The sequence below is a fragment of the Lactuca sativa genome, chromosome 6 (assembly GCF_002870075.4).
Source record: "Lactuca sativa cultivar Salinas chromosome 6, Lsat_Salinas_v11, whole genome shotgun sequence".
Taxonomy (NCBI): Eukaryota; Viridiplantae; Streptophyta; class Magnoliopsida; order Asterales; family Asteraceae; genus Lactuca; species Lactuca sativa.
Genome location: NC_056628.2, coordinates 21,754,003 through 21,826,091, shown reverse-complemented (window position 1 = coordinate 21,826,091; position 72,089 = coordinate 21,754,003). Strand labels below are relative to the sequence as shown.

Below are 72,089 nucleotides of genomic sequence, written 5' to 3'. Positions count from 1 at the left end.
CAAGAAAAAGATCTGCAATGGACTTCCAAACTTCGGCTACTATGGCATCGGGTTTGAGAATGGATTGCAGGAGAGATTGGTGAGAGTTCCGTATATCCACTGCTTGACTATATTATCGACTGTTTCCCACTGAGGATTATCGACTTTGAGAGTTGTTCCATCAAGGTGACCATAAACCGAATATCCAATGCAATGTGTCTTGATTGATTCCTTCCATGCATCATAGTTCATGCGATCAAGATTAAGGAGAAGAGGAACGTACGACTTTATGTTGGTGATTCCAAAAATTTTGTCGGTAGGTTTGGTTGTGGAGGAGCTAGCATCAGATCCTATAATACAATACATAGAAATACACGTCTAACACGTATAAAAGAGGGGATGTTACCTTGATTGTGGATTTGTGGTAGCTTCGTGTCACTTCACGCATGAGAATTGGTGGAAAGCACGAAGGTGACTCAGCATTTTTATGTGTGTTCTGGTTTATCTTAATCCTTATATGGTAGTAATGTAGTATGATCCTAAATTGCCAAAAGTCAAAAAAAAAAATCCAACGAGCGGCGAAAAAAGGATAATAATTTCAAATAACATAAAGTAAATTATATATTGAAAATATATAAACAAGTGTGAGTAGATCAAATAAAAAGTAAAAATTTAAGGAGAAATATAAGAAGAATTTTCAATCCTCGGATGAAAAAAATTCAATTGCCAAATTAAATTGATTGTCGAACGATTACACACTGTTATAAAATGTTGATGCCTACAAATCGATCTCATTAGCGACTTCGACCAATAGGCGTATACTTCTTATCTTCTAATTAATTTTGTACCATTTATTGAATCTATACTATAGTTTTGATATCACTAGTTACAATTTTTAAAATGCTTAGTTATAAAAATGATATTATTTTAATAATGTAATTTTGCTTATTTTACATTATTCACAACATCCTAAAAATAATCATATTGATGGTTCGAGTGCAAACAGGTGGTTCAGAATGATGAGCGGGTCGATAAACCCCGATTTGCATAAAGTGTGGACAATAAAAAAAATTAGTAAATTAGGCATATTAAAGACCCATCAGTTACCACTTAAATAGTGTCCTACTGTCATTTACCTCTTAAATAGTGAATATATAAAAGCCCGTCATCATAAATGTGTTGGAAAATTACTTATTAATGTAATTATCTTTTTTGGTTTTATTCATATTTAGTTAATTTTTTATTTTTTATACATACCTGACCATTTAGCCTTCTTGCTAAATGGTGCTTCTTGCTAAATGGTGGAAATTAGAACAAATAATTCTTTAATTTAGTCTTTGGTCATCCGTTCAATCCACAAATACTATGGACAAGATAATTGTGCAATTTAAAAAAAAAAATCAATGAATGAAGTTTGGAAGTCCGTTACCTCCATTGAAGAAGATCTAACGAAATTAGGCATTGACTTGTTTTAATTATTTGGAAGGATGGTATGGAATTGCAACTTTGCAACTTACTAAACCGATAAACTCATATATCATGTTGGTGATTTTAGTGTCATTATATCATTTTAAGTAACTAGAACCAACAAGTGAGCTAAAGGGCTTCATGATTTGTACTCTAATATATATATATATATATATATATATATATATATATATATATATATATATATATATATATATATATATATATATATATATATATATATATATATATATATATATATATATATGGGGTTGTGTGGAGTGCACACATGTATAAGATCGAATTAGAAGCTGGTTCGCCTAGTCGGAGGTCCGGAGGCAGCACCCCCGGGTCCGGGGTTTCCAAAGGGGCAGCGCCCCTTTGGCGAGGTCTAGAAGCAGCGCCCCTAGCGGGGTCCAAGGGGCAAAGCCCTTGACTGGGGTCTCGCTGCCAGGTCAACGGGCAGGGTCGAGGGGCAGAGCCCCCGCGGGGTTTAGGGCAACGCCCCAAAACCTCACCGAATTTTACATATGGGAACATAATGGAAAATTCAAGTTTTTGAGGGTGATTATGGTAAAACTAATGAAACTCGTTAGTTTTTGGCAACTCTAAATCCTCATTAAATCCGGATTAACATTACTTGCTTCCAAAGCAACTAATGACGGCCCAACCCTAATGGAACTCTAATCGTGTTTAATATATAAACAGCTCTTCCTCTACAGAAGCGGGTTACGATCTTTAGCTCTCGGTTTCATCAGACTTTCACAGAATCCTCTAGCATATTGGCTTACGTCTTCTATGACTAGAAACGTAAGTGTCCACTTGAATTATCCTAGGCTGAAAATCTTGTAACCCAGGCATAGGGTATAAATATCAATTCGGAAAGTGATATCACGATCCAAGTTAGTATCCAGATCTCCACGACAAACCCTATTTGTCCCAACATATCCTTCTTATTCTTTATTTGCCTCCTACAAACTTGTAATGTTTGAGCAATGTGCATTGAGAGTTTGCCAAATAACAGCAACACCAAAACAAAAGTAATATCCACAACAATGAATACAAGCAAGAGTCAACAAAAATCAAATACCGATGCAAAGTTAAACCATAACAGAAGCAAAGACAGCCAAGCGAGCACAAACCTGAATAAAATACATTTGTAACCGAAACCGGAAACAATAGCTACAACCGAAAAACGGACAAGGGACTCGAACCGAAATAAGAATGCTAGAACAACACCGGTACCAAATCAAAAAATAAATACCATTGATCTTGTTACAAAGATAATAATCTGGTTACAAAGACACTCACTTCAAAACTTGAAAATTGCTATCATGTATTTCTTTTCCTGTTTTCTCCAGCTAGTTTCTTGCTAATCTGGAGTTTTTTTTTATAAAGATGTCGTTCGAACAGAACAAAACAATTTTACCAAAATCTCATATTTTTTTAAATCAAGTTACAAAAAGGACATCTCTTTGTTTCAAAACATTAAACAAAATACTTGATAAAATAATAAAAACACAAAAATTGACTATATGTGGTCGACGCGAGAGCAAGAAAAGAAAATTATGGTTTTTCTAAATCGAAGAAAAACACAAAGTCTTCTTTAAATTTTTTGACTTCAAAATCAATGAAAAAGAACATGAATTGAACCGGAAATATTAAGAATAACAAGAGTATGAAACTTTCAACGACCAAGGTTTTCAAGAGCTCCGACACCAGCAATGATGCTGTTTCATGTTGGTGTCGTCTAGGTTTCATTATTGGAAGAAAACTGTAATCAAAGCAAACTAATACCAACAATGAATGCAAACAATTACCATAAACAACCAAACAAACAAAACTTCGAACAATAACCAAAACGGACAAACGATGAAAAGTGTCAATCGATGAACGGTGTCGAACCAATGAACAGTGAAACAATAGACAGAAAACGATACGTGATTTCACTAACCGCATCGATTTTTTTTTCAGATCCAAATTCTCAGAATTGAACGAATCAATAGACAGAAAAGGTATTTTCACCTTGCACGATATAACATGCGCGAAATCAACAAAAAAATAACAAATTAAAACATACGAAATACAAAAACGAATTAGAAGCACATACTAAACAATCAAAAGGTGGATCATATATCATGTAACTAATGAATAATAGAGACAAAATACGGCTAATGTTTCATTATTACGAAAGAAAGTACAATTACAAAGAAAGATAAAGAAGACTATAAATAGGAAAACTATATGGTGTTAACCTAGCTAAAGGGATAAATATAATGGTCATTGCAAAATTAATCCAATAACTTATTATATATGTTAACATGGTGTTGCTCTGCTTCTACCTTTGGCATGTTGTAATTCCACTTTTGGCGCGAAGGAATCGAGTATCAGGCGCTAACCTAGGTAAAGGTATCAAGCGGGGCTGGGGTAGGGATAAATGTCATAGTAGGTTTATTTTCATATTGATAAGTGTCATACTATTAGAACTCCTCATTAATATTATATATCACATATCATGCCACTTGTCAATCTATTAATTATCCATTTCAAATTTTAAATTTTAAATTTTCACTCTAATTACATTAAATTAATAATTGATTATCCATTTCAAATTTCAAATTTTAAATTTTCCACTCTAATTACATTAAATTAATAATTGATTCTTTATTTTAAATTTTCACACTCTAATTATATTAAATTACTAGCATTAGATTAAAAATAAAATAAAATTAATACAAATTATAAGGTGATTTAACTTCGTGTATTTATTTAAATTTACAATTATAATTTTATATAACTAAAAATATCTCTTAAGTAATAATTTATTTAAAATAATTTATTAATAATTTTGAATTTTAATATGAAAGTTTAATTAATTTTATAACCGTGGTTCTGACGGGTTATAAACTAATATATATATATATATATATATATATATATATATATATATATATATATATATATATATATATATATATATATATATATATATTCTACGTTAATAAAATACTCCTCTACCACCCATGTCCATTTTTTAGACCTTTATGTTGCCACGTATCACTATTATAAAGCATCGTTAAATGCTTTTCCTGCTCAAATGTTTTGGATTGCTATGTTGTATCCAATGTTGCAATCAATCCCCAAAAATCAACAAGTGCTTTATTTATTTCCTTTTGAATATGATTACTAAAAATACTTATCTTTATCTTCAGGTTTTCTTCCAACGGCAACTGATTAATCATCACATTCATGAGGCTGAAGACTATAATTTTGGAACAGAAGTCATTTTATTTTATTTTTTATTTCGATTTTTTACTGACAGTTTAGGTCATTGTTTTTTGCGAGGAACATTTGTAATCGTCAAATGTTGAAGAGATTTCTAGGTATCAATTTCCTCTGTACAATCGCATGTGATCATTCTTCAGTTTATCTATGTATTTGTTTTTTGAATGTGCCTGGAAGTTTGTTTTTGCAATGATCTGTTTAGAGTTCGTTTTCCTCCACCCATAAGAGGGGGGGGGGGGGGGTCCCGATTCACCGAAGTCTCAAACATCGCTTCTTTTTTTTACAGGTTCTCGTTCTTTCTTTAATTTCTCTTTCTTTGTTCTAGAGTTTTGGTAATTGGGATTTAATTCCAATAAATTCAACTTTTTATGGGATTTTCTATGCTGATGTAACATCCGGAATTTCAGGTATTATATTTATTCATTTTATTTTGAGTTTTGTGGAAGAACTCGGCGAGTTGGTGCGAAGACTCGCCGAGTAGAGACGCGATTTCTCAGTCGGATTAATGACCGGACTCGATGAGTCACATTGGTGGACTCGGCAAGTCTGCGCTGTTTAATGAAACCCTAATTTCTCGGGTTTGGGCCTATTTAAAGGGCCTTATGGCCGTCATTTGTGCTCACCAGTCCCCAGAGTGAAACCCTAGAGAGCTTGAGCGTTTGAAGTGAGATAAGGAGCCATTGTTGACCTTGGAGGTGTTATCTAGCAAGGGAAAGGAAGCAATAGCCAAGGGGAAACAAGAGAGTCAACTTCCTGAAGATCTGAGGTCCAGAACATCACGTTTGAGGTACTATTTTTCGAACCAGCCTCTGTTATGGTGATGTTCATGTTGATTTAGGGCTTATTGAGCCCTTTTGTGGCTAGATCTAGTGCTTCCTTGGTCCCTTAAGCGAGTTAGGTTCTGGATCTGGACCCTAGGAGGTCCAGAGTGTCCCTTTGTCCAAGTTTTTTATGAATCCATGGAGGTTTTCGATTGGGGTCTCTGTGTTTGAGGTCAAAACACCATTTATGAGTCATTAGGTGTGTTATGAGCGCCAAGACATGAACTTTACGTGATAAATAAGCTTGGAAGGACTGGATCTATGAATTAGTGAAGCAGATCTGACCTCAGAAGGTCGTTTGGGGTTGTACATGGAATGCACTCGCCGAGTCCATTTCCAGACTCGACGAGTTGGTGCGGGTTGTTCAGTGATTTCGAACCAGGGTTTGAGTAACCGAGTCGGGTGAGTGACTCGGTGAGTCGGAAGGGACTCAAAGGAATTGGGTCCCCATAGAGACTCGGCGAGTCCACGCCAGACTCGGTGAGTTGAGTTGACCGTTAACCGTTGACCAGAGTTGACCAGTGTTGAATTGATAAGGTTAGTCAACCTTAGTTGGGAAAGTGTTAATTAGAGATGTATTGTGTTATAGGAGGACTATAGCTCGGGAGATCGAGCACTAGTGATTTCAGGGATTTACGAGTTATCGAGATACGCAAGGTGATTCTTCTCACTATACTTTACCTTGAGTAGGTAATCAGAGTTATGTGACAGAGTATTTGTATGCTATATGTATGTTATGTGTTGTACTGCATTATTTCTATGTGATTTATGCTGTGCATGTTTATAGAGTTGGAACCGGAAGGTTCACAGAGTTAGAACCAGAGGGTTCACAGAGTAGGGTCCACGGACCCACAGAGTTATAGCCTCGAGTGGCTAATATGTGTTGTGTGTGGTATTTTGGGGAACTCACTAAGCTTTATGCTTACAGTGTTTGGTGTTATTTGTTTCAGGTACTAGTGATGGCCGCGGGAAGGCGCCGGCCTGATCAGTACACACACGAGATTTTTATGTTATGAGATCTTGGGATTTTTTTTATATGTTATGGATTTGAGTTTCAAACACCGATGTTTTTATGAATACTAAATGAATTATGCTTTTATAAAATGCGAAAAATTGTTTTGAAATTTACGGTGTTACAAGTTGGTATCAGAGCCTTGGTTTGAGGGATTCGAGTACACCTTCGGGCGTATTTGAACCCAAACTGAGGATTGAGAAATATTTTCAAAAAGAGTAAAAGATTTTTGGAAAACGCATAGCAGAGTCGTGTGTACGATCAGTCCGCGCCCGAACGGTGATTTCCCAAGATACCCTCATATTATGTGTTATGATATTGATATGATGTATTCCCATGCTAGAGTAGGCTACGTACTCCTATTAGGACTAGAGTGGCCTGATTTGTGATGCCTTAGCCTAGGGAGAGGCGAGCTGCTATGAGATGGTTGAGAGTGAGTAGGTAGCAGCAAGGAGCTTATGAGAGATCTGTTAGAGAGTGGATTATGCATAATAGAGTACTTGGAACTTGGGATCCGAAGAGGAGGACTTGGGGTGTATTCTGATACAGTACGGACAGTAGTATTGGGCCTGTACTACTGAAAGCACCGGGGCGGTGTACAGCCCAAGTAAGAATCTTTGGAATGCCAAGGATCAAGGAGGGATGAGTTGTCGAGTGTAAGTATGCTCGAATGGATTCTAATTTATCGTATGTTGTATTTCAGAGGTAGATCATGGTGAGGACACGTCTTATGCCTGAGAGCAGTGGGGCCAGTGATGAGGAGATCCGCCGGATCATCCATGAGGAGGTGGCTGCGGCCATCAGGGCAGAGATACCAGAGATGTTCGGGTATATTAAGACCACATTGATTGAGACTTTCGAAGAGCGTTATGCTACTCTTTCTGAGGCTGTTGTTGCAGCAGCCAGCGCAGCTATTGCTGCCGCGAGGCCGCAGGGTGGTGATGCGTTGCTGTTCCGAGAGTTCAACAACACAAAACAGCCGGAGTTTGACGGGACCCAAGACCCGGTGGCGGCTATGAGATGGATTTCAGACATAGAGGGGTGTTTCTTTACTTGCTCATCTCCTGAGCATTTGAGAGTCCAGTTCGCGCTAAACCAGCTTTGCTTGGGAGCGAAGGAGTGGTGGAAGTTTGTGACGGCGCACTTTACACCTGTTGAGCTTGCGGCAGTGACCTGGGAGAGGTTCACTGCCATGTTCCGAGATGAGTACGTTCCCCAGGTGGAGAGGGAGCGTTTGGCCTAGGAGTTTCTGACCCTCAAGCAGGGTACTGAGTCTTTTACGGTGATTACCAGGATGTTCCACGAGAGGGCGATGTTCTACCCTGAGCACGTGTCTACTAAGAAGGCACGTATGAGCCGATATTTGAGTATCTTGAGGAGAGACATTCGGGAGTTCGTGGCAAACTCCTCATACCGGACATTTGCCGAGCTTCAGGCAAATACCCGGAAGAGGGAGATTGAGCTAGAGACTCAGGCTAGGGAGGAGGCGGAGTCTCAGGGGAGGGATCGGTGACCGGCACAGTCCCAGCCGGCAGCCAAGCGGGCCAAGCCCGCTGATCCCTAATCAGGGAGCCAAAAGGGTCGCACTTGTGGAAAGTGCGGCAAGGATCATGATGGAATTTGTAGAGTTGGATCTTGCTACAAGTGTGGCAAGGAGGGGCATATGGCCAAGGACTGCCCCAAGGGGTTTGTAGTGTGTTTTCACTTCAAACAGACCGGACACCGGAAGGCAGAGTGTCCGCAGTTGCGGGGATCAGCTCAGGGAGCACCTCAGGGATCTACCCCTGCCGCCATCAGAGCTACCGAGAGTCGACCAGTGAAGGCCGAGATGCCGAGGGCACGAGGGAGAGCCTTTCAGTTGACCGCGGAGGAGGTCCGCGCAGCCCCCGATGTCGTGGCTGGTATGTATTCTTTCGTGTATTTATTTTGATGTTGAGATATTATGCTTATATTATGTTATGCGTAGGTACTTTTCTTGTGAATTATGTACCTGCCTTGGTGTTATTTGGCTCGGGTGCGAGTCGGTCTTTTGTATCTTTGGCTTTTAGTCAGCATATCAGTATTAGTCGTGAGGCGTTGAGTCGGCCTCTAAGAGTTTCCATAGCTGACGAGAGAGTGATATATGCCACGGAGGTGATCCGTGGGTGCGTATTCGAGATTTTTGGTGTTAAGTTCCCGATTGATTTGGTTCCTATTGCGATGGGTGATGTCTGTGTCATTGTGGGCATGGACTGGTTGATCAGATTCGGTGCGGTTATCGACTACGAGCGGCAGCTGGTGACCATACGAGACCCCAGTAGGGGAGTTCTTACGGTGTACGGTGAGGGTATACGTTCTAGGTCAGCGTTTTGTTCGGCCGCTAGGGCGAGGTAGTGTCTACAGCAGGGTTGTAAGGGCTTTGTGGCGTATGTGATGGATACGCGGGTTGATTCAGAGAGGCCAAGGTCAGTTGAGGAGGTTCCGATAGTGTGTGAGTTTCTGGATGTATTTCCAAAGGAGTTGTCGGGTGTGCCTCCCGTGAGGCAGGTGGAGTTCAGTATCGATTTGGTTCCGGGGGCCGCGCCTATTTCCAAGGTGCCTTATCACCTTGCACCTCCAGAGATGCAAGAGTTGTCCTCGCAGCTTCAGGAGCTGCTGGGAAAGGGATTTATTCGGCCGAGCAGCTCGCCGTGGGGAGCACCTATCCTTTTTGTCAAGAAGAAGGATGGTTCACACCGGATGTGTATTGATTACCGGGAGTTGAACAAGCTGACGGTCAAGAACCGTTACCCGTTGCCAAGGATCGGCGATTTGTTCGATCAGTTGGATGGATCATCTTGGTTCTCCAAGATTGATTTGAGGTCTGGATATCATCAGGTGAGGGTGCGAGATGAGGACATCCAGAAGACAGCGTTCAGGACGCGATATGGGCATTACGATTTTGTGGTGATGCCTTTCGGGCTCACCAATGCCCCGACAGTGTTCATGGATCTCATGAACCGAGTGTGCAAGCCGATGTTGGATCGGTCGGTGATTGTATTCATCGACGACATTTTGGTATATTCGAGATCTAAAGAGCAGCATAAGGAGCACCTGAGGGAGATCCTCGGAGTTCTGAGATCGGAGAGGCTTTATGCCAAATTCTCCAAGTGTGATTTCTGGTTGCGAGAGGTCCAGTTCCTAGGGCATCTCGTTAACCAGAAAGGGATGTTGGTCGACCCGACCAAAGTTGAGGCAGTGATGAGTTGGGAGGTGTCGAGGTCACACTCCGAGATCAGGAGTTTCTTAGGGTTGACAGGTTATTATCGGAGATTTATCAGGGATTTCTCTAAGATCGCAGTGCCACTCACCAGGTTGACCCAGAAGGGTGTCGCTTTTTCATGGGGCCCCAAGCAGCAGGCCTCCTTTGAGACGCTTCGCCAAAGATCATGCGAAGCCCCAGTGTTAGCCCTCCCGGAGGGGATGGAGGACTTTATGGTATACTGTGATGCGTCGATCTTGGGGTTGGGAGCGGTGCTGATGCAGAGAGGGCATGTGATAGCATACACATCGAGGCAGCTGAAGCCTCATGAGACGAGGTATCCTACCCTTGATCTAGAGTTGGGGGTAGTGGTGTTCGCCCTCAAAATTTGGCGTCACTATCTGTATGGGGTTCAGTGAACGATATACACGGACCATAAGAGCCTGAAGTATTTGATGGATCAGCCTAACCTAAATATGCGGCAGAGGAGGTGGTTGGATGTGGTCAAGGATTATGATTGTAAGATCCTGTACCATCCAGGCAAGGCTAATGTGGTAGCCGACGCCCTGAGTCGCAGGGCGGAGAGCGCCCCATTGCGGGATGTATGTTTGCGGTTGACCGTGATGGCTCCGGTGTTGGACGCCATTCGTGGAGCACAGGCTGAGGCCGTGAGATCGGAGAACCAGAAGAGAGAGCGAGTTGTTGGATTGGTATCGAAGTTCATTACCGATGGTCGGGGGCTTATGACATTTCAGGGGCGTATATGGGTAGCGTTTGTGGGAGGGACGCGTACCATTTTAATGGAAGAGGCTCATCGGTCGAAATTCTCGATCCATCCTGGGGCCACTAAGATGTATTTAGATCTGAGGAGAGAGTATTGGTGGCCCTGTATGAAGAGGGATGTTGCGTGGTTTGTGGAGAGGTGCTTAACCTGCCGTAGGGTTAAGGCCGAGCACCAGAGACCGCATGGTAAGTTGCAGCCGTTGGAGGTTCCTGAATGGAAGTGGGAATAGATTACTATGGATTTTATCACCAAATTGCCAAGGACTGCTAGGGGAGTCGATGCAATTTGGGTGATTGTGGACAGGTTGACAAAGAGCGCCCACTTCCTTGCTATCAGTGAGAGTTCTTCCGTAGAGAAATTAGCAGAGATGTATGTGAGGGAAGTGGTATCTCGGCATGGAGTGCCGATCTCGATTGTTTCAGATTGGGATGTGCATTTTACTTCCAGATTCAGGAAGAAGTTTCACGAGGAGTTGGGTACTAGGCTGCATTTTAGTACCGCATATCACCCCCAGACTGACGGACAGAGTGAGCGGACGATTCAGACGCTCGAGGACATGCTCCGGGCATGCATGTTGGACTTCGGGGGGAGTTGGGACACATATTTGCCCTTGGCAGAGTTTTCCTACAACAACAGCCATCATTCGAGCATTGGTATGTCGCCCTTTGAGCTGTTGTATGGGAGGAGGTGTCGGACCCCCTTTTGTTGGGGAGAGGTCGGGCAGCGTGTTATGGGTAGCACAGAGATTGTGCTTCAGACGACAGAGCAGATACAGCGGGTCAGGCAGAGATTGTTGACCGCTCAGAGCCGCCAGAAGAGTTATGCGGATAGACGTCGATCCGAGCTCGATTTCCAGGTCGGTGATTATGTTCTCCTGAAGGTATCTCCTTGGAAAGGAGTGATCCGATTCAGGAAGAGGGGCAAGCTAGGGCCTCGGTATATTGGGCCGTTCAGAGTGATCGCGAGGGTGGGCAGGGTAGCGTATCGTTTGGAGCTACCTGCGGAATTGGAGTGGATTCATAATACCTTCCATGTGTCTCAGTTGAGGAAGTATATAGCCGACGAGTCGGCGGCAGTGCCGTTAGAGGACATTCAGGTGGATGCGAGCCTGAACTACGCAGAGAGACTAGTTACGATTATGGATCGAAAGATCAAGGTTTTGAGGAACAAGGAGGTGCCTCTAGTACAGGTTCAGTGGCAACATCGGAAGGGATCCGAATTGACCTGGGAGCCAGCGCATGAGATGCGGAAGCAGCATCCGGAGCTATTTTAGGAATGACACTTCGAGGGCGAAGTCAGATTCAAGTGGGGGAGAATTGTAACATATGGAATTTCAGGTATTATATTTATTCATTTTATTTTGAGTTTTGTGGAAGAAATCGGCGAGTTGGTGCGAAGACTCGCCGAGTAGAGACGCAATTTCTCAGCCGAATTAATGATCGGACTCGACGAGGCACATTGGTGGACTCAGCGAGTCTGCGCTGTGTAATGAAACCCAAATTTCTCGGGTTCGGGGCCTATTTAAAGGGCCTTATGGCCGTCATTTGTGCTCACCAGTCCCCAGAGTGAAACCCTAGTGAGATTGAGCGTTTGGAGTGAGATAAGGAGACATTGTTGACCTTGGAGGTGTTATCTAGCAAGGGAAAGGAAGCAATAGCCAAGGGGAAACAAGAGAATCAACTTCCTGAAGATCTGAGGTCCAGAACATCATGTTTGAGGTACTATTTTTCGAACCATTCTCTGTTATGGTGATGTTCATGTTGATTTAGGGCTTATTGAGCCCTTTTGTGGCTAGATCTAGTGCTTCCTTGGTCCCTTAAGCGAGTTAGGTTCTGGATCTGGACCCTAGGAGGTCCAGAGTGTCCCTTTGTCCAAGCTTTTTATGAATCCATGGAGGTTTTCGATTGGGGTCTCTGTGTTTGAGGTCAAAACACCATTTATGAGTCATTAGGTGTGTTATGAGCGCCAAGACATGAACTTTACATGATAAATAAGCTTGGAAGGACTGGATCTATGAATTAGTGAAGCAGATCTGACCTCAGAAGGTCGTTTGGGGTTGTACATGGAATGCACTCGCCGAGTCCATTTCCAGACTCGACGAGTTGGTGCGGGTTGTTCAGTGATTTCGAACCAGGGTTTGAGTAACCGAGTCGGGTGAGTGACTCGGTGAGTCGGAAGGGACTCAACGGAATTGGGTCCCCGTAGAGACTCGGCGAGTCCACGCCAGACTCGGCGAGTTGAGTTGACCGTTGACCGTTGGCCAGAGTTGACCAGTGTTGACTTGATAGGGTTAGTCAACCTTAGTTGGGAAAGTGTTAATTAGAGATGTATTGTGTTATAGGAGGACTATAACTCGGGAGATCGAGCACTAGTGATTTCAGGGATTTGCGAGTTATCGAGATATGCGAGGTGAGTCTTCTCACTATACTTTACCTTGAGTAGGTAATCAGAGTTATGTGACAGAGTATTTGTATGCTATATGTATGTTATGTGTTGTACTGCATTATTTCTATGTGATTTATGCTGTGCATGTTTATAGAGTTGGAACCGGAAGGTTCACAGAGTTAGAACCAGAGGGTTCACAGAGTAGGGTCCACGGACCCACAGAGTTATAGCCTCGAGTGGCTAATATGTGTTGTGTGTGGTATTTTGGGGAACTCACTAAGCTTTATGCTTACAGTGTTTGGTGTTATTTGTTTCAGGTACTAGTGATGACCGCGGGAAGGCGTCGGCCTGATCAGTACACACATGGGATTTTTATGTTATGAGATCTTGGGATTTTTTTTATATGTTATGGATTTGAGTTTCAAACACCGATATCTTTATGAATACTAAATGAATTATGCTTTTATAAAATGCGAAAAATTGTTTTGAAATTTATGGTGTTACAGCTAAGTAACTGCATCAAGTAACAATACAATCCATAAAAACCATAATAAGCTTAAGTCATCTAAAAGCAATTCAGAAAAAAAAAAATAGATATGTGCTTTTATAACTTATCTATTAGTTCCTTTTATTTTTAAATTGAATGTCTTTAATGCAGGTTCATCAATAAGCTTAATACCATCAATCCATTCCATTATAAGCACAACTTTATAGGTTCCGATATATTTTTGGAACTTTAACCCATTTCTCGTTCAGAGAAGTTTCTACCTCTTGGATAGCATAAAAAAAGACTATGCAATGTTGTGCATTGTAACAATTATAGAAATGAGCACTCCTGAAAGTCCATCACCACTTGAGAAAAAAATCATCTCGACAAATATGGAGTTGAAAGTTGAAACATACTCTTAATTATGTTAACGATCTTGATGATACCACTAAATCATCTTCAATAAAAAATTTTGGAAGTATCCATCGTTGGCGACATGAAAAAATATGTAGTTTTAAGAATGAAAAACATTGTTTACTTTTAATTGGATTTTAATGTCGGTAGAATTTTTGTTAAAGTACATTTTCATTACATTTGCTTTAACTTTGGTTAATTAATCTATTTTACATGTTGTCTATTGATTGTCGATTTTTCTCTTTACTATGTTTAATATGTATGAAAAGTACTTGGCTAATACAAGTATACTTTTACAAAAATATTCAACATCTTTCCAAAGTACTTAGCTAATCCTTTATTTTAAGAAGCAAAGATTTTATAGCATCGTACTATTATAACCCTTTTGAAAGTATCATTAAAAACATTTTATAGCATTGTACTCTCATAATCATTTTACAACATTGTATCTTATTATATCCTAAAAAGGTTTTCTGGAAAAAATAGGAAACATAATATCAATTATAGCTAGCATTCTACTTTAAGAAACCAACGTTCATACTTGGTACGATACTGATAACATTGTACTTTGTAAAAGGACCAATATTTAACTTTAAAGATCACTAAACACAGAAGAATATGTGTTCTACGTTTCCATTAACATCTTTCAATTTTGCAAATAACCGAAATTTTTTTCATCAGAAGATATTAAAACAAGATGCTTAATTTGAGATCAAATGAGTAAATCTATAACAATTAAGAATCATCAAACATAAAAACATATTATTTATATGTATTTTAAGTTGTCAACCCGTGTATCACAGGATTATAACCTTGTGTGTGTAATTATTCTCATAAACAATTCTTATAAACAGCGTAGTTCAATCTTTAGGTTTCTACAATAGTTCGTCATTTCTTTTTCATCGGGTCGGTATTCCTTCGTGATACATTCATTCCAGCAGTCTTCTGTGCGTTTGGGGTATATGTTTTGTTTTACGGTTTATCTCTCTATTACTATGGGTCTTAATGTTTTGAGGAGGTTTTCTAGGGTGGGTAATACTTTTTATCTTGGTGTTGTATAACTACGCATGGGGTTCATCAATAGTGTAACACCCAAATTTTTCAAAATAATTTTTCACATTTTATAAAACACATTTTCATTCATAATTGTTATAAAAACACCATTGTATCACATAGTCAAAACATAACATCACATCCCAAGATCAAAATGTAAAAACTCCTCGTGTGTGTACTGATCAAGCCGGTGCCTTCCCGCGATCCTTACTGGTACCTGAAACACATAACACAACACTGTAAGCATAAATGCTTAGTGAGTTCCCCAAAATACCACACAATACATATTAGCCACTCCAGACTATAACTATGTTTAACCCTCTAGTCAATGTGTCTCAGTGGGACCCTCCAGTCCCATAACTCTGTGGGCCCTCTGGCCCTAACTCTGTGGACCTTACGGTCCTAACTCTGAAAACTCTGGCACATACATAGCATAAATCACATAGAAATCACATCATGCAAAAGCATACAAAATACTCTGTCACATAACTCTAATTACCCCTCTATGTAAAGTATAGTGAGAAGACTCACCTCGGGTAACTCGGTAAAATCTCGAACTCTATAAAATCTGATCTAGCCTCCGCCTAATCATATGAAATAAACACTCTAAATCAATACATCTCTCAAGGCTATACTATTCCTCCTCTTAGTACTCTCAGAAAGGTAAAAGACCATTTTACCCCTCTCATGGCTCAAAGACCCTAAAGTTGACCAAACCCTAAAAGTCAACAAAAGTCAACTCCCCGGGTTACGCTGCGCGTACCACACATGTACAATGGGCATACCCGATGTCTTCACAGAAAACGGGGTGCGCGACCCCTTACGCCGCGCGTATTGGGATTACGCCCAGTGTAACTCCCAGTTTCAGACTCTAAGCATTTTGGGGTCTTAATCCGTTAAGACCCAAGTCCAACTTCTAGATCTGACCATTTATAACCCTCTTAATCCATAAAGTCGGCGACTTTAAGCCTTTGCATGGCTGGACAAGTCACTAACACCCATAATACTCCACTTCCTAACACTAGAAAGCTCAATACTCATGCTTAACCTCATATCCACGACCAAGATGGAAACTTTATGGATTTATAACACAAATACCATTGAAATGGGGCAGATCTAGGTCCATGGAGCACATTACACTCATAAAGTCTCCACCTTTGGGACTTTTAACCCTAAAATGGTCCATGAAACATCAAACCAAAATGAAGAGGAAAGTTTTGAACTTTATACCTCCAAATGCAGCTCCTTCCTCTATAGATCTCAGATCCAAACTTGCACTTCAAGCTCTAGCCTCCACAAGCTCCTCTCCTTCTTCTTCACTAACACACCAAGGCACTTTTAGTTCCAAAACACTCACTCTCAAGCTAAGGAAGATTGGGAGGCTCTCTTAGGGTTTTACTCACTGATATGGAGGCTGAAAAATGAGCCTTAGCATCCATTATATAGTGCACAAGTCAAATATTAGGGTTTGCATTTGGACCCATTACGCCCAACATAACCTTGGGTACGCCCAGCGTACCTAGGCGAGTCCGCGTCCAAATTAAGCACATGAGTACGCGCAGCGTACTCCCCAGTACGCCCAGCGTACTCATTTGCTACAAAAACTCTTTCAAGGGACCACTTTTGACAACCTGACAAAATGGAAGGGTATAATAGCTTTACCTGAATTTCGGGATGTTACAAATAGGAGCATTTATTGGTGATCAGTTATTATTTGGTGATAATTCCCTTGGATGTTCATTACTAATACGGGGTAGTTAGATTTTGGTATTGATGTTAAGCTAAAGATTAATATTGATGACACTTTTACCCTCCATAATTTGGGTGATCCTTTATTTGGGTGTTAAATCATGATGTTTTGAGGTTGCACGGGTGTGATATATATATATATATATATATATATATATATATATATATATATATATATATATATATATATATATATATATATATGTGGTGAGATATGTTGAGAACTCATAGTTTCCCGAAAACTAAAGGTGGAACATTAGATCAAAATTCATTTGTTAAGGGCAAGATCGTCATCTTACCAATCTTATTTAATATTTAAATTTTGGTGTTATTAGAAAGAATAATAAAAAAAAGTCTAAAAGTTAACATAATAAATCAAAATTTTGGACTTTTTTTTATAAAAACAATAACTTTTTATTTTTTTAAAAAAATGCAGATTTTTTTAATTTTTTTTAGAACACGTGAATTTTAAAATATGAAAATAAAAATATATTTTTAAATAACTACAATGTTTTTCGAAACAATAAATTTTTAAAATCAATAAATTAAAAAAATAAAAGTGGAATATTAAAAAAAAACTATAATTTTTTAACCAAACGTTTTAGGTGCATATATGCATCTTTTTTCAAGTGTATATATACATATTTATTATATTACAATATTTGTAAGTAAATCATAAAAAACTAATTTTTATTTATTAATGTATTAACATAATAGTACAAATATTTTATTCGATACAAAATAATATATAAAAAACAAAAAATGTTACAAACTTTCAAAGCATTTTTATGTCTCCGTGTCAGATTTCGATATTTTCTTCAATTTATCACTTTTCGCCTCTTTAATATTTTCCACAAATTCTTCCAAATCTAAAAGAAAATTAAAAAATTGATTAATGCAAGAACATTCATAAAAGTACATATGTATATATATATATATATATATATATATATATATATATATATATATATATATATATATCATGTAAGAACATGTGGTTGTATCTTTCAAGATTCAAATGTGAAATTCACAAGACAATTTTAAAGAATAATTAGCGAAGAACACTCATACAAAATGCTTGCTTGCATATAGATATAATTCATATGTGATTCACTTATGATTTACATGTGAACCACATGTAATTCATATGTGATTCACTTGTGATTTACATATGAATCACATGTAATTCATATGTGTGTCACATGTGTTTTACATGTGATTCTTATGTGAATTAAATGTGATTTACATGTGAATCACATGCAATTCATATGTGAATTACATGTGATTTACATTTGAATTCACATATAATTCATATGTGATTCACTTTTGATTTACATGTGAATCGCATATAATTCAGTTTGTAAAATTATTTGATTAATCTGGAAAAGGTACAAATCACAAATCAGATTCAATTTTGCTATTTTCTCCGTGCAAAAAGACATGAATGCCCTTCTGATCCTTATCATTGAAAATAGCTCTAGAAAGTCTATATAGTCTTACCTACCATGACGATGCCTTGTGATGCCATAAGATAATATTCCTTCTAATGTTTCTATGTACAAATTTGCCTCTTTTGCATTACGTCCTGCAAGGGTTATCAAATATTTACATAATACATAAATATTCCTTCAGATATTTTAAGTATAATGGATGTTTCTTTTTCCATTGATACATAAAGAACAACTTATTAATTCAAGTAATTCAAGAAAATTAGATTTTCCTTATGAAGTCTTAACTTTTTACAAATTTTCAGTTATTTTGCAAATAAACTGTCTAAATGAGAGTAAGTAATCATTTTATCCTTGATTTCCAACAAAAAGATTTCACAATACATTAAGCCAGGTTTTTGGCTTAACCTATTAAGTCATTCTATCTAAATTACGTAAAAACGAAACAGCCATATATAGTTTTCTAGATTAAATGCTTAATCCATAAAGCTCATTAAGCAAAAAAGAAACAGTTATATAAGTAACATGTTCCACTAACTCCAGAACTTTAAAGCAATATATGTTAAAAATTTCTTGTAATAACTTTTAAAAGTTGAAGTGGAAGATAATTGTGGTACCTCAAGCATATTTCTTAAAAATTGTTCTTCATAGAAATAATCTCTACGTACAAACACAGAAGGTAATTTGTATGCCAAAGCTTCACTAAGAGTTCCATATCCAATTTTTCCTGAAACGATTTATGTCAAATGAGTTTGGAATGCAAAAGGAGAGAAAAAAAATTATATATTTTTATCACTAACCAAGCATGCAGTTAGATGTAGTCATGACATCAGGGGTATACACGTGTTTTTCCAGCTTCTTGAAACTGTGAGAAAGCTCCCGTTGATCATCATGTGCCCCACAAATCTAAACCATAGAGGTAGATTTATGAACTCAAATATGATCAACTCCGTACTTTACCAATTTATGAAATCAAATGCTCCAGAAAGGCCATTAATCAATTCCTCATAAGGAAGAATTAGGATCAAAGAATAATGGTTTTCAATTTCAAGTCAACCTAATTATTCATAGTACTAGATTGGGGAAATTCGATTTTAAACAAATTATTAACCATTGAGGTAGATTTTCAATTCGCCACGGAAAACAAGAAATTCAAAGATCATTAAATCAAATATTCATAAATAGACAAAAACATAATCTGATAAAGCAATCATCAAAACTAATGTATTAGCAACATACCTCTTTTGACGCTCAACTCATACATGAACAATTGCATGTGTTCCATTTCTCCGATTTCAAAATAGGATCACAAATCTTCACTCCAAATGATAAGTAGAGAATGAAATATCGGTTGCAAAATTCATTGTGGTCGATCGTTAATCTGCACTATGTGAGTTGTGGATCAGGGCATGTTGTGGGATCGATCAAGAATGAGATCGAGAGATCGGCCGATTATTGTACAATTGTGCACCAAATCTGAATGTTGCACAATCCTCCACATATAGTAGTTCATTTTTAGTTCTAGGTTCTCAAGAATATATGAGGTCTCAAATGATCATTCTCATATATATATATATATATATATATATATATATATATATATATATATATATATATATATATATATATGTGTGAAAGATCAGAACTCAAAAAATGGTAGGAACCGAAAGGACAAATCTCGAACGTTTATTAATTTAATTGGATGGTTTAGATCTAATATGAAAAAAATGATTAACCTTTATATCATAAGGGTTATTTATGTAAATACGGGAAAGGTGGAGGGTGATTAGATAAAAACTAAAGGACATTAAGGTAATTCAATTTGTATTTGAACGTTACCTCCAGCAATTCATCCGACGAACGAATCATGTGACGTGCCTAATCGCCCCCCCCCCGGACACTTGTCAACCTTATATCAAGTGGGGTTTTTTTTTGTTTTTCCCAATTTCATTTTTTAGCTAATAACTTTTTTTTTCTTTAAAAAAATCTGAAAAAATCAAAATTCTTAAAATTTAATTTTCTACAAAATAGCACAGTCATGAAAATTTGAAAAAAAAAATTATTAATTTTTATATTTATAAAATACCCAGAAAAAAAATCTTCAAAAATTATAAAAATTTAAAGAATGCTTCTACTCACTATTCTAATGACTTTGTAAAAATAATTTTAAAAATAAGGTGTTTTAGATATCCAACTTGAATTTAAAAGATTAAAAGTTTTAAAAAAATATTGAACATAATATGATACAAATAGAAATGATTCAAAACATTTATAATTCAAAAATATTATGATTCAATATGTTTATGATCTTTAATTTTTTATGATCTATAAATATTTTGATTCAAATATTTAATGATTCTAAATTATTATATTTTTTATGATTCAAAATTAAATGATTCAAAAATATAATAATCAAAATGTTGTATTAAACAAAAACTTCAGTTAATTTAATATATTATGATCCAAATTAATATGATATAAAAATATATGATACATAATATCGTTATGATTCAAAATATTATGATTTATAATTTTATAATCCAAAAATAATATGATTCAAACAAAAATATGAATGAAAAATATTATTATCGTTAATATTCTTCTTATTTAAAATTTTGTAATTGTTAAACATTAAAAACTTAAACCGATATTTAGCTTAAAAAATCATAAAAAATAAAAAATAAATAAATAAATAAAAACAAAAACACCCTACTATCTTCAAGTATGTACTAAAGATATTAAAAAAAAAACAAAAAAAAATAGCTTTTTTCTAAAAAACAAAAAACTATATATAAAAACATTAAAACCGAACATATATCTATTTACAAAAAAAAATTGAATTTTTTTATCGGAAAAAATAATAAAAGAACAAAAAAAATGAAAAAAAAATAGAAAAAATCTCATTTAAATGACGTTCCATTAACGTTCGCCGCACATGATTATTCCTCCGAGTCTGTATTATGCTCGATGCACGTGCGGTGTGTGAACACGTTACGACCAAGTAATGTGTTGACGTTTGTGCCCTTGACGAAATGATTGGTTGAGAATAGTTCCTGCGGTTCTTACTAATTTTTGGGTTATATATATATATATATATATATATATATATATATATATATATATATATATATATATATATAGAGAGAGAGAGAGAGAGAGAAATTAAATATCCTCCTACCATTTGTTCCTACTTTTCCTCCTACCATATCAAATGTTGACAAGTGGATTAAATGATTATTAATTTCATTAAATGTCTAATTAAATGTGACACATGTCAACATTTGATATGGTAGGAGGAAAAGTAGGAACAAATGGTAGGAGGATATTTAATTTCTCATATACAGAAATTAAATATCCTCCTACCATTTGTTCCTACTTTTCCTCCTACCATATCAAATGTTGACAAGTGGATTAAATGATTATTAATTTCATTAAATGTCTAATTAAATGTGACACATGTCAACATTTGATATGGTAGGAGGAAAAGTAGGAACAAATGGTAGGAGGATATTTAATTTCGCATATAGAGAAATTAAATATCCTCCTACCATTTGTTCCTACTTTTCCTCCTACCATATCAAATGTTGACAAGTGGATTAAATGATTATTAATTTCATTAAATGTCTAATTAAATGTGACACATGTCAACATTTGATATGGTAGGAGGAAAAGTAGGAACAAATGGTAGGAGGATATTTAATTTCTCATATATGAGAAATTAAATATCCTCCTACCATTTGTTCCTACTTTTCCTCCTACCATATCAAATGTTGACAAGTGGATTAAATGATTATTAATTTCATTAAATGTCTAATTAAATGTGACACATGTCAACATTTGATATGGTAGGAGGAAAAGTAGGAACAAATGGTAGGAGGATATTTAATTTCTCATATACAGAAATTAAATATCCTCCTACCATTTGTTCCTACTTTTCCTCCTACCATATCAAATGTTGACAAGTGGATTAAATGATTATTAATTTCATTAAATGTCTAATTAAATGTGACACATGTCAACATTTGATATGGTAGGAGGAAAAGTAGGAACAAATGGTAGAAGGATATTTAATTTCTCATATTTGTTCCTACTTTTCCTCCTACCATATCAAATGTTGACAAGTGGATTAAATGATTATTAATTTCATTAAATGTCTAATTAAATGTGACACATGTCAACATTTGATATGGTAGGAGGAAAAGTAGGAACAAATGGTAAGAGGATATTTAATTTCTCATTGGTCGTTCGTAATCGTTGGTTGCTTTGATGAATTTTTAAGTTGAGATGTAGAGAATTTGGTTGCTGTTTCAAGTGCTCTTCATTGAAAGTTGGATACTTTTCTACAACATGGTGTAGAATCGAAACTGATGCAATAATGTTTTTTTAAAGATTAAATGCATTTAGGTATAATAATAATAATAATAGTAATAATCACTGCCTACTAAATCCAACAACCTCTACTGTCTACACATTAAATATAAATTGTGCCGTCATACAATTGCCGTCTAGCGGAGTTTTCCATCTTTTTAAACTACTCAATCTCAATCCCACTTTTAAGTTTATAATTAATCCCATCGTTTATGTCCATTAAAAATTTATTTTAAATCATCTCATCAAATATTCTTTACGTAAAAAGCGGTATTTTCCATGGCCAGCACATTTTTCTAATAACAAACTGGCAAACCACTAACTGAACACAAACAACACAATCATTTGCTCCCATTTCAGGCCTGCATGTCGCTACCCTCGAAACCCAACAGAAATAACTGAACACACACGAAATTACCAAAATACCCTCCACTCTCTACTTTTGCATCATATACCACACATACCCTCAACGAAACCACAGGCAGAGAGAGCTTCTGAATTTTTCCTTTTCACACAGACACTCTCTCTCTCTCTCTCTCTCTCTCTCTCCTTTTGTCTCCCTCTCTTTCTCCCTCCCTCCTTCCTCTTCCCAAAGTTGTTTCCCACCAAGAAAAAACAAAGATGGGATGTGGGAAATCAAAACACGCAGTTGTCACCGAGACCACCATCGTGAAATCCACAAAATCCGATGACGGGAAAGAAACCCGCAAAACCAAAACCGTCACGGAGAAAGGCGACTCCATGTCCGTACAAGAAGTCGAAACAACGACATCTGTTGTCGAAGACACCAAGAAGGAGACCACCACAACAAAAGTAGACCCCATCGGTACTGCCAATGTGGGGGCCAGTGTGGCCCCCACATTGGCAGACGAAGAAGTCGCAAAAGAAGATGAGAAGGTCACCGATGTGGCCCCCACAGATGACGTGGACGACGTCATGAAAGCCGTGAAGGAAGATGAAGAAGTTAAGAATTTGGATACCACTGATGCGGTCCCCACATCGAATGAAGTTTGCACGGAAGTTGTGAAAGATGACAAGAAGAAAGAATCCACAATGATAGATGAAAAGGAGGCTAAGAAAGATAATGCGACTCCCACATTGAGGGAGAATGTTATGGAAGCCACATTGGTCGTGAAGGGTGACAAAAAGTTTAAGGATTCCAAAGAAGAAATGACCTATGAAACACCAATGAAAGCCACCGAAGATTTTCCGATCACCGAGTTCACAACCCCAAAAGTCCAGGAACTAAAGGCCAAAGAATCGACCAAAGTGGAAACAAAGAAAGGTATGAAACTTATATGAATTGAAATTCATTATAAATTAATATCTAAATGGTCAAAACATATAAGATCTTGATCACCTCATATTTGTCCTAGCAAAAATCAGGTGAGAATCCATAAATAAGGTTTCATCTTCAAACATAATGTCACCTTCTGTCTTTGTTATTCTAGGGACATTATGATTTATCTCCCTTATATGACGTGTTCCCTTCTAAAATATATGATTAAAGGATCGTTTATCATTAAATCTTACATGGGTAAAGAAATTGAATATGTAGTGATATCCGGATAGAGTGTTGATATAAATGAGATCAGTTTTATTTTAGACGAATAAACTGTCCGTATCTGACTAAATAATCACTTTACAATCTACATTACATTCCAAGTTTCCAACACAGTTTTTACAATATTAAATGTTTTTTAGCAAAATTTATTAGTTTGAACATTAGAAGAGTTTGGTGGGAAAAATAATCAGCAAAAAAAGGTAAAGGTTGTTATTGTAATACTTTAAGCAATGTTCTTTTCTTTTTGCTAAACTCATTTAATTATTTTTGAACAGATCGAATAAAAAAGAAACAACCACTTATAACTGTCAAAATTAAACGATTCACTAAGTTCTAGTGAGAAGATTTTCATTTCTTTTTTCATTATATGTTGCAGAAGAAGATGTGAAGGTGACAGGAGCAGACATTGCTAAAACAGAGACCTCACCCGCAACAGAACCTAAGAAGGTTCCCACCACCGATGAGGTGCATATTTTTCCTTTATTTACGTCTTTTTTAAAAGTCAATCATGTCATTTTTTATTATCAAAAGCATATTTCAGTATCAATTTATAACATAAGATCTTCAAGTAAAATATCAAATAGACTAAACATATGTTTCTTTTGGGTGAAACTTGTCTTTATGATAACTCTTCTACAATTTTCATTTTTAGGCAAATGTTGTGGAAACAAAAGAGAAAGAAACATGAGATAAAAATGAAGGACAAGATGAAATCCTGGACAATGCATAAATGTGGCTCACGTCATATCATATTGTCGTGGTTTAATGTAATATCTTTGGAAAGTTGCTATATTTTTAGATTGTATACTTCTAGATCTACTGTGAACATACCTCAGAGATTACAATGTATGACATTTAGAAGTTTTCAAATATCCAGTTTCGTTCTTCATCTTTTTACTACCTTATTTATTTTCGAACAATACAAATAATGTCCTATTTGATTAACTCGACTAGAAAGTTTTGCGTTATTGTCATAAAAACCCTAAAACTGATGCCTTACGTTTAAAAAGTTACCTAAACTAATTTTGTATGTTTTAAGCCATTAAAATCAATAAATCTATGTCAAAGGAAAACTTTCGTAAAATTTTGAAGTGGTCATCCGGTAATGTCGGCTGATGTGGATTTTGACCATGTAAAGGTCATAGTTATGCTGAAGTGGAGATGCCATGTGTACCCTAGCTTCCAAACGTTGTCCTTAACACCCCGCTCCCGAGTTCAACTTAAAGAGAAAAAAGAAAGAAAATGGGAGGAAATGAGAGGAAAGCAAGAGAGAATGGTGCTCCCGAGTTTCATTAAAGGAAGGAAGTGGAAGGAAATGGAAGGAAAACTTTCCCTCCTACCTTTCCTCCCGATTTGGGAGGATTTGAAAAGAAAGAACAAAATATTTAACTTTTCTTCCATTTCTCTCCAACTCGGGAGCACAAATGACAATTTTTTTTTCCTTTCATTTCTCTTCTTTTCTATCCTTACTTTCTTTTCTCTTCTCTTCTTTTCTTTGCTATAACTCGGGAGCAGGGTGTAAGAGTATCACCTCCAAAATCAGCCTTATCCATCGCCTTCAGTATGCCAAGGGAGAGGAAAGAAGTGGAAGTATGTAACATCATCTAAGCACTGCCACATCAGCATCCCAGGTGTTGTCTATGTGGACAAGATTTAGGCCACATCACCTCGATTTTACCTTATAATCTGTTCCATTCCCTTGTTTAACAGGTAATTTTATGGTTCAATGCCTTAGAATGCACAAAAAAAACACTAGAGTTTATGAGGTTTTTATGGCAATATGCAATAAATTTGCAAATAGAATGGAAGAATTGTCTAGTTTACTAATTTCATCCATAATTATAATTTATAAATACATCTTATCACATGAAATCGTACACACTGAGAGAAAAATTCTTCAAAATAGAAAAGAGGGTAACTTTGGCACACAACACATATATTATACAAAATCAAAATTCAATGGCATGGCTTTTGCATGGATTTGAAAGATTTGTTCTGTTATGAAGAAAACCATTGTACCTTACATTCTTTTCTATCAGATTATCGTTAATCTATGCCTTAGAGCTTGTAAATGTAAGCAATTTTGCACAGATTTCGTTCAGTGTCATCATTCAAAATGTATTTTCGAATCATCCAACAGAAGATTCCTAGTTTTGTACATTTTTATTGGGGATTTTGTTTGGTGTGGATCAATATGACGAAAACTAGGGCTCTACTGCCAATTCAAACTCGAAGAACACCCGATCGATCCACCTACATGTCGATGAAATACTACATGCTAACAGATTATACAAACTGAGCATTCGTCAAGGCAAATAAATTGCTTATTGATATGACTAATTTCGATTACCAGCTTCAATTAACTCAGAGAGCAGAGCCACAAAAGGGGCAAAACCTGAAATCAGAATCGACCTCCCGTGCGCAGAATTGACATCGGAGGCTTTCCGATGGCCGAAAGTCGGAAGAAATCGGGGATAACGACGGCGGATAGAAAAGGCCGCAATTGTTGCAGTGCATGAGTTGGTCTTTTCCCGGCCACCGCCAAACCGGGACGAAAAAGAGTTTTAAGACGTTATTGGTGTCCACAAGATCCGCCGGTGACCGGCAATTGATACACCTTCCCGCTTCTTGCTTCAGCACCTGACGGACCTCTCGAGTAACTCCTCCTACGAAGAATAAAAACATGCTGCATATGTGAGGAAATCGCGTTGCAATTATATGCTGTGAGCATGAGTTTAGATTTATAAAGACTCAAATTGGAGGTTTCCGACTCAAATTGGAGGTTTCCGGAGGGTTCTACCAAAAGCAGGGTAAACTCCATTCAATTTATTTTTACTATCTATGTTTTCTATATTTTTTTCTAAAGAAAGAGAGTTTTAAATAAGAATGGAAATGGGTCGGGTATGAAACGGTGTTGATTATCCCTCGGATTTGGCAAATGCAATCATGGCCGCCTTAGCACATCAGAGAAGTCTACCGTATGTTCATGATGTTCATGCGTAAGCATGTGTCAGCGGCTTTCCCATACCATTTCCCCATTTCTATCCTCATTTCCGACCTATCCCCAACTCATCCCTGATCTAACAAGATAATAAAATCAACTTATACAAAAAAAAAAAATCATGTTTAATAAGTGATAAAAAAACAAAGGCCATAATTAGATAATAATTATATCAATCATAAACTCTAACAAGCATTAAAAAGAACGAAGTGATGATATGGTATAAGGACCGTCGAACAAAATGATGATTTAAGAACTCTTGGAATTAGAAATATAATTTGTTATAGAAACTTTCTCTCACATGGTCTAATACAAATCAATTCATTCTTAATGGACTTATTTCATATTTTCTCTCTCTCTCTCTCTCTCTCTCTCTCTATATATATATATATATATATATATATATATATATATATATATATATATATATATATATATATATATATATATATATATATATATAGAGAGAGAGAGAGAGAGAGAGTTAGGTTCAAATGTTTTCACTATCTATTGTGTGCCCGTATTATTGATTCGAGACCAATCATTTTAGTTATTTTAAGAAAGTAATTAATGCATATTAAATGTTGAAGATGTAATTAATACCTATTATATCTTCAACATGTAATATGCATTAATTACTTTCTTAAAATAACTAAAATGATTGGTCCAGAATCAGTCATGCATGCACACAATAGATAGTGAAAACAAAATAACCTAACCCTATATGTATATATATATATATATATATATATATATATATATATATATACACACACACTAGCCGTTTACCCGTGCCAAGCGACGGGTGCGAATAGTTTTTTCTGAAATTAATTTCTACAGACAAATTGTTTTTTATATCAAATTTGAACCGGTTTCGGTTTTTTTTAAAATCATTTTATTTGACCAATTTCTGTTATAATAAGTTCAGTTTTTTGAAGTGAAATTTAATTACAGTTTTAAGACCGGTTCGGTTCGGTTATATTAGAAAAAACAGAGAAGAATAATTTCATCCATATATTAAAACCTATTACTAAATGACGGTTTGGTTTTAACCTACCTGGTTCTCAAAAAATTTTGGTCGGTTTTTTTCATTCACTTAAAAAACGATTTTAAATACGCACTTCTAACCGGAGTGAGCAATCGAAAAATGATATTGTTTTTCACAAGGGCATAAATTGATAATACTAACTTATCAAAAGTCTACTTAATATATGTTTAAAGAACTACTGAAATAGTATATAAATTTTAATGTAGGTAAATTTACAAGAGTATCATAAAAGTAGTTTATAATGAAAATATGTAAATTCAAAAGTGATGTTTCTTTCTACCACAATATCCATGTTTGAGTCTAGTTATTAAAATAATAATAATAACAACACTCACATCTACTTTCAAACATAATTTCCTCAATTACCACTTCTCATATCGACCATATGCTTTTTAAGTTAATATCTCATAACTATTTTCATTAAGAAGTTGATAAATATTTATATTTCATTCTATAATAATTTTGACAATAAATAATTTTTGTTAGACATATAAAAAAAATAATGCTAGTTTTTTCTTTAATTTAAAAATAGAGTAAATTACACGAATGGTCCCTATGGTTTAGTGTAATTTGCGCATTTGGTCCCTAACTTCTTTTTTTAACTCGGAAGGTCCCTAAAGTTTGTTTTTGTTACGTGCTTGGTCCTTATCTTATCTAAAAATACTATTTTGGCCTTGATTTTTTAATTTATATTAGATAAACACACCCCAAACTCACCCCATCACCTTACCTTACCTACCCCACCATTTTTTCCTATTTAAATAATAGTCTTTTTAGATAAGATAGGGACCAAGCGCGTAACAAAAGCAAACAGTAAGGACCAAGCGTGTAACAAAAACAAACAATAGGGACCTTCCGAGTTAAAAAAATAAGTTAGGGACCAAACGCGCAAATGACCCCAAACCATAGGGACTATTCGTGTAATTTACTCTTAAAAATACGATGCCTTCACTTGAAGCTACTCGATGTAAAGGAGATTAGAAGACAAAAGAAGTGGGGAACTTGTAACAATCAACACAACTTCATTGTAAGGGCAACATCAACAATTGTAGCAAAGAACCATGGTTTTGTGCAACAATAGCTTGAAGGAGTACCACCTACGTACCAAGAAAAACTGATAAAGAGGTTTGGATCAACAACTAACTTCAAGCACATGGGCATAATTGTCCATTCTTCACATGAGAAAACATCCTTGATCATATGATATTCATCCAAATCATGAATTCAGTTGCAACACCAGTATCATCTTGAACTCTAGAAAATTTGATCCAAAACATGATAACTTGAATGAAAAACTAAAAGAAACACATGCCAAAAAAAGACCACTTATCAAAAGCGACCCACCCATATATCATACCACAAATAAAAACTTAAAAACTCAGAGGAAGAAACTGCCCGCATACACAGAAGTACTAAACAACCTAAATGTCTTCTACCCTTGGGACAAAGATACACACACACCAAGCTCACAGATTATAATTGTGTATTTGGTACACCACCAATGAAAATAGTTTATGTTTAGATGGTAACTACAATCCCCTGAGTTGGGCGATTGAGGTGGCTAAATAGATGTAATAAGCACGATTTGTCATCTCTTATACAAAAGATAAACAATTAGGGCCAAAAGAAAAAAATTAACCATTATGTTCAATCTATATCAATGGTTCTCAGAAGAGATGTCAGTCTGCATACTCCACAAAAAAGAGATCAGCAAATCCAGAAGATCAAAAGGATCACAAAAATACCCTATCTTCCCTTCCTTCATCATATTGATTATTCCATTCCACATAACTGATTATAGTATTCCTCGGTGTAGGCCCTGAACAATGAGAGTTCAACAATCAAAAGACTATAAGATTAAAAAGAAATGCACAATAATCATAATACATAGATAATTAGGTTTTTTAATACCTTAGTTCAGTATGTATATGTTTTTTTGTTAAACCAAAGAGAGAAAGAGGGAGAGGGAGTGGACAAACAATGTCAAACTGGAGTGAAAACCTCAATCTCATAGCATTCAAATGTACTTCCTTTAATGCAACTATCAAAGCCAACGCCTATCTGATAGGTATTCCAACTTTTTGTGTCTTCCCAATTGTCTACCTAAAACTATGATATGGTTTGAAGTGTCAAAAACACAAAAAAAATAGCATGCCCCTTCATTTTACTTTTGCGTGTACTTTGTTTTTGCATCTATTAGATGAATCTCATATACATAGTAGCTTAAAACCCCCATAATTATTAAAAATAGTGACTTTCTGTAGAAATAAATGAAATAGAAAGTGAGAAGATTACCACCATGACTGGACTCATGCATATAACATTCAGTGACATAAATATACACACATGTATTTGTTCAAAAGTTAAATTTATGTTCAATAGATAGAGAAAACTAACCGTGTAAATAAGTATCAAGTGATTCCAAGATGATAAACTCATAATTGAAGGACGTATTGGTCACTATGTACAAAATAACCTGTCAAATTTATTATAAAAAAAAAAAGCAATAAAGCTGAGAACCAACAATATACAAAAAAACATAGATGGCTCAAAAGCTCATCTTCAAGATTGAATTTCTCAAGAGACACGGTTTTAGATGGAATATGTAAAAAAGTACAGATGAAATTTGAAAACAAATAAACAAACCTCCAGACCAACATCGAACAAAAACCACCAGAATATCATCTATACCCACACATCCAACAGAAAAACGTATAAAAAGACATAGATGACTCATTTCTCCAACAAAAATCAACAATACGAACCTGGGAAACAAAAAAGTGATGATGGTCGCGTGGTCGTGAGGTTAGGGTTTCAACAGGTGCGGTGGTGGAGCGGTGTTGTGCTGGTCTTACTCTTACTATGTCACTATTCTTTCAAAGAGATGGTCATCGATGAGTGGATCGAGATAGTTGATGACCAGAAAAGAGAGAGAGAGAACGCCAGAGAGAGACAAAGGTTAGGTTTCAAGTGGGTCTAAGCAATGGTGCTATGGTCTTGACTTTAGAATGGTTCGAGGTGTGCTCCTGGTATGTTGTGAGACTGGAGCTGGTGTTCCTGACGGCTAATTAGGGTTGGAGAGAGTAAGTGATGGTTGAGAGCGTGAGAGTCAGAAAAAGAAAGGATAAAGGATTTGATATACATCGGAAGCGGTAGTATCAGTTTATTTAGATAACGATAGATCCAGGATTAAAGGGGGGCTGAGTAAAAAAAAAACTGTTAGTGATCACAAAATATTTCAATGCATAAATTTATTGCACAAATCGCATAAGGAGTTATACCTCTGAAAATTCAACAAAATCTTGTAAATTCTTATTAAGGTATATATATATATATATATATATATATATATATATATATATATATATATATATATATATATATATATATATATAATGTCATCAAAGCGGGGGCGGGACGGGTTGGGATTGTTATACCCGGCCTCGGCCCTATCCCCGGTTTTAGCATAATGGGGATCCCCGACCCCATACCTGACACCCCGGTTTTGCGAGAAATACCTTCCCCAATTGGGGCGGGTTAACCGGGTTCCCCACCGGGTCGGGTGAAATTTTCATGCCTAGTTTTAAACACAACGGTTAAGCTAGCAACAAGCTATGTCTTTTTTTTTTTTTGAAAGAGCTAGCAACAAGCTATGTCAAAAACCTCATTTTTGGATGTTAAAACTAATTTTTTTAAAAACAACGTCTATAGATTTTGGGGTCATAACATTACTATGTCTTACTTGTTGGACTCTATCAAGGAGCTCCATAACTTTTGGCACAAGGAAACCAAAAGTATCAAATGTAAAAGGTATAAACGTGTGTTGATTTTCGATGCACGCTTTCTTATGTTTTGCCACTTTGCATGATGCGGATTTTAAAACAGTTTGTCTCACAGTGAAAACCTCACTTCCAAGCCTACAAAAGGGGAACCCCTGTTAAATCAATACATGCATGTATTTTATAAATCATTTTGGTAAATTACCTCATTCATTTTTTCGTGTAGGTGCTAAAATGCACATTCAGTGTTTATTTTTCAAAAATTAACTCGTATCATCTCTCGTTTGATTTAACTTTGCACGTGTCATCCATAAAAGATGATTTTGTTGCGAACTAAGTCCATGCTAGATTTGAAATTACCTTAATTGATTTATGATTTTAGTTTTCAATTAATTTGATTCCTTTATTATGACTTTCCCGAACCCATCTCCGCCTTCTTCACTGCTAATGATCGGGAAGAAAAACATATAAGAGTATACAAGCACTATTCTCCATCTCTCCATCTCTGACGATCCACTCCCCTCTGGACTATGGGTACTATCTTCGTCGGTCCCTTCTAAGTTTTTTGTCTCCGTCGTTGTTGCCATAAGGGTCATGGTTACTGTTACTGTTATTTGAATCCAAACTGTCAATGGAGGTGTTGTCAGAAACATAGAGGAGGAAAGTCCATATGAATCCCATTGCAGAGGGGGATAGGTGGTTTATGGTGGGTTCTACACATAGATAGAGATTATGCCGCCAACTAGGATTTCGAACCACCGCCTAGGGTTTCAGATCGAGCTTCACCGCTTGTTTAGGTTCAGTAACACAAGAGATGAAGTGTACAAAATGAAGGGGTGGTTGTCGGAGATCCAATTCTTCACATTTGGTGGATTTTAGCATCATCGATATGAGGTTCCAAGATAGTAGTGAATTCGGGGTGACCGCCAATGCGTCTATCTAAATCATTTTTCATTCCCACGACTTGTGGTTTTCGATTTACAGGTTTATAGTTTCATTTTCAGGTTTAGGGTTTAGTTAGATTTGATTCCAGGTTCTACGTTTATCAATTTTATGTGGATCGTCGGATTTTGGGGAAGGAAAATTGTAGAATGGGTTAATAATGGTCGAACATAAGGCCGATCTGCCAAAATAAGTGGTGGTAGAGAAACAGGAGTGATAGGTGGTGATGATAATTGGTGAAAGGTGGTGATTTCTGGTGGTGATAAGTGGTGGTTATCGGGGTTGAGAAAGAAGACTAGGAAGAAAGATGGCAATTGATATAATAGTGGTGGTGGTGGTGGTGTTTATATTTAATTAAACAATTTCTTTTAATAATTATTAGTTAATAAATAAATCAAAAACTAAATAAATAAGGGCAAAATGGTATTCATATGACCGAATGGATGAAGCTTGTAAATTTTAAACTAATGAGGAATGGTTTGAATTAAGTTTTAAAAATAATGACTAAACGTTTATTCTGGCATATACACAATGGACAATTGGTCTAATTTATCCAAATGAATAGAAAAGTTTCACTTAAATAAATCGATTTGGTCTTATTCGAATTCGGACTTAAAAAAATAAATATGAATAGTTCAAATTAAATTAAAATAAAATCTGAGCCAATTAAATTATAATTTGATTAGATATTTAGAGTGTTTTTTTCCCTTTTTTCTAAATTAAAATCATTCCAAACAATTAGTTACTCTTAGAAGAGCCTGAAATTTTGTTTAAACATGTTATTCCATCCTAATTAAACTTCAATTAATTTGATTGATCCATTAATTAGAATTTAGAGAGATCATCTTTACCTTAAACTTCAAAACTTAACACGTGATAATCTCAACAGATTAGATATATAGAACATTTGAATCTATATTCATACCATATGAGATCAATAATTAGATCACTAATTTTGACATTTAGATGGATCAAATGATTATCAACTATTGAAGATACTCAAAACTCCATTAAAACCTTCATAGCTTCATAATTTACCAAATTTTACTTCAATAGAATAGATGTAGAACACTAAAATCCTTACCCAAACCACATTGAATCATTATTAAGTTAGATGGATCAATTAGATTGATCTATCATTGCTAGAATACAAATCAATGCTTCAAGGAACAAGATGATTATCTTATATGTATTACACAATATGTATCACACAGTGGAAATATATATATATATATATATATATATATATATATATATATATATATATATATATATATATATATATATATATATATATATATATATATATATGGGAGAGTTCAATTGAAAAAAAAAAAGGTTGAGAATTGGGAAATCATTCTCAGCCACTCATTTATTTTTGCCGCAAAAGCCTCCGTCCTACCAGCGGAAATGAGAAAAAAAATAGACATGTGTTTTCCAACAAAACATATTTCCTTAAACTATGCTAATCATTACTTTAATATATACAAAAACATAGTCTTTTTCGTTTTTTTTTAATTTTAAGAAACTAATTTTATCGAAAAATTATTTTAAATATACCAAAATTCATGATTTTTTATTCTCTACAAATAAACATCCATATTGATATAGTTTTAAAATAAAATAAATTTTTTTTTTATATTTTCAGCTATCGTTATTCATATGTGAATAAAAATGAATCAAGTTTTTTCTACAGTACATTCGTTATTCACTTATGAATAAAAACTATGATTAATTTTTTTTTTTACATTTTAAGTATCATTCATATATGAATATAGCATATACTAAACATAGTATATTCATATTTAAATATTAGACGATTCATTCACTTGTGAATATTACATAGTATATTCACTTGTGAATATTAGATGATATATTCACTTATGAATATTAGATAATATTTTCATATTTGAATATTACATAGTATTACATGATATATCATATGTGAATAATACATAGTATATTCACTTGTGAATATTAGATGATATATTCACCTATGAATATTACACAGTATATTCACATATGAATATTACAATGTGTTTTCACAAATATATATATAATTTTTATATGTTATTCATATATGAATAACATCTAGACTTGCATATTCGCTTTTTTGTTTTAATAATCATATACTGATTCAAGCGAGAAAACAAATTCATATATGAATATAATGTGGTAATTTAGTTTATGCATTTCATCAAACAGTTGGAGTGCATACAAGTTAACTATTTTAAAAATGTTAAAAACATCAAGTTATCAATTCCAAATCATAATATACTTCCGATTTCAACTTCAGATGCGACACCTATGTCTGATCGATTTCTCATTTTGATTTTGATTTCCGAAAATCAAATTGGGAACCTGTGAGTATCGATTATGAGTCCTTCAATGTCGACCGTGACTGCGAGTCAAGAACTCCGATTCCAATTTCATGAACAACGAAGAAATTCCGATTCCAACTGATTTCGTTTGCGAATCTGGGAAATTCCGGTTCCAAACTTTAACAAATCGATGAAATTGATGAATTTGGATTGTGAAATTGTCTTGAACGACGAACCTCCCATCTACGAATATTGATGATTGATTAACACTAGATGATATTGATGATGGTTTAGTTGAAGAAATTTGGATGATTGTTGAAAGTTGGAGGAGAGATTTTGAGGATGAACGAATTGTTATCGAAATCTCTATAGTTACGTATTTGACATTGAAGGTTATTAACATATTTACAAGTTTGTCACCGTGTCTTTTTATGCTTATATAAATGAGTGGCTGAGAATGATTCCCCCATTCTCAACTTTTTTTATTTTCTCAATTGAACCCACCTCTCTCTCTCTCTCTCTCTCTCTCTCTCTATATATATATATATATATATATATATATATATATATATATATATATATATATATATATATATATATATAAAGTCAAAACGTGAAAGTATTCATGAATCACTTCACCAATAAACATCCATATGCAGGTAAATACGAAACTAGGTTTTAAATCTTCTAAAAGTATGATCTAAAATCTAAATATAAGACTAGTCCCTAAAATTAGACATTTTGAAAATGGTACCTTAACCGGAATATTCTTAATATGTGTGGTCATAATGTGAATAGGTAATGACCATTTAAGCCCCAAATTTAAATATCTATGATAGTATCATCGTACTCTCAAATGAACTTAAGCATAGAATGAACCCAACACCATAAGATAAGTCCAACATAATAAATGAGTTAAATCATAATAAATACAATAATGTTTGAATACAATATATTTAATGGGCCAAAAAAGTGTAAACATGCCAAATACAAAAAGTTGGTCCAAGACACAACAGATTAAAACCAAACTTAAGAAGGGTAATAAAATCAATACTTATTAACACATTTTGATTTTATATTAAATCCAAACTTAAGATGGGTAATAAAATCAATACTTATTAACACATTTTGATTTTTAGATAAGTATTGATTTTTTAAAATCAAATTAATATTAAAGAATTTTGATCATATACCAATATAGTTCAAATTTCATTTATCCACGACTTTCCATTTAATACAACTATCGTATAAATTTTCCATCAAGTGAATTCTTTAAAATAGTCTATAGACTTCGTTTTTAAAGTAATCTACGTCTTAAATAGAACACTTTGTTTTGTAAAATAGTCTATAGATCTCGTCAGACATGGTTCTTTATACAACATCTCACCCCTAGGAAGACATAGGCTCTTTGAGCCTTGTTGCATCTATCCAACTATTCGATTGCAATTGACACAAAAAACAAAATGGGGTCATAATATCATATGTGGGCACCACAAAGTGAAGATTTATGGATTCGAAGATCATATATAATAATATATGGATTTATGGATTCGAAAATGTATATGAGAAATTAATATGAACAAATTGTTTGAAATTATGAAGGTATAATAGCAAGTTGGTTATTTTCTTTTATTCCATATTGGTGGGAATAAACATCTTGTAGCTTTTATAAATTTTTTCCTTGATAGACCTTCAAAAGCTTTAGTGGATCAAAGGAATATGCCAAGCCTGCACATGCATGCCTAGCACTAATCGATGTCGTGAGTGCGCTATTTAGGCGCACGGCGCATCAGTTGCTGAGAGCTGAGGAACTTTTATTTTTAGCAGTTTCGGGATTGGTTGACTCGATCCAAATTCGTTGGGAGCTGTGATTTATGCGCACGATGCATCGGTCGCTAGGAGTCGAGGAGCTTTTATTTTTAGTAGTTTCGGGATCGGTCAAGTTAGACCGAATTTGCTGGGAACTGAGGAGCTTTTATTTTTAGCAATTTCGGAATAAATCGAGTCGGGCCGAATCCGCTTCATTCAGGATATTCTAGATGGCCCAGTAAATGGCTTGCTTGGAGAGCAAGGTGATGCCCTAGGGTTTCTAAGGGCCGGCCCATAAGGGTTTTCTGATGCCTTCTAGGTTTTGCGAAATCTATAAATATAAGTATACAACTCTTTAGGAGCCGTATTTTCTGCTCAAAAATTAAGAGCTCTCTCTCTCTCTCTCTCTTGGCGATTTTTTCTACTTTCTAAGTATTTACTTTGCGTTTATTGTTTTTCATTGTTGTTGGAAACTCAGTAAATCTGCATTAAATCTTGTGGTTTTACTCTGTTGCTTACAATCAATAGAAGCGAAATAAAAACTTTTAAGGACAAGAGTTCATTATGTGCAGTTATTCCACGATCAAGATCAGTCGTCAACAGGTCGGTTTTACATGATTGTCTTGTTTTTAATTTCATTCAACAACGGGGCAGTCTGCTTCTACTCCTTTCTTAGAGTCAGATCTGTTCTAGACAAAACTTGGTAATTATAATAATAATAATAATTAAATTTATTTATCACAATTAATCAGCAAATAATTCTCAATATTATTTATCAATTTCTTTGCGTGTCTATTAGATCTGATTTTCAACACAAATAATAATATATAGTATTAACTATTAATACAAAGCAAAATAATAATAACAAATAAATAAAAAGACAAAATAAGGATAGATTTATTTTTTACAAAGGGTACAGTTTATTGTTGGTAAAAATCACTAAATCCGAAAAGGGATTAACAGTTTATTATTGGTAAAAATCACTAAATCCGAAAAGGGATTAACAGTTTATTATTGGTAAAAATCACTAAATCCGAAAAAGAATGTATGAAATTGTTAGCGTTGTATAGTTTAATTATATGTTAAGTATATATTGTAGAGGTGGGCACCACAAAATGAAGATTTATGGATTTGAAGATCATATGTTGTCATAAATGGTTTACCCCTATGTAATAATGCTTTCTTCGTGGTGTCTTTAACCCCAGACTCCCAGAGAGAGGATCGAAAGAGAAGAAGGAAAACACAAAAACCCTAATAACATCTGATCAATGGCAGAGGATCTCAATTCCCACCCCTTCAAAAAAGGAGCAGAGGTCGAAGTCAGCAGCAACGACAACGGCTTCCGAGGAGCCTGGTATTCCGGCACCGTAATAAAATCCAAGAACAAAAGCAACAACAATCATTCGATACTAGTGGAATACAAGACGTTAATGGCGGACGAATCTGGAACCAAACCCCTCCGTGAAACCCTTGACGTTGTTCAGTTAAGGCCCCTTCCCCCTCGCGAGAAACGCGATAGGAATTATAAGTTTAGCGATGAGGTCGACGCCTATTACAACGACGGCTGGTGGGAGGGAGTCATCACCGCCGTCCTCCCCGGGAATCGGTACTCGGTTTTCTTTAGAGCCACCAGGGAACAGTTGGAATTCAACCGGTCGGAACTCAGACTTCATAGGGAATGGGTCGATGGTAAATGGGTTCCACCAGTAGAAGAACAAGTACAAGAGGTACATACATGTATATGAATTATAAATTCTGTGATTTGCCATAGAAGTTTATGTGATCTTATTTTAATGAAACCAAGAATTGGGGAATCCATGAGACAGATACGAGGGATTAGGTTTAGAAAATTCCATCATTTGACCTCTTCTAACAGTTTAAATTAGGTAATCATCTCCGTGATTGATTGAAGTAAAATCCAACACTGTAGGAATGCAAGTGTCAAATAAGCGTTGAATTAACGAATCAGATTGTTTGTTTCTTTTACTGTAATACAAGATATGCATACTGAAACGTATTTTGCTTCAGGTGTCGTTGTCTATAGAGTTGAAGATTAACAACAAGGATAGATTCAAGAAAGGGGCATTGGTGGAAGTATGCAGTGATGAAGATGGTTTCCAAGGTGCTTGGTTTGCTGCTACAGTAATCGAACAAGTAAGTTCAGGAAACTTATTGATTCAGTATAATTCATTGAGAAACGATGAAGATACAGAGTTTCTGACAGAAGTGGTTGATAGCAACCACGTACGTCCTCATCCTGGTCAAGAGACTGTTGACCATTTCCGTGTGCTTGAAGAAGTTGATGCTCTGTACAATGATGGGTGGTGGGTGGGTGTGATTTCTAAAGTTGTTGGAAAGCAAAAATATGAGGTTTTTTTTAGGGGAACAAATGAGGAAATGGTGTTTAAACAATCTGATTTGAGGCGACATAAAGAATGGATCTCTGGAAAATGGGTAGCTTCTAATTTGGTAGGTATTTATAAGAAATAGCATGTTTTATTCATCCATCCTAACTATTTTGATGATTTGGTAGTACATGAATTGATATTTGTTGACCGATTAGAGGTCTCTACGTTTCGTTATCGATCATCTTGTAACATAGATATGTGGCTTGCGCATGCCCGAAATCAAAGGGCATTAAGGTCTTTTCATGAATGACATATCTTCTACAATTATGAGTTAAGAAAGGTTTTTTTTGCTTTCATACAAGGGTTTGGGATGATACGAACTTGGTTAGAAGAATGGCTAGTGGTGTGAAAAGAGCACAATACAAAACAAATAAAAAAATAAATAAATAAAATAAAATAAGTAAAATAAAAGAGAGATACTTGTGGTAGATGCAAAATTATATAAACAAGTAATTCATTATAGTATTGCTAGTGTTAAAGTTTTAATAAATAAAATAGAGGGTTAATGACCTAGGAGGGTAACGAACTTTGGTCCTTGTTCATATTTAGGTAACCATGTTTTTTTTCCATATATATTTGACCATTGAACTTGTTTGACATATTCAAAATATGGTAATATGACTAGTAACTTCCGGTGATATTCCCTTATTATGAACAAGCCAAACAAGTTTACTTGTCAAATGTATACGAAAAAAACATAGATACCTAAATATGGATAAAAACTGAAGTTCTTTACCTGTTTTATGAAAATAAAAAATGGTTACCTAAATATGGACAAAAACTAAAAATCCTTCCCTGTTTTGGTAATATTGGGTTATTTACTCTAAGTAGTCATAAGACTCACTGATGTGACATGAAATCGGGCTATTGGGTCTTGGTGTCAATCTGGAGTAGGTGTCGTTAGTGAGTTCCTAACTTGATTCCCAACTACCATCAAAGAACAAAATTGTTAGAACCATCTCAGGACTGTGCCTAGGAGCGGCTCTTAGAATCGTCTCAGGGTAGTGTCAAAGTGTCAGGCTTCGACGGTCAAGTTAGACCGATGTGTATAAAGAGATGGTTTATCATATATGGATAATCATCTTGGTGGGAAGAGTATATGAATATAATGGAGGAATGAGAGATCCTCTTCATGGAGGAGGAGGTGTTCTATTTATAGATCTATGTCAATGGACAATTAGGTTAATCTTGGGCTAGCCTAGTTCATGCCCAACTAGTCGTGGGCTAGGTTGTGGTGCTAGACCTTTAAAGCGCAGAATGCCTAGTCCCTTAAGCGCATACAACCTAACCCCTGACTAACGACATTAACTTCTGAACTACAACCCAAATCTAACACTAATACCCAATGACCCTATTCCATGGCATATCAGTGTGTCTTATGACTACTTGCACTTAACATAAAAAATAATAAAATAATAAAAAAAAATAAAAAACCAAAACGGGCTTTTCTCACATTTAGGTAACCATGTTTTTTTTAAATACATTTGACCAGTAAACTTATTTTTTATGTTCAAAATAAGGTAATATCACCTATCTTTATCAGTCATATTACCATATTTTGAACAAATCAAACAAGTTTAATGGTCAAATGTTTACGGAAAAAAAACATAATTACTTAAATGTGGACAAATACCAAAGTTCGTTACCCTCCTAGATCATTAACCCAACTTAAGGACACCTTACATTTCATTTTTTTTTTTAAATTTACAATGACGAGTCCAAATTCTCAATTAATATAAACAACATTATGGTGAAATGTAAGTGAGTAGCATCACGTAAGTAGTGGTATCGTACACCCATGTATAAGACTTCTATTTAAAAATACAAGTGATAGATAAAGGATATATTCATATGAATAAAAGTGAAGTTATATGGTAAAAAAAGTCTGTTGTTTTTGTTAAAGCATATTACCACAATAGGCAATGCATAACATGTAGGTATTGATGATGAAAAGAGGATACAAGTATGAGTTAATTATAACTTAAGAGTGAAAGTATACCATGGAATAGTTTAAAGGAGGTCCATTTTTATATATGGTGTTTTGAATGCATATACATTGATTTATTGGATGAAAATGATCATAGATAGAAGTTCAATCTTTGGTTAGAAAGGTTGAAATGGGATGAACTTTGTGTTGTATCCTTAAGGGGAACTATGTTTGTCGATCATATTTAAAAGCTAACACATGTTATTTAGTATCTTATATGAGTTTCATATTATTATAATTGTAAATTATGTGTATGAAAATGTTTAAAAAGGAAAAAACGGAGGTGTATTACTTACATAGATTCTGAGACCAAGTTTGATATTTTTAGATTGGTGATATGTAGTTTGGGGACATAAGATAACTTATGAAGGGTTATAAAAAAGGGTTTGTTAGAGTTTTGTTAAGAGAATTAAAAGCAAGAAGTTGGAATATATCGTAATGTTTGTAAATTATATTAGGTGTTAGGGTGGAAGGTAACCTTACCCTCAAAACCGTAAGACTATAGTTCTAGAGTGGATCACTACAATTGCATGAGGTGAACTAGAAAAGGGGTATCAAAGCTCTTTCATGTGTGGAGAAGGTACAAAAGCATGTATTGAAAGACTTAATAGGATTCTTTTAAGGTGGAGAAGGTACAAAAACATATCTTGTAACATCTAATTTTTCAGGTATTCGATTTTGACCCTTGAGTTATGATTTGTTTGCAAGATTGGTCCCCAATGGCATTTCCGTGATTTTTTGGCTCGTGTGCGTACGTTGGACGTACTCTTAGTATGTTGGGCGCATGTAGCCAGAGTGCAAACCTTAATTTTTAGGGTTTGGACCCTATTTAAGCACTTTTATGGCCTTATGCACCCTCTTATCTTTATCCCCTTTCCTCATTTTGAAACCCTAAAGTGTGTGAGTGCCTTGTGAAGCTTGAAGAGCCTATTGGTGTCATTTTGGAGCTCTTAGAGAAGAAGGAAGAACCTTGAGGTTGTGGTATTTCACTCAAGGCCTTGGAACCAACATCTACTTCCCTTTGTGCATCCTTTGGAGTTATAAAGTTCCAACCTTGATGAGTATTTCATATGGATCTAGTTTTAGGTTAAAATTTGGCACTTTTTTGTCCAAATCTTGATCTTTGTGAGTATGGAATACTCCAATACATTTAAGTTGTCCTTCCAGATGTTTTAGGGTGTGTTATGTCATAAAAATGTGATCTTGGACATTGATTTCTTCCCATGCATGGTCTAAGTTGTCTTAATGGGTCGAGAAGTTAAGGTTTTTGTTATAAAGGTCTTAATAGCTATGCAAAACCATAAAAGTTAGAAACTTTATGGTTAAGATCACCTTTTAGGGTCTAGATCTGGATTTTGGACGTAAGTTCTTAAGGATTAAGCACTTAATGGATAAAGTTGAGAGCAGCTGCGTACGCTGGGCGTACCAAGGGGTACGATGCGCGTACGTAGCCAACTCCCTAATTCTGGCCAGCCAAGTATTACACATCGCGTTCATTTTGTGTACACCTAGCGTACTCATCGAGTCAACTCGATTGACTTTGACCTGGATTTTTACTAGGATTTAACCTAGGGGCATTTTAGGTATTTTGACCTGTTTGTTGAGATTGTGTCATTGAATTCATTAATATGACTGGTAGAGTTAATCTCAGGGTGGCGTGCTATTCCGTTTTCTTATTTGTTTGTAAGGTGATTTTTCTCACTAGATTAATGGGTCGAAGACACCAATGTCAACCCATTACTTGTTATGGGGAATGCTAGTTGTCTCTATGATACTTACATGAAAGACCAAGATTTGACCCTGACACTTGTATGTAAGACCGGGATTTGGCCATCGACATTGCAAGGAAAGACCATAACGGTAGCCCATGGCACTTATATGTTTTGGTATGTGGTATTTTGAGGAACTCACTAAGCTTTGTGCTTGCAGTTTATGTTTATGGTTTCAGATACTTCCGGTTTGAAAGGGAAGAACCCAACGTGATGATACAACATCCTCCTCTCATGATTTCCACATTTTGAGTAATTGTACTCTATTGTTTTGAATATTATGACTTGATGTTGATTTTGAACAATTAATAAATGATTTGATAGACTTTAAAATAAATAAAAAAATATTACTATTTTCGGGACGTTACAACTAAATGATAAAGTTGGTGTGAGAATATAAAGACAAAAACAAGATTACCTTTTTTTTGTGGAACTCATAAGGATTTTTGAAGTTAGTATTGAAGGTGGAATTTGGATATTTTAGTTTGGTATGCTAAGTTTTTTTTTTTTTTGGTTCAAGTAATTTGATGAGTTTGGTATGAAAAAAAGGGGAAAGTAATAGTTGAGAGGCAGAATAGATAAACTCATAGCAAGTTCAGATGACACAATGGAAATAGTAGGAGTTAGGGAGGCGGAAGACAAGATCATGATGATGAAAGAGTGGTCAAATGGACTATGTAATTTGGGAGAGAATAAAGAAATTGAAAATGAAGTCTTAAAGTAGATGGCTAGTTTCTTTAAAAGTTTTCTTTTACTTACTTTTTTGATTTTCGATCTTTCTAGTATATTTAAAAAATACAAAAAAGCTGCACATAAAATTATAAACAAACAGACCATTTTCGAGTCATTTTCAACTTGAAATTCTCAACCCTAACCTTACCCGTTTCATTTTTGTGTCGTGTCATGTCCACCCTTTTATTTAAACTGACAAAAACTGACACCACACTAAACCCGACACGACGAAACCCGTACACGAAATAAATGAGTTTGAGTAAGCTATTTCAACCCGTTTAAATAAACTGGTTGACACGACTCGACATGAAAGTTAAAGAGGTAAGGTTAGGGTTGAGAACTTCAACTCAAAAATACTCATATATATATATATATATATATATATATATATATATATATATATATATATATATATATATATAGAGAGAGAGAGAGAGAGAGAGAGAGAGAGCGCTAAATTATTTTGTTTCTTACATTTATTGTATGCTAGAATGCACCAATAGGAATTTAGTAAATTAAACAATTATTTAATTAAATAAATATAAATATTAAATGATTTCTATAATTATATGTATATTAAATGATATCCATAATTATAATTCTCTTTTTATGGTAACTAATTAAATCTGTCATTAATGTCAGCAATAACATTCTTTCTGAATGAATTCACATCTAGGTTTTTTATATGAGTTCATATTTTGTTTCAGTGCTCACTCACTTAAAATACAATAAAGTTGCATGGAATATGAAAAACGAGTGTATTCTACTAAAATACACTCTCATTCTGCTGGAATACACTCTCATTCTTTTATATATGAATTTATTCTGAAAGAATATTATTGTTGGCATTAATGACGAATTTAATTGGTTCCATAAAAATAAGTTATAAGTATGGATAACATTTAATATAGATATAATTAATACTAAATTTCTATTGGTGCATTTTAGCACACAATAGATGTGAAAAACATTTAAACCTCTCTCTCTCTCTCTCTCTCTCTCTATATATATATATATATATATATATATATATATATATATATATATATATATAGAGAGAGAGAGAGAGAGAGAGAGAGAGGTAACATCTGACTTAAGTCAGAAGATTGTAATCAATGCGATCGATAGCATTGCGCTCGTTGTTAAAGCAGTTAGTAGCTAGAAATGCTACATGCTAAAATGTGATTATATCACATTAGAATATGAAGGAAGGTATAATCCATTCTGGAATTTGACTCTAAGAGACTTGAGTATAAGCGTTGCATCATACGATGATAGGTCATTAGAACATGGCCCATCGGTCTGTTACAATAGATAAAGGAAAGTACTTATCCTAAGAAGAAGAAGGAGTCACAATAAGGATTTATTTTGTAACTCGAAGGTTACAATTGAAAGTACAACATAGTACGAAGAGCAGATGCAGGATTGAGCACTACCTGCTATCGAGAAGTCCAAGAGTTAGATACTCTTTCGAGGAAATATAGAACTTACAGTTATTACTTAGGATGGAGAGATAACGTATGGAGTCAGTATATGAATCCTGTTTCGTTGATGATTCCGGGACGTAATCATCCTAAGGGGGAGATAATTGTAACGCCCGTAGATCCGGGCTAGTCAATTTAGAGACGGTAAGCATCAAAAAAAGAATTTTTGATAGAAGATTATTTATAAGGATTAATATTAACTAAGTTGTATTATATGTTACAAGGATTTCATACATATAAAGAACGCCGAAATCCGAGTTATAACGAAGAAGTTATGACCTGTCGAAGTTTCGCGAAAGAACCGGCATGACACAGCGCAATGTAAATAGTGAATTTACGTTAGAGCGATATTTGGCCTTAGCGATCTAAATAAAAGTCGTAGAATACGTTAAACCAAGAACGTGCATAAAAAGAACGTCTAAATCTTACTTCGGATGAGGAAGTTATGATTTTTCGAAGTTTCAGCATTAGTAGTATGCAGCCCGAAACTCGAGATTGAGGTCGAGTGATATTTAGCCAAAACTTTCTAAATGAGAATTGAAGATCTCATCAATAGTATTCCAACGATAAAAAGACAGACGAAAACGAAGTTCAGGTGAAGGAGTTATGAATTTCGAACGAAGTTTTCCTATCCCGACCTACTAAAAATAATATATAAGTAATATATTTATAATATATTAAAAATGAAGTCAAAATTAGCCAACGGAGTCTAAATGATAGTTGTAGAGCATAATCTCATCTTCACGTCGATATAAAGAATGTCGAAAACGGAGTTCGTATGCGAAAGTTATGAATTTATGAAGTTCGGGGCGCGAACCCCAAAGTTGTGTCAGAGACCACGACGTGGCAAGCAGTGCCACGACGTGGCAGGTCTTCTAACACCTCCGGGAGTCCCCTATACGCAACTTGAGATGACGCATGCAGTGACGATCAAGCTCACGACGTGGAAAAAGGTGCCACGACGTGGCAAGGGCAGATTTTGCCCTATAAATAGATTTGAAGGGCCAGTCGTTTAGGGTTGCTATTTTCTCTCCTCTCTCTCCCGTTTTACCTCGATTTGTGTGCAAGAAATATCCCGAAGCCCGAAGATCCTAAGAAGAAAAGAGTTTCCAAGCCGAAGCTATGCCCGCGAGGAGTCCGGTTTTTGTGAAGATCTTCCAGATCTACCGAAGAATACTACTTCTACAAGCCGTAGTGTTGTTTGATCATCTTCTGATCAAGTGAGTGTATAGTCCCTTTCATAAAAATGATTTTAATACAAGTATTGTTTGAATGTATTAAGTATATGTTTGGTGTGAGTGTGTAGTTACTTTCTTCTAACACATAGATATGAAGTATCTCTATAAAATACGTGTTATGTGTTATATGTATATTATCTCGTTATTTGGAATGGGTAAGTGTGTATGGTTGCTTTCTGTTAACACACATATATAGATTATACTCTATAAAATACGTGCTATGTGAATATATACTATTTCTCATGTGATATAAGTGTCGAAAGAGTTTGTTATACAGGTTTTATGTTGTATATAAACAAATATATTTTATCTACAAATATGTGGGTAGAACATGGGTAGATAGTGATGTGTGATGAAATAAAAATGTTGAGAGGCCTCGATGTCATTGTGATCCAATCATCTAGTGGAATTTAGATGACGACCACGGACTCTTTCTAGACAGTCCCGTGGAACACCAGCATGCTCATAACATGTAGGTGTTAATGAACTTGGGTGTTCATTTGTTGTATTCCATCCCCCTCATGGTTGCCTTATTTGACTTATATTGCTAAGGAACCCCCGAAGCATGTGTTGTCGCCCCGATGAAATATTCTTAGACTAGTTCCCTTGTGTTAGTTGTCTTAGGTACGTAAAGTGAGAATAACGGGAATGGGTAATTGGGTTATTATTGGTTGATGAAATTAAATTATTTATTTATTGTGGGTTGAAAACCCTATATGCTCACCAGGCTCCCAAGCCCGACCCACTCAGTTTTCTTTGCATTACAGGTAATGGCACAAGAGTATAAGTTGGTGGACTTGACGAGAGGTTTTGGATTATAGATCAGTAGTTATAAATAACTGTTGTAAGGTCTATTTTGTTATGTTTATGCTTTTGGTCTGTATTGAACATGACATCCCGAGATTTTGTTATATAAGGAAAATACATTTCTTTAAAGAATTGCTTTGATAAACTCTTATCATATTTTGTTTTGGGAACAAATTCCGCAACCGTTTTCTTTAAACGATCACTCTGATTTATAAAACAAAGCATAAACAAATCGGTCTTTTCTGGCCGTGAAATTGGGGATGTCACACAAGGTGCCCAAGAGATTGCACCCCGCGCAACCAGAACTCACATTTGGAGAACTTTATAAAAAGTCTACCCCCCACTTAGATTCAACTAAGTCTTCACGGTACGTGAGAATTGAAGGATCCCTAATCCTTCTTACTTCTTATTAGTCCACTACCGACAATCTGAGCTTACCAACGCTAACGATCAATTACCAGTCAAACCTTATGATCGCCCATCCTCTGAAACCTTGAAGAGTACTCTTGAATATGGTACAGTCTGACACCTCAGACCATCTCCCATGCTGTTCACTGAAGACCTTAATCTTCACTCTAGCTGACGAATCCTCGTTCTCATTTCCAATCTTGCAGTACCACTGAACTCTAACCGAACACAGCCCATGCGAAAATACAATTCTCTTGAACATCCAATGACCAACCACTTATTCATCTAACACCCATGACTGACACTACCCTCTTCCTGTCACCAGTTATGTCCTAGCAACGGTAGTGCCTTGAACTCCAAATTTCATCCATAAACAATTACCGACCATACCTGAACAATGATAGAACCTCTGAACGCTGAATTCATTGGAGAACAATCACTCCAACCCTGATCGAGTATCCTCTAAATAATACTCCTGCACCGATCTTGACAAAGATCCGAAATGATAACGATACACGCGGAACCCGCTCCGCAAGGTATGTCCCTCTGTGGGTTCATCAAGGACCTTTCGGCATGGAGGATGGCATATATGATCCCTGATAACCCAAACACTAGCAGAAAACTGACCTGAGGTTTGACTTATCCAAACTAACTCACAATTCCAAAGCGGTACGTATCCCTAACATCCATCTAGTAGCAATAGAAGATGACATACCCGCAACATCTAAAGGAATACTAATCACCTTCTACTGACATGATCAACCTTGTTACCCTGAAGTAGCCTAAACCCTCAGAGCGACAAACTCCCTTGTGTACTGTCTTCTACGTGTTGCACTGAATCCGGCCCTGCTGGCCTTTCACCTGATGATCAGAAATCATGGGTCTCTTCCCGGGACCCTTACTATACGCACCTAGCACAAACCTCTCTTCTCAAAGTGCTCCAAATCGATCTCACATCTGCAACTTCATGGAAATAATAACCCTCAGGGTCTGACACCCTGCCACGCTCACTAACTCACTTGCCAATGGCTAAGCTGCAGCAACTGGAACATCCTCTGTCCCCAAACTGGGTCACAAACTCTTTCATGAAGTTTCTCAGATTCTCCAAGACTCTCACTGATTCGAGTATGGATCCTGTGCTTTCAGTTGTACGGGCCCAATACTACCTTCCACACCTATCCATACTTTCCTCAACAATCCTCCCGGATCCTCCAAGTCACTTCCTCAACTGGTACACCCAAGTCTCACTGAGCCTCACTACTAACCCACTAAAACATATCCTAGGCTTTCCTAGGTTCCCGAACTCACCCAATCCTCAGCTGCTGAAAGATTCCCAGTAATGTCAACTAGCTACCTCATGAATATAGCCACATGCAACAGAGATCAAATAATCCTTCAAGTAGCAAACTCATCCCTATAACGGTTAGACTCAAACGAGAGCTGCACAATAGGGTCAAATCTATCACTCTAAGATTATCCAGCCTGTGCCACATGTGACTTAGCATATTCACTTAATAGCTAACTCACATCACTGAGAGTCCCATAAAGCACAAAGCAAGCAGCATTCAGACAATGGAAAATCTAACCATCATATTCCAATCAAATCATTCTATCCTCTAATCAGGAATCTATACATGCAATTCAAAGGCTCATACAATCAGGCATAACCTAAACAGGCTATCCTATCACTAACTGATTAGTACTAGCATGCAAGTCTACAAGCACATATAATAGGCATATAAGGCATCCTCCTAGATCCTTAGCCCTAATCTAGCATGCAGTTCTCATAATCATATCAAATCATAACATATCACGTATGGGTATCTTGGGGAAAACTTACTTGAGCTCGGCTGATTGCACGCACCACACACCTTGTTCTTTTCAAAGTTCTTTTCTCTTTTCATATTCTTTTCAAACTTCTTTTATAAAAGGGTCTTACTTTTGAAAACTTTCATACCAAGTCCTTAGTTTGAGTTCAGACACACCCAGGAGTGTGCCCGAATCCCTCAAACAAGGCTCTAATACCAACTTGTAACATCCCAAAAATACAGGCCAAAAATTTCATTTTTATTTATGTTATTACATAAAACCATCAGTATAAAAACATTCATAATAAGGTCTCATGTCAAAACCCAAGTGATAGAAATCGAAAACATAGTATCATAAAACCATATCAGAGCGTAATCCCCAAGGATCTCATGTGCGAAAAACATAGTGTGATGCGCTGTGATCGAGCCGACTCATTTCCTTTGAAAACAAAGTACCTGAAACCAAAAATGAAAACCGTAAGCACAAAACTTAGTGAGTTCCCCCATCATACCACATACCATACAATCACATAGCATACATACTGTCGGGCAATTTTGTGGTGCCCGACCTACCCGATACGACCATTCTGGGGTGTCGACCTACCCGATACGACCATTCTGGGGTGCCGACCTACCCGTTTCAAGCCATTCTGGGGCGCTGACCTACCCATGTCAAACTGTAACGCCCGTAGATTAGGGCTAGTCAATTTAGAGACAATAAGAATCAAAAATGACTTTTGATGGACGATTATTTAGAAGGATTAATCTTAACCAAGTTGTAGTATATGTCTCAAGGTTTCCAAAAATATAAAGAACGCCGAAATCCGAGTTATAACGAAGAAGTTATGACCTGTCGAACTTTCGCGACAGAACCGGCACGACACAGCGCGACGTAAATAGTGAATTTACGTTAGAGCGATATTTATCCAAAACAATCTAAATGAGAATTGAAGATCTCATCGATAGTAGTGCAACGACGGAAAGACAGACGAAAACGGAGTTCAGACGAAGGAATTATGAGTTTATAACGGAGTTTTCCTGTCCCGACCTACTAAAAATAATTTATAAGTAATATAATTATAATATATTAAAAATAAAGTCAAAATTATCCAATGGAGTCTAAACGAGATTTGTATAGCATAATCTCACCTTCGCGTCGATATAAAGAACGTCGAAAACGGAGTTCGTATGCGAAAGTTATGAATTTCTGAAGTTCGGGGCGCGAACCCCAAAGCTGTGTCAGAGACCACGACGTGGCAAGTCTTCTGACACCTCCGGGAGTCCCCCAGACGCAACTTGCGATGACGTATGCAGTGCCGACCAAACCCACGACGTGGAAAAAGGTGCCATGACGTGGCAAGGGCCAAATTTGCCCTATAAATAGATTTGAAGGGCCAGCCGACTATGGTTGCTCCATCCCTTCTCTCCTACTCCCGATACACCCTTTAAGCCTATTTTAACCCCCCGAAGCCCCGGTATCAACCCCGAGACCCGAAGCAAGTTCCGAAACCCGAAGATCCCGAGAAGAAAAGAGTTTTCGAGCCGAAGCTCTGCCCGCGAGAAACCCGGTGTGTGAAGATATCCTGGTTTCACCGAAGAATATCTACTCTTAGAGCCGTAGTGCTATCCGATCATCTTCTGATCAAGTGAGTGTGTGGTCACTTTCTTCTAACACATAAATATTAAGTATTTGCTTTGAAATACGTGCTATGTGTATAATATAAAGTCGTTTATATGTGTGAGTGTATAGTCCCTTTCATAACACGATTTTAATACAAGTATTGTGTGAATGTATTAAGTATATGTTTTGGGTGAGTATGTGATCACTTTCTTCTAACATATATATATATATATATATATATATATATATATATATATATATATATATATATATAGTATTTGCTATGAAATATGTGCTATGTGTTTATATATTGTTGTTTATTTGAGATGAGCGTGGAATGGATGTTTTATATAGGTGTTAAATGAGTTAATCTGTATATGTATTTTATATCTACAAATATGTTGCGTAGAACATAGGTAGATGAATTAGATGACGTGTGATGATAGTTAGGTGATAAGAAATAGGTGATGATATGTAACGCCTGTGTTTCCGGGCTTGCCGTTTTTAGCAATATAATAGTCTAGGTTAACCTTTGTAACCCGACTTGAAATAATAAGAATGTATTATTTGAGTATTATGTGTTTTGTGCTTAATTGCTTAATTATGTGGTCTGATTAATTAAGAATAAAAATAAGCGTCAAAATTTAAGTGTAAAATAAACTTAATATCTTTGGTTAATGTTGTAGTAGTCGGAACGAGGTTTCCGAATATATATAGAACGCCCAAATCTGACTTCGTATGAGGAAGTTATGATTTATCGAAGTTCCGGCTTAGCGGTGTGCAGCCCAAAATACTCGATTTGAGATCGAGCGGTTTTTAGCCGAAGCAATCTAAATGAGAATCGAAGATCTCATTGTTGGTATCGAAGCGATAAAAAGTTAGGCGAGAACGGACATCAAACGAAGAAGTTATGAATTTATAACGAAAGTTTCTGTCGCGGCCTATTAAAAATAATTAATAAAAATAAAGTCAAAATTAGCCGACGGAGTCTAAACGAAAGTCGTAGAGCGTGGTCTCACCTTCGCGTGGATATAAAGAACGTCAAAAACGGAGTTCGTATGAAGAAGTTATGAATTTCCGAAGTTTATTAATCATTTAGTAATTAAATTTAATTATAAATCGAAGGTATTATCCGAAGCCGAGTCACGCGTCTGATCCATGGTACGCCCCGCGTACGTGAGTACGCTATCGCGTACTCCGCATAGTGTCGACACTTCGGATGACGCATGCAGTGATGATTTCGGACGCGTACGCGCTGCGTACGCCTGTACGCCCCGCGTACTCCGAGGTTCCAGCCTCTATATAAAGGATCCGAAGGCAGCCTTGATTCTTGTTCATTTTCTTCTCTTCTCTCTAGTCTTTTGCATCGTTTTTCGTGCCGAAGCTACCCCGAAGTCCCGGTATCATACTCTAGCCCCGAGGCAAGTCCCGAGATCCCGAAGATCCCGAGAAGCGCGGTTCCCGAGTCGAAGCTCTGCCCGCGAGAAGTTCGATTTTCGAAGAGATCTTCCAGATCTGCTGTGGATTACTACTTCTATAAGCCGTAGTGCTGTCGGATCGTCTTCTGATCAAGTGAGTGTGTAGTTATTTCTTCTAATACAATAATACGAAGTATTTTATATAAAAATACGTGCTATGTGTATATATTTGGTTGTGTTATGTGTGAATGAGTATTCACTCTCTTCTATCTTATAGATCTGCTTATTTCTTTATGAGATATGTGTTATGTGTGTGTGCCTCATCTGTTATGTGACTTATGTGTTGATTAAAGCATGCTATACAGGTTTTCTTTAAACTATGTATACAAATGTATATTTTTATCTACTAATATGTTGGGTAGAACATGGGTAGATAGTTGGTGTGTAATAAACAGATGAGAGGCCTCGATGTTGTTGTTGTTGTTGATCTAGTTATTCAGCGGAGTACGGATAACGACCACGGACTCTTTCTAGACAGTCCAGTGGAACGCTAGCAGGTTCATAACCTGTAGGTGTTGTGAACGATGTGTTCACCGGTGTACTCTATCCCCCTCATGGTTGTCTTTAGGATATCTATTGTTGAGGAAACCCCTTCGCAGTGATGTCCGTCCCGATGAAAATCCTAGATTAGGTCCCTTGAGATAGTTGTTTTAGGGACGTAAAGTGAGGATAACGGGAATGGGTAATCGGGATAGTGATTGGTTGGTGAAATTAAATATAACTTATTTATTGTGGGTTGAAAACCCTATATGCTCACCAGGCTCCCAAGCCTGACCCACTCAGTTTTATTTGTATTACAGGAAGTGGCACAAGGGCGTAAGATGGATGGATCATCTTGTTGTTTTGTTTACAAGTCTGTATATGTATATATTTGTTGAATGACTTGTAATGTTTATCGTTTATGCTTTATGGTCTGTATCGGAACATGACATCCCGAGTTTTGATTATATAATGAAATGCATCTCTTGATGAAATGCTTTGATAAATATTATTTTATCATGTTTTGTTTTGGGAACAAATTCCGCAACTCTTTCAAATAAAAAGGATTTACTCTGAAAATATTTAAAAGCATAAATGAAAAATCGGTCTTTTCTGGCCGAGATTTTGGGGATGTCACAGTTGGTATCAGAGCATTAGTTTAAGCGAACTAGGAATTTGTAGGATTTCTAGACTTAAACTTAGAATGCTAAGTGGAATTTTGAGATGTGTGTCTGTTGGATTTTAGACACGAGCACTAGTTTATTTTAGGAAAGTTGCCTAAAATGCTTTTATGTGCTAAATGTTATATGTTGCCATATATGATGTTATTTGTTTGGATCTACGGTTTGTTGCCAACCGGATCTGAAGGTTTATGTGTTTAGGATTCTAAGCGTATGTATACGATATTAGAACTAGCATGTAATCGTTTCGGAGTGATAAGGATGATTTGAATATCTATCGTGAATGAGGATCTAATTTCACCTTATTCGGTGTAGATCAAAAATGGTGAGAACAAGGAGTGGCATTGGAAACGCAGATGAAAACAGGAATCAACCGCCAGTGATTGAGCAAATACCTGTTGTAGCAGCAGCACCAGAACCAATAACAATGGCTGCGGTGCAAGCCATGATTCGGGCTATGCTAGCCGAACAAAGGGAGGAGATGCGACAAACGTTGCATAATAATAGGGATGAACCTATCATACCTATTGAGGAACCGGAATTGATTCCCGAGCAATCGGAGGAAGGGAACAATAGTCGCATGGTGAGTCAAGTTGGGACTCAAGAGGAACGAAGGAACGATCCGGAAAGGAGAAACAACAAGGATGGGCGTATGTACAAGAATTTCTTGGGCGCCAAACCGCCAAGTCTTTCTGGGAGCCCAAAGCCTGTTGAGATAATGGATTGGATCTCCGAGATGGAGATGGTATTTGAAAGTTGCGACTGTAGCAACAAACAGAAGACCGTATTTGCGGTTAGACAACTGAAGACTGGAGTCTAGAGTTGGTGGAAGTTGTTGGCAGATACTATGCCACGAGGAGAAGCCCTGAAAATGTCATGGGAGGAGTTCTTGGAACAGTTAAGGGTGCAGTATTGTTCGGAGATAGATCTGATTGATCTGAACAATGAGTTTCAAAACTTAAAGAAGGGGAAGATGAGCATAGATGACTATGCTACTGCATTTACTGAGAAGATGAAGTTGTTTCCGTACCTAGTGCCGACGGAACTCTCCAAGATTGAGAGGTTTGCTAACGGACTGCCTGCTGACTTTGGTCCGACAGTCAAAATGGCAACCACTCTGAAAACGGCTGTTCGTGCAGCTAAGAATGTGGAGGCCCAGCAGAAGGAAAAGGGTCTGGAAAGAATAGATGTTGGAGAAAAGAGGAAGTTCGATGGAACTTCAGGGTCCAACAATAAAAACAAGTTCTCGAAGTCTGGTTCGAGGGGAGGTGGAGGTGAAGCGAAATGGTGCGACAAATGTAAGAAGAAGCATCATGGAAGATGTGAGGTGGCGAACACATGCTACAAGTGTGGAAAGCCAGGGCACTATGCCAATGAGTGTACCCTCACAAAGAAAGTTTGCTATGGTTGTGGTGAGGAGGGTCATATGTCGAGGGACTGCCCGAAAAAGAAGGAGGCAGCTAGACCCAACATTCCGCCAAAGCCAAAGGCGAGAGCATTCCAGATGACACTGGAAGCTGCTAAAGATGAAGCTGATGTCGCTTCAGGTACCTTTCTCGTTAACGAATTGCCTGCCCAAATTTTATTTGATTCTGGATCCAACTACTCCTTTATATCGCATGAATTTGGTAGAAAGCTAGCTTTGCCTGTTGTTAGACTAGATAATGCTTTATTAGTCGAAGTTGCTAGTGGCAAGTTTGTACCTGTTAGCTATCACATGAAAAACATCTTAATTGATCTGAATGGGAATAAGTTCCACGAGGAATTATTGCCTATCGAACTTAATGGTTTCGACATCGTATTGGGAATGGATTGGCTTAGCGCCAACGACGCCGAAATTTTATGCAAGAAGAAAATAGTCAAAGTAAACCCGCCTGGGAAAGATTCGTTTATGGTGTATGGAGATAAACGCAGAGTGAATTCTGGAATCATTTCGTTGATAAAAGCCAGAAAATGTTTGACCAAGGGGTGTACATCGTTTTTAGCATTCGTGATTGATGCTAAGAAGGAAAAGAAGGTGATGCAGAATATTCCAGTGGTGTGTGATTATCCGGAAGTATTTCCCGAAGATCTTCCTGGATTACCGCCTGATCGACAAGTGGAATTTCGTATTGACTTGTTGCCAGGAACAACGCCAATTGCGAAAGCACCTTATCGATTAGCACCGACGGAGATGAAGGAGCTAATGATGCAACTTCAGGAGTTATTGGACAACGGTTTCATTAGACCTAGTTCATCGCCCTGGGGAGCTCCGGTGTTATTTGTAAAGAAGAAAGATGGAAGTATGAGAATGTGCATCGATTACAAAGAGCTGAACAAGGCAACAATAAAGAATAGATATCCGTTGCCGAGGATTGATGACCTGTTTGATCAATTGCAAGGTTCGAGCTATTTCTCGAAGATCGATCTTAGGTCAGGATATCATCAGCTAAAAGTAAGAGAGCAAGATATCGAGAAGACTGCATTCAGAACTAGATATGGACACTACGAGTTCTTGGTTATGTCGTTTGGACTAACCAATGCTCCAGCAGTGTTCATGGATTTGATGAATAGGGTTTGTAACCCGTTCCTTGATAAATCCGTGATAGTGTTCATAGACGACATTCTGATTTACTCGAAAAGCCAGGAGGAGCATGGCAGACACTTGCGAGAAGTGTTAGAAGTCTTGAAGAAGGAGAAGCTGTATGCTAAGTTCTCCAAATGTGATTTTTGGATTCGTGAAGTCCAATTCTTGGGTCACGTGGTCAACCAAGAAGGGATAATGGTTGATCCAGCGAAGATCGAAGCTGTGACGAAGTGGGAACAACCGAAAAGTCCCACGGAGATTCGAAGCTTTTTAGGATTAGCCGGATATTACCGAAGGTTTATCCAAGGCTTTTCTTCGATCGCTAGTCCATTGTCAGCTTTGACCCACAAAGGAGCTACTTATGCTTGGGGTGAGAAGCATCAGGAAGCATTCGAGAAGTTAAAGAAGAAGCTATGCGAGGCACCGATACTTTCTCTACCCGATGGAGTTGAAGACTTCGCTGTTTATAGCGATGCGTCTGGTGTTGGATTGGGTTGTGTTTTGACCCAAAGAGAAAAGGTGATAGCATATGCGTCTCGACAGCTGAAAGAGCATGAAAAGAACTACCCGACTCATGATTTGGAGTTGGCAGCGGTAGTTTTCGCTCTGAAAATATGGAGGCATTACCTCTATGGCACGAAGTGCAAACTTTTCACTGATCATAAGAGTCTCCAATACCTCTTTAATCAGAAAGAATTGAATATGAGGCAACGACGCTGGCTAGAATTACTTAAAGACTATGACTGCGAGATACTTTACCACCCCGGTAAAGCTAATGTTGTTGCTGATGCTCTCAGTCGGAAAGTCAATCCCGAAAGGAAAAGGCCAAGAGCGTTGAGAATTGAAGTTGTCTCAACTATTTTGGAAAGTATAAAGAAAGCTCAGAGCGAAGCTTCTGAGAAGAATGACAGAAAGGAGGAACGTTTGGGCAAAACGTTGGTGTTCGGTGTAAACAGTCATGGACTGAAGGTGTTCCAAGATCGGATTTGGATACCTAAGACAGGAGGAGTCAGAGATCTTCTGATGGAAGAAGCTCACAAGACCATGTACTCGATTCATCCGGGTAGCACTAAAATGTATAGGGACCTGAAACCCTACTACTGGTGGCCGACGATGAAGCTTGATGTTGCAAAGTATGTGGCCGAGTGTGTGACTTGTGCGAGAGTCAAGACACAACATCAGAAACCGTACGGGAGTTTAGAACCTTTGCCTGTGCCTATGGGTAAGTGGGAAGACATTGCTATGGATTTTGTCACTAAACTGCCCAGAACAAAGAATGGTCACGACATGATTTGGGTGGTCGTTGATCGATTCACTAAGAGTGCGCATTTCATAGCGGCCAGGGAGAAATGGTCTATGGAGAAGCTTGCGAATTCTTACGTGAAGGAAATTGTGAGGCTTCACGGTGTTCCGTTAACGATTGTGTCGGATCGTGATAGCCGTTTCACATTGAGGTTTTGGAAAAGTCTACAAGAGGAATTGGGTACCAAGTTGTGTTTAAGTACAGCTTACCATCCGCAGACTGATGGTCAGAGCGAACGAACGATACAAACACTTGAAGATATGCTGAGAGCATGTACTCTGGAATTCCTAGGTAATTGGGATGAACATTTACCGTTGGTAGAATTTTCCTATAATAATAGTTTCCACTCGAGCATTAAGATGGCACCTTACCAAGCTTTGTATGGACAGAAGTGTCGTACGCCGTCTTGTTGGCTTGAGGCTGGGGAAAAGCAGTTTATGGGACCGGAGTTGGTTCATCAAACTGCTGAAAAGTTGAAAATAATTAGGGAAAGAATGTTAGCGGCTCAGGATCGTCAAAAGAGCTATGCTGACAAGAAGCGGAGACCGATAACTTTTGAGGTTGGGGATTCGGTTTTGCTTAAAGTCTCGCCGTGGAAGGGACTTATAAGATTTGGTAAAAAGGGAAAGTTGAGTCCAAGGTTTATTGGACCGTTTAAAGTTCTTCAGAGGATTGGGAACCAAGCTTACAAGCTCGAACTACCAGAAGAACTGAATGGAATTCATAACACTTTTCATGTGTGTTATTTGAGGAAGTTCACGGGAGAAGTTCCCGACATAATTCCAATTTCTGAATTGAGAATTGATGAGAACAAAAGGTTGATTGAAGAACCAGAGGCAATTGTTGACCGAAAGACTAAGAAATTGCGACGCAAGATGGTTGGGTTAGTGCTTGTCCGATGGAAACACACGAATGGGCCGAATCTCACCTGGGAGACGGAAAGTGACATGATGGGTCGCTATCCGCATTTGTTTGTTGATGTGTGATTCCGAGGACGGAATCATTCTAAGGTGGAGAGAATTGTAACGCCTGTGTTTCCGGGCTTGCCGTTTTTAGCAATATAATAGTCTAGGTTAACCTTTGTAACCCGGCTTGAAATAATAAGAATGTATTATTTGAGTATTATGTGTTTTGTGCTTAATTGCTTAATTATGTGGTCTGATTAATTAAGAATAAAAATAAGCGTCAAAATTTAAGTGTAAAATAAACTTAATATCTTTGGTTAATGTTGTAGTAGTCGGAACGAGGTTTCCGAATATATATAGAACGCCCAAATCTGACTTCGTATGAGGAAGTTATGATTTATCGAAGTTCCGGCTTAGCGGTGTGCAGCCCAAAATACTCGATTTGAGATCGAGCGGTTTTTAGCCGAAGCAATCTAAATGAGAATCGAAGATCTCATTGTTGGTATCGAAGCGATAAAAAGTTAGGCGAGAACGGACATCAAACGAAGAAGTTATGAATTTATAACGAAAGTTTCTGTCGCGGCCTATTAAAAATAATTAATAAAAATAAAGTCAAAATTAGCCGACGGAGTCTAAACGAAAGTCGTAGAGCGTGGTCTCACCTTCGCGTGGATATAAAGAACGTCGAAAACGGAGTTCGTATGAAGAAGTTATGAATTTCCGAAGTTTATTAATCATTTAGTAATTAAATTTAATTATAAATCGAAGGTATTATCCGAAGCCGAGTCACGCGTCTGATCCATGGTACGCCCCGCGTACGTGAGTACGCTATCGCGTACTCCGCATATTGTCGACACTTCGGATGACGCATGCAGTGACGATTTCGGACGCGTACGCGCTGCGTACGCCTGTACGCCCCGCGTACTCCGAGGTTCCAGCCTCTATATAAAGGATCCGAAGGCAGCCTTGATTCTTGTTCATTTTCTTCTCTTCTCTCTAGTCTTTTGCATCGTTTTTCGTGCCGAAGCTACCCCGAAGTCCCAGTATCATACTCTAGCCCCGAGGCAAGTCCCGAGATCCCGAAGATCCCGAGAAGCGCGGTTCCCGAGTCGAAGCTCTGCCCGCGAGAAGTTCGATTTTCGAAGAGATCTTCCAGATCTGCTGTGGATTACTACTTCTATAAGCCGTAGTGCTGTCGGATCGTCTTCTGATCAAGTGAGTGTGTAGTTATTTCTTCTAATACAATAATACGAAGTATTTTATATAAAAATACGTGCTATGTGTATATATTTGGTTGTGTTATGTGTGAATGAGTATTCACTCTCTTCTATCTTATAGATCTGCTTATTTCTTTATGAGATATGTGTTATGTGTGTGTGCCTCATCTGTTATGTGACTTATGTGTTGATTAAAGCATGCTATACAGGTTTTCTTTAAACTATGTATACAAATGTATATTTTTATCTACTAATATGTTGGGTAGAACATGGGTAGATAGTTGGTGTGTAATAAACAGATGAGAGGCCTCGATGTTGTTGTTGTTGTTGATCTAGTTATTCAGCGGAGTATGGATAACGACCATGGACTCTTTCTAGACAGTCCAGTGGAACGCTAGCAGGTTCATAACCTGTAGGTGTTGTGAACGATGTGTTCACCGGTGTACTCTATCCCCCTCATGGTTGCCTTTAGGATATCTATTGTTGAGGAAACCCCTTCGCAGTGATGTCCGTCCCGATGAAAATCCTAGATTAGGTCCCTTGAGATAGTTGTTTTAGGGACGTAAAGTGAGGATAACGGGAATGGGTAATCGGGATAGTGATTGGTTGGTGAAATTAAATATAACTTATTTATTGTGGGTTGAAAACCCTATATGCTCACCAGGCTCCCAAGCCTGACCCACTCAGTTTTATTTGTATTACAGGAAGTGGCACAAGGGCGTAAGATGGATGGATCATCTTGTTGTTTTGTTTACAAGTCTGTATATGTATATATTTGTTGAATGACTTGTAATGTTTATCGTTTATGCTTTATGGTCTGTATCGGAACATGACATCCCGAGTTTTGATTATATAATGAAATGCATCTCTTGATGAAATGCTTTGATAAATATTATTTTATCATGTTTTGTTTTGGGAACAAATTCCGCAACTCTTTCAAATAAAAAGGATTTACTCTGAAAATATTTAAAAGCATAAATGAAAAATCGGTCTTTTCTGGCCGAGATTTTGGGGATGTCACATGATAATTAGGTGATGAGAGATAGGTGATGATAGAAAGGTGAGGATAATTAGGTGATGATAGATAGGTTATGAATTACCAGTCCAGGCGATGTTGTGGCTGCGTATTCATGCGATGATAGTCTAACCCTTATTATGAATTACCAGTCTAGGCGATGTTGTGGCTGCGTATTCATGCGATGATATTCTAACCCTTATTATGAATTACCAGTCCAGGCGATGTTGTGGTTGCGTATTCATGCGATGATAATCTAACCCTTACTATGAATTACCATTCCAGGCGATGTTGTGGCTGCGTATTCATGCGATGATAGTCTAACCCTTACTATGAATTACCAGTCCAGGCGATGTTGTGGCTGTGTATTCATGCAATGATAGTCTAACCCTTACTATGAATTACCAGTCCAGGCGATGTTGTGGCTGCGTATTAATGCGATGATAGTCTAACCCTTACTATGAATTACCAGTCCAGACGATGTTGTGGCTGCGTATTCATGCGATGATAGTCTAACCCTTATTATGAATTACCAGTCCATGCGATGTTGTGGCTGCGTATTCATGTGATGATAGTCTAACCCTTATTATGAATTACCAGTCCAGGCGATGTTGTGGCTGCGTATTCATGTGATGATAGTCTAACCCTTACTATGAATTACCAGTCCAGGCGATGTTGTGGCTGTGTATTCATGCGATGATAGTCTAACCCTTACTATGAATTACTAGTCCAGGCGATGTTGTGGCTACGTATTCATGCGATGATCCTTAGGAAAAAGTCCTTAGGAATAAACATATAAGGAAATGTGTTGTAAGGAGATGAGAGGTAAATACGATGTAGGAGATGACCCTTAGGATAATCCCTTAGGGAAGGTACTTAAGAATAAACGAAGATAATGGGGATGAGTAATTGGGTTGATTGTTTGATGATTGAATATAATAATTATATTATTGTGGGTTGAAAACCCTATATGCTTACTAGGCTCCCAAGCTTGACCCACTCAGTTTTCTTTGCATTACAGGTAATGACACAAGGGTATAAGTTGGTGGACTTGACGAGAGAATTTGGATTATAGATCAGTAGTTATAAATAACTGTTGTAAGGTCTAATTTATATTGTTTATGCTTTTGGTCTGTACCGGAACATGACATCCCGAGGTTTTATTATTTAATGAAAATACATTCTCATTGAGAAATGTTTTGATAAATGGTTATCATATTTTGTTTTTGGGACAAATTCCGCAACCGTTTTCTTTAAACGATCACTCTGATTTTTAAAATAAAGCATAAACAAACCGGTCTTTTTTGGCCGTGAAATCGAGGATGTCACACAAACCATTCTGGGGTGCTGACCTACCCATGTCAAGCCATTCTGTGGTGCTGACCTACCAGTCGGTCCTAACAACCGACCCTCGGGGACTATTCCACCCCTACTGCTACTATCACATATATCATAACATAAACATACTATCAGACATATCTGGGGTGTCCGAACTACCCTTCGGTCCTAACAACCGAACTTGGGGACTATTCCCCTCCTATTACCACTATCACATATAACATATCATGCCAGCATATAACATATCATCGCATACTGTCAGACATATATGGGGTGTCTGACCTACCCTTCGGTCCTAACAATCGAACTCTACTACTATCACATATAACATATCATGCTAGCATATAACGTGTCAGGTAGTAGCAAACCTAGATGATATCACAAAGACAATCATCTAACATACAACTTCTACTGGTGGGCCGACATTGTGGCCGTAGACCCACCGCTACTGGAAGGTAACTCACCTCACACTGCTGAAGTCCCGTAGACACAATCCCACTCTGCTGAAGTCCCACAGACTCAACCCCAGCTGCTGGCTGACAAATTCCTGAACTGTCAACACCAAAATAACACCCAATTAATAATTTGGTCCCAATACATAACCGTAAGTATATTCTTTGGGTAATTACTACATTACCCCTAACTTGGCTTATTCAAGCCCAAGGCCCAATCCATAGGCCCAAAGTCAATTAGGAATCAAAGCCCAACACATGGCCCAATTTTCCAAATTGGGCCTAGGCCTAAACATGGTCTCATTCTAAGACCCAACATCATATAATCATTAAGGCCCAAACTATGGCCCAATTTTCCAAATTGGGCCCAAGCCCCTTACATGGGACTTACCCCAGGCCCATTAAATTATTCTAGTCCATTGGCTTGACTTTGGATGGCCCAACAATAAACCCAAGTGAAATTAGGGTTTCACATAAAATGATGATTAGGGTTAAGTTTCCTACTTAACTCATTAAGGACTTCATCCATTAAGTCCAATATCGCTTAGATTAATCTTTACCAATGATTGTTATTTAATATCTCAAGTTATTAAATAATTCCCGTGTGTCCCAATTAATTCCCTAAATTAAGATTTACTGGCATTAGGGTTTTCCAACTCAAATACTAGCCCATTATTAATTTGTTGGACTTTTAGGTTATTTAGGGCTTTATTGGGCCTATCAAGCACACTAGAATGTCATCAAGCCCATTAGGGTTTTATTGGGTCCATTAGAGTTCATTAAGCTTCATTGGGCCCATTAGAGCTCCTTTGAGCCCATTAGGGTTTCACTAAGCCCATTAGGGTTTTTAGCACCCTAAACGAATCAATCACAAGAGGCAAAACGCACCGCCACCCGACACGGCGGCCGGTGGTGGCAGGAGGCGGCAGCCACCACCCTACGGTGGTGGTTTTGAGATTTCATTTCATTATTCCGACACTATTACAGTTACAAAGTAAAATATCCAATCCCACACACTCACACTAATGCTAACACACACCCAAAAACACAGTGGTTCATGGTGGCGGTGGTTGTTCTTGGTATTCCAACTAGACAAAAAACACACACATAAACTTCAGATTGCATCCAACACTCTAGCCACCCACCTGGTGGCTCAAGGCGGTCGCAACAACACCAAAATAGCAGTAACAACAGCGGTTATGACGGTAGCCACCACCTCACGGTGGTGGCGGTGGTTTCTTCTTTGTCCCCAGCCAAGCAATCATACACACGCACTCGTAATCAAGAACTGGACACCGAATTACTCCCAACCCAGCCACTATGGTGGCAGGTACCGATCGGAAACACCAACAACGGTGATCTAAAACCACCGGTAGCCCCTGCCGACATAAACTATTCCAAATCACAGAGAGAACGAAGAGAAAGGAGTATATGAGTGGGTACAATCATTACCGAGAACTTCATATCCACACACACGCCTTGCACAGTGGCGAACATTGCTCGTTTCACCGGAGGAGGGCAGCGACAACCCGCTGCTGGCATCCTCGTGCTGCTCTTCGTCGCTGGTAGCAGCTTCGCCGGCAATCTTAGGTGCGGTGGACTCCAGCTTCAACGTCAAGGAGGCGGCGGTCGGACTCAACAAGGCAGGTGGCGGCCGAGCTTGTCTTCATCAATGGTGGCGGCTAATGAAGCATTAGGGTTAGGCGTGTTTAGAGAAAAACGGGAAGGAAGGGAATGACAGGTTTAAGTTCCGTGTTCCTTTCAAACTTTCATCCTTTTGACAAGTTTAGTCCCTCCCCCACATAGCCTTTCCAACTTGAGTCCAATATTTACCCTTTCTACCCTGGCTTCTAAAACTGTGCCAATTAACTCCTTGAAACCAACACCCTGCATATATAATTATTTGTTTTAGGGCTACGAGCCATTCATTAATTTATTTATTTATTTAATAAATAAACGGGTTTTATATGTTGTTGTTATTATTATTATTACTATTATTATAAATTAAAAAAAATAGAAACCCCCATCACTTTCCCACTGCTCAGTTTCTTAGTAATCATAAACATATACATAACTTGATAAGACCTAAATCGGAAACAAACACAAAGAGGAGACCCAAATCGTCAGCCAGTCGTCAGCCACCACTTTCGTCCCCACCTCTGGTGAATCTTTTCGCTCCATCTATCACCATCTCCACCGTCGACACCTGTTTTGTGAACCGCCGTCGCCACTATCGATCAATATTAAAATCTAACGTCGCATGAAACCCTCACTGTTGCTACCTCCATTCGATCTGGGATGATGGTTCTACCATGGTGTTAACTGTGACTCTTCCAGATGCACATCAAAAAGCACAATGGGATATGACAACGATCTAGGGATTGAGTTGCAAACCTTCAGATGGTGACAACGATTTAGAGTATTTTTTTCGAACCTCCATATGTTGTAACATTGTTAGGGTTTCTGATCCACCGTCGCCAAGGAGGGGTGTAAATATGAGACGGTAGTGGAGGCCAGACATTGTCGATTTGTCGCCAAGTATGAGATCAGAAGTGGGGGTTGATACCGTCAATGGGTGGGGGTTTGACGTGGCGCTCTTCTGCAAGAGAAGGAGGGGGGGGGGGAGAAGAATGTTGAGGATGCAAGTGTGAGATCATAAGAGATGATCAGATTTAAGAGTTTGATGGCATCGATGGGTGATGGTTTGATGGCGTCGGAGGTGTCTTGTAGTGGCAGGAGATGTCATCAAAGTCTGGAGTCAGCTAGTGTGGGTGGTAACGATGGATATGAGATGTACTAAAGAAGAAGAGGGAAATGAATTAATTTACTATTCTTATTTAAAAGGCAATTATTATATTTTTTGATAATAAACAAATCAATAAATAATTAATAAATAGAAACTAAATATAAAGTAAATAAAAAAATAAATAAGTTTTGTTGTACTTGATGTATATATATGCAAACAACTATTGATGTGTGGCTCCTTATTGTACACGTATGCTAAATTGTGACCGTTGTAGAAAGTGTTATTTATTTATTTTTTATTTGCTTTTTTTTTTTTTTTATTTATTTATTTTTTTTTTTTACCTTATAGCAGCCTATCAAGTATCACCTTTGCGGTTAATATCGGATTAAATAAGGGTTTTGACATAAGCCCTACGCCTCCTCTTTCTCCCAATATGAACTCTCGCACAAAAATTGGGTTTTAGAAATTGAAACTTTTACGGCTGAATCCTTCTCCAAAATTGTTTCTTCGATTAAATTGGACATAATACTGAAAGCTAAAATCAATGACAACATCAGAGGATGAACAATCGAAGGTAATAAACTATTTCATGAGCTTGCGTCTCTTTCATGAACTTGCGTCAATGGTTTCATAAATTTCCTTTATTTTCCGCAGGTATCTTGCAACAAAGGTAGATTCATGAAAGGGGATTTGGTGGAAGTGTGCAGTGATGAAGATGGTTTCCAAGGTGCATGGTTTGCTGCTACAGTGATTGAACAAGTAAGTTCAGGAAATTTGATGATTCAGTATAAATCATTGAGGAACGATGAAGACACAGATTTTTTGACAGAAGTGGTTGATAGCAACCACATACGTCCTCATCCTGGTCAAGAAGCTGTCGACCATTACCGTGAGCTTGAAGAAGTTGATGCTCTGTACAACGATGGATGGTGGGTGGGTGTGATTTCTAAAGTTATCGGCAAACAGAAATATGAGGTTTACTTCAGGGGAACGGATGAGGAAATGGTGTTTAAACAATCTGATTTGAGGCGACATCAAGAATGGATCTCTGGGAAATGGGTATCTTCTAATTTGGTAGATATTTTCAAGAAGTAGCATGTTTTATTCCTTTCTGCTAACTATTTTGACAACCTAGTGGGACAAGTTTTGGTATTCGTTGACAGATTAGGTCTCTTATTTTGGTTTATACATTAAGGATCATCTTGTATTTTGGAGGGCATTAGTGTCTTTTAATTGGTTACATTTTGGAGTTTCTTTAATTCACTATAAAGTTCTCTTAATAAAATCTGAAAAGTAGAGAAATTATGTAGTATATGTTTGTGTTGTTATGTACAATTTTTACAACAATAAAACGGAGGGTATTGATTGCCAAATGCGATCTTTAGTGTAACTTTTGTGGTTGATATCCTGTGTAGGAAGATGGTTGCAATGACAATGGAAGTCTCTAAGGCTGCTAACTCATTAGTAACTGCGTAAAATCAAACACCCTCCATCTTTATTGGTGGCAAAATGGGTTTAAATAGTTAAAAAGGATTTGGGTTAAAATAATTGATCATGAGGATCGAAGTGTGTTGTGTATTCTTAGTTTATTAGTATCTTTTTCTTTTTTGGATTTTATAAATAATTAATGCATTATGTAGAGTTAGTCAGTAATATGATCGTAAATTGGAGGCTGATGTTGATCATCTTTTCAACAAATATCACCAAATGATTATGCGGTTCGTGAATAAAAGTATGTGAATTCGAAAGATTTTTTTTTTTTTTTTTTGACAAAAGTGAATTCGTGAACAGCTCGTGAATTTCATTACCCTCGCAAAACAGCTTTTATCACGTTTTCTGAAACATTAGCCTAGTGTTTCACTAGTAGCTCCCTCATGATTGATTTTGATCTTTATGCATTTTTTTGTCATGCATAAGTAACAAGTATTTCGCTAATAGTCTACGAAATAACTCCTTTCGCAAAGTCATTTGGTGTAATAAAAAAAAAAAAGGTAAACCACTGTAAAGGTAAACCACTGTGTTGAACACACCCATTATGTAAGGTAAATCGCAGGGTGTCATTGGCCTTTTTATAAGTTGTTGGAGTTCCAAGAAAATAAACCACACTTTCTTAAAATAAATTATTGGTTTGTACATTGTTTAGTCATTGTGCATATGATATATTAACGACTAGGAAAACTATTTAACATACACAATGTTCAACTTTTCCGCTTTCTACCCACCTAAACAGTCTTAAAGTGGTTCGACAAATTTGATACCACCAACGGTTTTCGGTGCTAAATCGTCGAATAAGTCAGTCTAATATTAGTTATTGGTTACAATTTAATTCCAAATTAAATTTTGTTTACAAAAATGACAGAATACTGGTTAAAATTTCGGAATAACCCTCGTGGTCGGTTTCACATATTTAGCCGGTATTCCGGATTTTTTCGTTAATTGATCAAAATTTTGAGGTTTTTTCGTTAATTGATCAATTATCCTTAAACTTACTATGAATTTCACTCATCTGCGTCTCAAACTACTACTAATTTCTGTTTTTCACTTTTTTTAATCCATCTCTCCAACTTGTTATTTAATGTTTTAATCTAACACGAAACAACATACTTATAGGGTTATACTCTAAACAAATCAACTTGAAATGAAAATAAATTGATTGACACGAAAATGAACGTGTTTATACAATAATAAAACAGGTCGATTTAAGATCAATTAGGACATAAATGATAATTCATAATATATTTCATGTCAAAATCTTTCGGCATGTCTAATATAACAACCATTTTACCTTTTAAACACATAAAATAAAGTCTAGGATTAAGATATGTAAACTATTTTACATTTTAAACACATAAAACAAAACCTTTAGGTTAGGATTAAGATATGTAAAACATAAGGATTAAGTTAATTTTAATTATATATACATGCATGCATGCCTTACCAGTGAAAAACAGAAAAGAGTAGTAGTTTGAGATGTGGACGAGTGAAATTCACAAAAAGTCTAAGGATAATTGATCAATTAATGAAAAAACCCCAAAATTTTGTTCAATTAACGAAAAAAGCCGGAATCCTAGCTAAATCCGTGAAACCGGTCACAGAGGGTTATTCTGAAATTTTAGCCGATATTTTGTTTTTTTATAAACAAAACATAATTTAAAATTAAATTATAAATTGATTCAAAATATTATAATTTTATCGAGATTTCCTGATTAGCTGCTATAAAAGCATGTCAGAGGAAGGCGTTGCAAAAACAGATGCCACTTGCCCATAAAGTTTTAGAAATACTCATTGTGGTTCACACTTCACGGTATCAATGTTTTTTTCTATGATGTTACTTATATTTATTACTAATATTTATTGAAAATTTTAAATGTTTTAATTTTTTGGATTTTAAAAAACACATTTCATAGAACCTGTTTAAAATTTTCATTAATGTTTTTAAACAAGCAAATCATAATCAATTATCGTGGAAAAATTCCCCAAAATCAATATTATATTTACGTACAAATAACATCATGTTTTCAAAAAAACAAGTACATGGGAATGAATCATAAATATCAAAACATAATGCAAGTGACAAGTCGAATACTACACCTCAAGTCTTCACAAATTCAAGTCGTAATAACAAGGGTTTTTATTAATTTTTTTTGTCTTCACAAATTCGTAATAACAAGCGTTTTTGTTAATTATTTTTTTTTGAAACGGCATCCTTAAATCCACATATATTTACGACAGGACTTGAACCCTCAAACTCAAGGAGAAAGGATAACACCGAATATTGTTGGGCTAGAAACCCTTCGATAGGGTTTCTTTGTTCATAAACAATATATTTGGTTCATCAGTTTACATTTAACACTTGTAATGATACATTGTAGATGCGTAAAACCATGGGGTCTACCCACTACCCATAACACAAAAGAATTTAACAACCTAAGTGACACATTAACACCACTTTCATACCACTTATCTTGTAAATACCTACCACATCACCAACCATTAATACCCTGTAACTCCACATCAACATATCAACATAACCCGGGGGGGGAGGGGGGGGGGGGGTGTCACATGTTATAACATGTACCTCATATACATAACACACCCTGTTAGATGTTTGAAAACGACAAACAAATTAAGTGGAAGCTTACTCGCAATATGTCAGCGAACACCCCGGGGTTCGAGCTTCATTAAAGGGCAAACCCAACCTTCATAGGGATTTCCAGGAAAAATTCCCCACATGTGGCACTGCAAGAGGTAGTTTAATGGAATCGAGCTCCCAACCTCACGTCTCACGTGGGTATAAAATACAGTGCATCAACCCTAGCTAGACATCACTTGCACACTGTGTTAGATGCATACCCATAGCCTAAGATGTAAACACAAATTTCATTGGTCACCAATTTTACTGTTTTAAATCTTTTTCCATAACATTGGGATACTTTGTATTGTGATGATGTGATCCATTCCCAAAGTCCGTGTTTCTATATGAGGTACCACATGGGTTGCCACCCAAAATCTCATAAGTTACAGTTACATGAGGATATTACACACTTATTATGAATTTACAAATTACAAGGCTCCTTTCTATCTTTCATATTACCATGTATGTAGGTATAGTTTTTTGGGAAATAGACATACTAAGGTAAATAACTTTTCGTTTTGTTCACATCTGGATAATTATCTTTTTTTGTATACATCTAGGTAACAAACTTTTTGGAAGTGTTCACATATGTAGCAGGTTACATCCGGTCATAACGATCATATGTGAACACTTCCAAAAAGTTCGTTACCTAGATGTGTACAAAAAAAATTAGTTACCCAAATGTAAACAAACGATAAAGTAAGAGTAAATTACACGAATGGTCCATGTGGTTTGGGTAATTTGTGCGTTTGGTTCGTAACTTATTTTTTAACTTGGATGATCCCTATTGTTTATTTTCTTGTGCGTTTGGTCCCTATCTTACCTCAAAAAACTATTATGCCCTTTTTAACCTATTTTTTAATTAATTTTCTTATTTATGTATTTATTTGTTATATATTTAAAAAAATAGACCCCACATATTTTTATCTCCTCACCCTAAACTTGAAACCACATTTGAGAAATTGAAGTTAGGTCCCACCAGTCACCATCCTATGACATCCCCATTTTCACGGCCAAAAAATACTGATTTTGTTTATGCTTCATAAAAATCAGAGTACTTCTTTTAATAAAAATGTTGCGGAATTTGTTCCCAGTAAAACATGATAAATACGTTATCAAAACATTTCCAAATAAATGTATTTTTATTCATTTAAAACATTTGGGATGTCATCGTCAATACAGAAACATAAGCATAAACAAAACTTACATTCATTTACACTAGTGATCTACATCTCTTTTAAATCTGTCAGTGCAAAGTAGCTTCGTATCGACACCTGTGATACAAATAAGCTGGAGTGGGTAAGGTTGGGAAACCTGGTGAATACATAGGGTTTTCAACCCACAATAATATAATTATTATATTTAAACATCAAACAATCAATTTGATTACCCATCCCCGTTATCTTCTTTAATATTCCTTAAAGAATTATCTTAAGGGTCATCTCCTATATCATATTTACTTCTCATCTTTTTACCTCACATTTCATTATATGCTCGTTCCTAAGGCATGAATACGTAGTTACAACGTCACCTGAACTCGTAATTCATAGTAAGGTTTAGAGTATCATCACATGAATATACAGTCATAACATCACTTGGACTCGTAATTCATCACCTACAGGTTATAAGTCTGCTGGTGTTTCCACGGTTTGTCTAGAATAGCCCGTGGTCGCCATCTATACTCTAGTAGATGACCACATTTCCAAATTGTCGGACAAGGTTATAGTATCTTTCATCCTACATCACCGATTCATCATCACCTATCCATCACCTAATTATCATCACCTGTCTCTTATCATTTTATTTCATCATACACCAACTATTTCATCTACCCATGTTTCATCCCAACATATTTGTAGATATAAAATAAATATATATTTAAATCATTTAAAACATGTATAAAATCATTCATCCATCATAGACAACAAGTATTCAGATAATATGCACACATAACACGTAATTTATATAAAATACTTCATATCTATGTGTAAGATGAAAGAGACCATGCACTCACTTGAAAAGGTGGTGAATCCGAACTCAGACAGCGCTTCGCTTCTTAAAAATAATTTCCTTCGATGAAACCTAGTATTATTACCACTAGAGTTTAGTCTATTATTCGCCGAGACTAATTAATAGTCTAGCTATTATTACTATTATATAAGCATTAAACAGTACTTATATAACCCATAATAATAGCCCAAGTACTTATTATAAATTCCTAATAACGTTACTATAATTAAATAAACGTTATATTAAAAATAACATAGGCGTAGCTCACTTACAACAGGTTTTATAGAAAATCGGGCCTTGCTTGGAGCAGCGTTCCCGAGCCGAAAATCTCTTCTTCTCGGAGCCGTCGAGCACTCCGGGGCTTCCGCCTCGTGCTAAGGAGGTTCCCTAGGCTTTTCGGGTGGTTTCGGGGCTAGAGAGAGTAAAGAGAAGAAAGAATGAGAAAGGTGTGAAGAAAATGAGGGTAGGAGATGTTCTATTTATAGGGTGAAAATGGCTGAACTTGGTGCCACATGTCACCATCTAGTGACAAGAATTGGGGAGAAAGCAAATGTCAAGATTGTGCC

At 36.7% G+C, this 72,089-nt stretch overlaps 4 protein-coding genes and 1 long non-coding RNA gene across 6 annotated transcripts; 3 read left to right on the top strand and 2 right to left on the bottom strand.

Annotated features, from left to right (window-relative positions):
- Positions 1 to 22,957: 22,957 nt before the first annotated feature.
- On the top strand, positions 22,958 to 24,925 carry LOC111899277 (uncharacterized). Its single transcript, XM_023895141.3, has 3 exons — positions 22,958 to 23,757; positions 24,413 to 24,501; positions 24,689 to 24,925. Exons 1-3 carry the CDS (start codon positions 23,094 to 23,096, stop codon positions 24,722 to 24,724), a joined length of 789 nt encoding a protein of 262 aa, XP_023750909.1. The 5' UTR covers positions 22,958 to 23,093; the 3' UTR covers positions 24,725 to 24,925.
- A 1,203-nt stretch (positions 24,926 to 26,128) lies between these two features.
- Positions 26,129 to 26,881, bottom strand: LOC111899287 (uncharacterized). Its single transcript, XM_023895148.3, has one exon. It carries the CDS (start codon positions 26,719 to 26,721, stop codon positions 26,401 to 26,403), a length of 321 nt encoding a protein of 106 aa, XP_023750916.1. The 5' UTR covers positions 26,722 to 26,881; the 3' UTR covers positions 26,129 to 26,400.
- A 2,601-nt stretch (positions 26,882 to 29,482) lies between these two features.
- On the bottom strand, positions 29,483 to 31,282 carry LOC111899537 (uncharacterized). Of its 2 annotated transcripts, none has more exons than XR_002852992.3 (3): positions 30,851 to 31,282; positions 30,483 to 30,561; positions 29,483 to 30,194 (listed from the first exon to the last, which is right to left on the bottom strand). It is a non-coding gene; the product is annotated as an uncharacterized LOC111899537 (long non-coding RNA). The 2 variants fall into 2 exon arrangements; XR_006184631.2 differs by having other exon boundaries at positions 29,483 to 29,904.
- Positions 31,283 to 38,087: 6,805 nt separating this feature from the next.
- On the top strand, positions 38,088 to 39,623 carry LOC111899298 (protein AGENET DOMAIN (AGD)-CONTAINING P1). The gene is made up of 2 exons (XM_023895156.3): positions 38,088 to 38,663; positions 38,965 to 39,623. The coding sequence occupies exons 1-2, from the start codon at positions 38,205 to 38,207 to the stop codon at positions 39,424 to 39,426; spliced, it is 921 nt and encodes a 306-aa protein (XP_023750924.1). The 5' UTR covers positions 38,088 to 38,204; the 3' UTR covers positions 39,427 to 39,623.
- Positions 39,624 to 65,758: 26,135 nt separating this feature from the next.
- Positions 65,759 to 66,663, top strand: LOC111899306 (protein AGENET DOMAIN (AGD)-CONTAINING P1). The gene is made up of 2 exons (XM_023895161.3): positions 65,759 to 65,952; positions 66,033 to 66,663. Exons 1-2 carry the CDS (start codon positions 65,923 to 65,925, stop codon positions 66,471 to 66,473), a joined length of 471 nt encoding a protein of 156 aa, XP_023750929.1. The 5' UTR covers positions 65,759 to 65,922; the 3' UTR covers positions 66,474 to 66,663.
- Positions 66,664 to 72,089: the final 5,426 nt, after the last annotated feature.

Excerpts from the sequence above, each read along its gene's own strand:
- LOC111899277 (XM_023895141.3), top strand. The coding sequence starts at position 23,094 with ATGGGATGTGGGAAATCAAAACACGCAGTTGTCACCGAGACCACCATC. Across the intron at positions 23,758-24,412 it reads CAAAGTGGAAACAAAGAAAG|AAGAAGATGTGAAGGTGACA; the intron begins GTATGAAACTTA and ends TATATGTTGCAG. Across the intron at positions 24,502-24,688 it reads AGGTTCCCACCACCGATGAG|GCAAATGTTGTGGAAACAAA; the intron begins GTGCATATTTTT and ends TTTCATTTTTAG.
- LOC111899287 (XM_023895148.3), bottom strand. The coding sequence starts at position 26,721 with ATGTTTTTATTCTTCGTAGGAGGAGTTACTCGAGAGGTCCGTCAGGTG.
- LOC111899298 (XM_023895156.3), top strand. The coding sequence starts at position 38,205 with ATGGCAGAGGATCTCAATTCCCACCCCTTCAAAAAAGGAGCAGAGGTC. Across the intron at positions 38,664-38,964 it reads TAGAAGAACAAGTACAAGAG|GTGTCGTTGTCTATAGAGTT; the intron begins GTACATACATGT and ends ATTTTGCTTCAG.
- LOC111899306 (XM_023895161.3), top strand. The coding sequence starts at position 65,923 with ATGACAACATCAGAGGATGAACAATCGAAG. Across the intron at positions 65,953-66,032 it reads CAGAGGATGAACAATCGAAG|GTATCTTGCAACAAAGGTAG; the intron begins GTAATAAACTAT and ends TATTTTCCGCAG.